At 40.4% G+C, this 68,139-nt stretch overlaps 1 protein-coding gene across 4 annotated transcripts; it reads left to right on the top strand.

Annotated features, from left to right (window-relative positions):
• Window positions 1–13,805: 13,805 nt before the first annotated feature.
• Window positions 13,806–64,056, top strand: ip6k1 (inositol hexakisphosphate kinase 1). 4 transcript variants are annotated; one of them, XM_042090052.1, is made up of 7 exons: window positions 13,806–15,079; window positions 28,017–28,117; window positions 38,175–38,631; window positions 44,334–44,544; window positions 58,595–58,776; window positions 60,179–60,354; window positions 61,040–64,056. In XM_042090052.1, the coding sequence occupies exons 3-7, from the start codon at window positions 38,352–38,354 to the stop codon at window positions 61,637–61,639; spliced, it is 1,449 nt and encodes a 482-aa protein (XP_041945986.1). In that variant the 5' UTR covers window positions 13,806–15,079; window positions 28,017–28,117; window positions 38,175–38,351; the 3' UTR covers window positions 61,640–64,056. The 4 variants fall into 4 exon arrangements, with proteins under 4 accessions (XP_041945986.1, XP_041945985.1, XP_041945984.1 ...); XM_042090051.1 differs by having other exon boundaries at window positions 38,172–38,631; XM_042090050.1 differs by lacking the exon at window positions 28,017–28,117.
• The last annotated feature ends 4,083 nt before the right edge of the window (window positions 64,057–68,139 follow it).

The raw sequence follows: 68,139 nt of genomic DNA, 5'->3' as shown, positions 1-68,139 counted from the left end.
TGAAAAAAAAGTTCAGTGCTCTAAGCTTCAGAACTCTATGAGGACTTCTGCTGGTTAAAGTTAAGGATAGTCACAAAATGTTTCACAGACAGCCACGAATGTCTTTGAGTCCAAGATAAATAAATGTTGAGCATGAATTAATGGATAAATAAATAATGACATAAATAGGCCTAACTAAGCCTATTTGGGACCCTGCATAATACAAATGTAATTTGGCTGTGAACATTTCTTGTGTTTATAAACAAATACATCAATTTAGGAGGGAGATGAATGAAGACAGGGCACATTGCACACACATATCTGTAATTATATTAAGTACGTAGCAGAGACAAACTGTAACCTGTGTTGTGTTGAAACTGTGCGATTCAGTCCTGCACACGCCCGGACTTGAACCTGTGAAACAGAAGCATCTCGGAACGGGAGTTGAGCGTGCTGACAATCGAGCTAAAAGCCCAGGCAATATAGCTTTCGTGCCAGCAGCACTCTTGACTCTGTTGACTCTCCTTCTTCAACAACCCACAACGGCGCGCCCCGTGTCGCGCAACTTTAATGCTTTGATTTAAATTTCGAAGCATTCACGTGGGTGTGTGTGAAATGAAGCTTCGGACATCACTGGTCACGTGATTATAACAAAACGAATCAAGCTCCAAGACAAAGCTTCACTCTAAATTGGTTCATGTCTTTGATACACGCCTCGAATCAGGGGGTTCACGGGTAACATCACTAGACAAAAGTGATGACAAGCCCCTAACTGGGCAACTTTGTTAGCAAATTTTTACCATTCGAACAAAAAAAAAAAACCTTAACGAATGTTAAGGGTTGTTTTAAGGACATGTTTGTGCATGCCCATAGCCAGCCACTCTGTCAACAGTCAAAGGCGATTCAAAACGAGTCAGAAAATCGAGACAGGACCCATTGTCAAAATTTCGGTGTCCACCATTCTAGTTAATCCAAAACAAACCAGAAAAGGGACTCAAAGTGCTAAATACCAGAAATCCTTTAACATATAAAGCAGTGGTTCTCGAACTTTTTCTGTCATTCCCCACTTTGGAGGTTGGGAATTTACAAACCCCACATGACCCCATTAACCAGGCAAAATGGTAACTTAAAATATTTTTTGTCCGCATTATGGCTCCATGTTATATTTCCGGCCCCGTTCCGCTGGTTCCAAGTGTTATTTTAATTAATATGTCGGTCTGTTTATGACTCCTATGTTTGTGTGTGATTATTTTGTTTTGAATCTTTAATCTTCCTTGTAAAAAAATGGATTGTTAACAATGGGCACAAAAATTCCTCTGCTACATTGCGCCCCACCTGCCATGTCTCTGTTCCCCACTAGTGGGGCCCACCCCACACTTTGAGAACCACTGATATAAATAATAAAAACAGAGCAATAAGAATGGCATGAAGAGCAGTAGGATATAGCTATGTGTAAGTACTTTACAGTAATATACATTTGTGAATAAATAAATAGAACACTATGGGTGAGATAGATAGCCTACAATTGTCCGTAGTGCAGAAGGATAGTGCAAATGTCCGTTGTGCGGCTGTTGTTGTCCCTGTCAAGGTTGCCATGGTCATAGACCATAGACTGTAAAAAATAGTCATGGACACCTCAACAAGCACAGGCGAGGTAATGAAGAGAGGGAAGGAATAGTGCAATATATAGGTTAAAGATTTAAATATAAATATAGTGCAAGGCAGTTCAGTGCAATGATTAAAATGTATTAATAACAATATTGTAGTTGTAAGATTGAAGTATTATACATGAGGTAGATGAGCGGAACAGTGTTTACTGACTTTGTTCAGTGTAAGGGTGGGAGCTATTTCTGAGCGTTCAATAGAGTGACTGCCTGGGGGAAGAAGCTGTCTTTGTATCGGCTGGTTTTGGCAAACAGTGCCCTGTATCGCCTACCAGAGCGAAGGAGGTTGAACAGTTTGTGACCAGGAGGGGTCTGCAGAGATGTTTGCTGACCTTTTCCTGACCCTGGACCGGTACAGGTCCTGGGTGGAGGGAAAGTCAGCTCCAATGATCCTCTCTGCAGCCCTAATTGTCCGTTGCAGTCTGGCCCTGTCCCGTTTGGTGGCTGACCCAAACCAGACAGTGATGGAGGTGCAGATGGCAATGAATGATGGCTAAGTAGAAAGTGATCAGCAGCTCCTTAGGCAGGTTAAACTTACTTAGCTGTCTTTTCTGGATACAGTCAATGTGGGAAGACCATTTTAGGTCCTGTGAAATGGTTGATCCCAGATTCTGTTGACTCACTCACAGTCCTTGGTGGCCCTGTCAGTGCTTTGTAAAATGTTGCATTAAGACCACAAAAAGTCTACACGAAATAATGAGCATCTGAGCTAACGTTCATTCCCAAACACCCACTACTACACTCTAATTTCAGTCTTCAATTTCTTGCATTTCAACAAAGGTGTTTCAAGTAAGGAAGAGCATGCTTTAGGCTTTAAAGGCTTAAAGTAATGATCATGATCATATTTGTAAAATGTTTTGCTTGCATAAAGGGGGAGTCATTAAGCATAAACTGCTCACAATGGTTGTGGCAATGTACAGAACAAAGACCTCTTTTATTCATACTATTCTTTCTATTCTATACAATGAAACAAATTACTGTATGAAAAGCCTTTCTTTAGGAAACTCGATAGTTAGGCCTTTTCAAATACATAATGCCCCATCTTGATTAGAACCTTGTAATGGGAGAACATTTTTACATTGTGTTTGTTAAAAATAACTATTGGCCGATAAATCGGTTATCAGTTTTTGAAAAACTCAAACGCCGAAATCGGTATTGGCCCTCAAAATCCCATATCAGATTTTGAGGGCCGAGGGTTCGAGGCCCTTAATTTTTGCGCATTATGATCTTTTGGGTTTCTGCCACCAAAAATGAACAACGTCTGAAGTTGGGTCATGCCAGTTTGTTGTAGGCTAACTGTTTTGGTATGTGAGGCAAAAATGAATCTAGACTGCATTGTTCAAGGCTTGCATTCAATGTGTTTGCTCATGCCAGCAAAACCTTGGTTGTTTTAGGTTGAGACTTGGTAACCGCACACACTGTTCCACTCATGTTATCAGGAGAATACCGTAGCCTAATAGCCTAAGACACTTAGGCCTACTGGTGGGGTATACTACGAAGCATGTTAGACATATCTAGGCTATCTAGACATATCAAAGCTACACAAAGCCTTGACTTGGGGGTATAAGTTAAGTGATACTACGATAGCAGTCATGTGATATATTTGTAAAACTAGGCTTTCAGCTCAGATCTGTGCGCGTTCTCGGTGTTGGGATGATGTTGGCCAATCGCAAGAGACGCACAAGACCGCCTATATTTAAAAAATGATTACTTCCGCATTTATGAGCGATAGCGTAATCTAGACTGCAGTCATTTTTAATGTCTAGCCTATAACATCACATTGATGGCATCAGATGTTGTATGGTATGCACGTCCATAGTGGTAGACTATTTGCATGTACAACACTGTTAAAGCGCCTGTGAGATTCAAAATGTTTGAAGAGGCGGAGCTCCACCTGTAAGATATGACAGAATCTTACACGTGAGATAACTTTGTTCTTCAAGATAATTGATTGGTCAGTAGGCGGTAGTTTTACACAATTGAGCTGTAACTTAGTACATAACCTGCTCCCGACCAGGTTTGCTTGGCAATATAAGACACCATGGTGTCATGGCCTTGTCTGGCTTCTCCCCCTGTCTGTGTGCTGCATCTGTGTCTCCTACAGGTGAGCTGGGCGCAGGTGTATGAAGTCGCACTAATTGCTTCCTGGTCTGGGCCTTTAAAACGCTTCAGAGCAGCCGGCAGCCATGGGCAGCCATGGGCAGCCATGGCCTACTGGTTAGCGCTTAGGACTTGTAACCAGAGGGTTCGAACCCCGACCAGTAGGCAAGGCTGAAGTGCCCTTGAGCAAGGCACCTAACCCCTCACTGCTCCCCGAGCGCCGCTGTTGTTGCAGGCAGCTCACTGCGCCGGGATTAGTGTGTGCTTCACCTCACTGTGTGCTGAGTGTGTTTCACTAATTCACGGACTGGGATAAATGCAGAGACCAAATTTCCCTCACGGGATCAAAAGAGTATAAATACAGACGAGACCGGGTTGTCGACCGCCGCCGCTCCATCTCTCCCGCACAGTTTAAGATTTTGTTTTGCTCATTCACTACACTGCTTTATCCTGATTGTTTACACTTTTATTTTTCAAAGCCAACTCCATTACTGACTTTACTTAATCCATTCTGTAAAATTCTATTAATTTAATAAATCTGATATATATGGCCTTTCCCTACTCTGTTGCTTGCTTTGAGCCAAGATTGTAACAGTGGTGATACAGCGATGCTAAAACAGAGCCACCTTTGTGTCACAGCATATGAGTGCAACATACCTCGTTAGTTAACCCACTAATCGAGCGTCGCACATGACCAAGGAAAAAGTGGAAGGGACAACACAATGCCACGATAACGATATGAATTGAATGATATGAAAGCTCAGCACAGCCAGGTTTGCTTGTGCAGTAGTGGGGTGCGATACTGCAAAATTTGGTTCCGATCCGATACCAAGTAAATATAGGGCCAGTATTGACAATCCACCCCCCCCCCGTCATCTACTTCCTGACTTTTTGGTCAACGATACCCGGGACACCAAAACACCGGGGCACATGAAATTTGGTGGGTATGTAGCCCCCCTAGACTTTTTTCATATGAAAATTCTCATTTGGTCCCCGGGGGCCACTCCCCCCCCGCGCTGGGCCCCCGAAACCCAAAAAATGCAGTTTTTCCTAAATAACTACCTAAACCGTGGCACCGAGGATGAAGAAATTTTTATGGTATGTTGGTCTCAAGGGCCCACATCAACCTAGTCCATAATCACTCATTTGTGATTTGCACTCCCCCGGTAAAAAATGAAAATGCAATATCATTCTGCTTTAATCGCCCCTCTCTTCAGTTAAGATGTTCAGAACTGCACCAAATGTTATGTGTATGATTAACCTGACAGTCTCTGGGGTTATGCCAAGTTTCGTAGAATTTCATCCATGGGGGGGTCTAAAAAAATGAAGTTATGTGTACATTTAGTGACTGTACACTCATTGGCCTGTAGATGGTGGTGCACACACATACACACGCACACACACACACAGGCACGCACATACTATTGGTGTCGGCAATTAGAACGGCCGATACATAATTACAAATTCAGTAGGATTAAAGGTGCCATGTGTAAGAATTGAGGTAAAAATATCCAAAAAATGAGCTACACGCATCAAAAGAATGAAAAGAAATAAGGGCGATGGTGTCATTAAAAAAATGACAAGGTATAGTGCTGCAGAGATATCAACCTGAATTAGCATGCTAAATTACTAGCCACAGCCCGACAGGTGTCATAATACCAGTTTCGGCCATGGGAGGCGGTATGCGGGTAACATAACCGCCAGCCAAACTGCAATACACGTGTCTCGGTTGTTACTCTAGGGTAGACCAACTCACTTTCTGGAGGTATACTGCCCCATCTTTTATGGAATGTGGAGTATGAATTGATTTTTTGGCAGACATTACACATGGCACCTTTAAAGGAAAACCAAATATTCATCATCATTTGGCTGCATTTCCAGTATTGGCGTTACGTAGTCGTTTGTCCACCAGATGGCGCATCGTTGCAGTGAGACGTAATTTTGTTGGAAGTTAATCTAAAGTGGGCTGGAAAGACGCTTCCTAGTTCCTACAAGGACAACACTGTAGTTTACCGCAGAGAACGTCTAATAAGGGTAGGATGATTTTCACATGAAATGTAATTCCCATTTTTTCTTGAAGCCGAAATAAATCTGAGAATGTTTATCGGTCATGCTTGGTTTTAACTGCAGGTACGTTAATCTTATACAAGTTGTATACCTACAACCTAGGTAAAATAATGTTAGGCCTACTGTTAGCATTGGTTGAGTGATGGAGGCCAATTTTATTATTGACCAGTGTATTTGTAGAAAACCATAAATGCGGTTACCAAGCAAATTGATATCAGCGCTGTAATTGTATCTTTCGACATCTTCTTTTGTGACCATATAGCCTACAGGAGCTAAGTGAGTTAGTCACAACGTGTTCGCTAACATGATGGGTTTCTAATGGAAAATATAGGCCTAGCCTACCTGAAAGATAACCTGTCTATGAAGCATCCTAAACAGGCTGGGACATTTCTGCTTGCTAAATAGGTTTTTCTGCTGTTGATTCGCTCACAGTCCTTGGTGGCCCTCTCAGTGCTTTGTAAAATGTTGCATTACAGTAAGACCACAAAAAGTCTCAAAAAGCATCTGAGCTAACGCTCATTCCCAAACAATCCTCTATTTTCAAAGGTGTTTCAAGTAATGTTAAGGAAAAGCATGGCTCAAAGTAAAGTAACTAGGGCTGAGATGACGTAATTGACTAGACTACATAAATTCGTCAAAGTGAATCATGGGGCGTCAATCATCGTGAGACTGAGACGCTTGTTTGTTTGAAGTGCTTGTTTAGGGTGTGACTGTGAGAGGTGAATCGACGTGCTTTGATTCCAGCTTGGTAGTTGTAGTCTATCCGATTAAAAAGCAAGTGTGTGTGGGAAGTATCCAAACAATGATAACACTTTCATTATGGCTGCTTTAGCCACAGACCTTCAGCTACTGTACAGTGGATCCCATTTAGAAGTGGCCACTTCATTCTTTCTGTGATTCACGCAGCTGGGTGAAATGTAGCCTATTACAACTTTTCGCCAAGAGGTGGCAGCTTAAGTCCGCTTGATACTGTAAGCCAGGTGTTTTCACTTGTGGTCCATGAGGACATTGCTGGTGGTCCCTGACCATGGATTCAGTAGTTGCAATGTGGAAATCAGTATTTTTCCCATGAACAATAACGGACGCAGCTCTCAACTTGGCCCGTTAATATGTGAACAGTCTAGCGACGCATTTCATGAAGGCCCTTTTGGACATGTCAGTTATTTGTACCACTGGTTAGATGTAAAACTGCATTTCGTTTTAGACTATTGGTATTTAATTTGTGCATTGACAATAAAGTTGAATATCATATGAACTAAAGATGACTAAAATCGTGCATATGTAGAAGAAGAAACATTCACAAAAATCCATGGCATGACCTCTCTTCTTGATAGCTGTTAAAAACTGCATGGAAATTACAGGGATTGTTTTGTTTGTTAGTAAATAAATAAATAAATAAATGTAAAACTGATACCTTCTGCTTTCCCCAAATACAATGTAGCCTACGGGTGTACATGACCTTTCATCAGTCCAGTTGCAATGGATGAACTGTGATGAACTGCCCTACTTGTGATTGTTTAGAGATTTTAAAGGTTTTATAAGGTAACACTTTATTTTAATGCGTCACTGTTACAGTGTACCTACCTAATTAGGTACAGTGGTACAACCTGTGTAACAACATGTACTATCAGGTACTATCATTGTACTTGCATTATGTATTTGTGGGTACCTACATATAGTTGTTACATTGTAATACTGAGTGCTTTTACAAAACTTACAAAAACTGGTCATGATAGATTTGATATACAAACCATTCTTAGCTCCAGTCAAGGCCTCGTTGTCTTCAGTGTACATGTAACAGCTGTGCTGCTACAACCTTGTTACTCTTTGATACAGTGGAATAAACCTATTAAGTGTACCAGTTACTTACATGTACATATGACATGTATGTTGTGTCTTCGATGTCTTGGAACAGGTCTACTAATTCACATGTACTGTGTGGTGCAGACACGTTTCAACACATCAATTACAGGATGCATGACATCATTGACAGGATGTATATAATATGTACATATAAGTACTTAACTGGTACACTTTATTTTAATGGGTTTATTCCACTCTATCAAAAGAGTAATAAATGTGTACCAACACAGTTGATACTACAGTATGTAGGGTAATGGCAGACATGTTCCAAGACACCAATGACACAACATACATGTAATATGTAATTGTAACTTAACTGGTACACTTCATTTTAATGGGTTTATGGCACTGTATCAAAGAGCAATAAGTGTGTACCAACACAGTTGATATATGTACTATGTAGTGAATTAGTAGACCTGTTCCAAGACATCGAAGACATAACATACATGTCATATGTACATGTAAGTAATTAACTGGTACACTTAATAGGTTTATTAGGTAATTAGGTAGGTACACTGTAACAGCGACACATTAAAATAAAGTGTTACCCTTTATAACAATCCTACAAATTTTTTGGCTAGTGCTACAAATCTATTCACCTTCGCAGCGCCAGTAGGCTGTGTGGCCCGCACACACACACACACACAGGCATGCCAAACAAGCATACACAAAAGTTTCAAGAGTGGGGGTGGAGTAGAAGATGGATACAAATTGATTAGTGTGATTTATGTTCGCGAAACGGATATACAGGACTGAGCGGCGGTCATATTTTGTACTGCAATGCGGTACATCTAGTTTCCGATACGATACCGATATTTGTTACTAAAAGCAGCTTATATACTTTTATGTAGACGAGAGAAATGTGTCATGATTTATGACGTGAAAGAAACATCCTACATTTTAAAGGGATATTCTACCATTTAGGGAATTACACTCATTTTCCACCTCCCCTTGAGACAATTGATTTGTACCTTTCTCCAGTTAATCCAGCTGTTCTCTGAGTCTGGCAATACCAGTAAGCTCCAGTAGCTCCAGCCTAGCATAGATCATTGAATCTGATTAGACCATTAGCTTCTCGCCTGCTAGCATCACGTTTAAAAGTGACTAAGATTTCCGGTTATTTTCCTATTTAAAACCTGTCTCCTCTCAATTTAGAAAGTGTAGTAAGACCAACTGAAAATGAAACGTGGCGATTTTCTAGGCTGATTTGCCATGGAACTATACTCTCATTCCAGCGTAATAATTAAGGAACACCATGGGCACAGCAGCACAATGATATCATGCAGCACCTGAAAATAGTCCCTGTAAGTTCAAGTTCAAGTCAAAGTCTGCTTTATTGTCAATTTCTTCACATGTCAAGACATACAAAGAGATTGAAATTGCGTTTCCTACTATCCCACGGTGGAGACAAGACATATTTTACCAATTAGGTCCACAGACAAACATAACATTCAAGTAAACAATATAAAAAGTAAAAATAAGAAGGCACATACAATGAAGAAATAAGAGCAGCAAAATTTGGTAGAAATTGTGCAATTGTGCATACAGTAGACAGTCAATAATAGTGCAAAAGTCAGGCCAATAAATGGCTGAGGTAGTCTTGTTTGACCTAAGTATGCAAGTGGCATAGTGGTGCAAGTTATGTAAGAGCAGCAGAAGTGTGTTCAGAAGTGTTCAGGACAACAGGACAACAACAACAAGTTGCAAGTGTGCAAGTGTACAAGTGGAGTAGTGCAAGTGGAGTAGTGCAAGGCAGCCATTTTGGGTCTAAAAGTCCAGGATGTTATGTAGCTGAGGGTGGAGGGGGGAGAGAGTTCAGGATCCTAACAGCCTGGTGTATGAAGCTGTTGGTGAGTCTGGTGGTGCGGGAGCGCAGGCTTCTGTACCTCTTCCCAGAGGGCAGTAGATCAAACAAATTGTGAGCGGGGTGACTTGCATCACTCACAATTTTGGTCGCCTTGCGGGTGAGGTGGGAGGTGTAAATGTCCTTCAGGGAGGGGAGAGAAGCACCAATAATCCTTCCAGCTGTGTTCACTATGCGCTGCAGGGCTTTCCTGTTGTATTCAGTGCAGCTTCCGCCCCACACAGCGATACAGCTGGAGAGGATGCTCTCAATGGTGCCTCGGTAGAATGTGGTCATGATGGCTGGTGGAGCACTTGCTCGCCTGAGTTTCCGCAGGAAGTACAGGCGGCGCTGAGCTTTCTTCGCCAGTGATGCAGTGTTGGTGGTCCAGGAGAGGTCTTCACTGATGTGCACCCCCAGGAATTTGGTGCTGCTCACTCTCTCCACCACAGCACCATCGATGGTCAGTGGCAGGTGTTGGGTGTGACCTCTACGGAAGTCAACAACAATTTCCTTGGTCTTGCTGACGTTCAGCAGGAGGTTGTTGTCCCTGCACCACTTGGTCAGAAGGCCGACCTCCAACCTGTATTGAGTCTCGTCGCCCTTGGTGATGAGACCCACCAGAGTTGTGTCGTCAGCAAATTTCACTATGTGGTTGTTGCTGTAGGTTGCAGTGCAGTCATGCGTCAGCAGGGTGAAGAGCAGCGGACTGAGCACGCAGCCTTGGGGGGCCCCCGTGCTCAGTGTGATGCTGCTTGAGATATTGTTGCCAACACGTACTACTTGAGGCCTCTGACAGAGGAAGTCCAGTAGCCAGTTGCAGAGGTAGGTACTGAGTCCCAGTTTGTCAAGTTTGCAGATGAGTTGTTGTGGTATTATGGTGTTGAATGCAGAACTGAAGTCTATAAACAGCAATCTCACATATGAGTCTCTTTTTTCCAGGTGGGTGAGGGCTGGGTGGAGGGCAGAGCAGATTGCATCCTCTGTGGACCGTTTGGCTAGGTATGCAAACTGGAAGGGGTCCAGGGTGGGGGGGAGAATGGATTTGATGTGTGACATGACAAGCCGCTCAAAGCACTTCATGATGATGGGTGTCAGTGCCACGGGGCGGTAGTCATTGAAGCAGGATGGAGCAGTTTTCTTCGGCACAGGTATGATGGTGGCAGCTTTGAAACATGATGGGACAATGGCTTGCTTCAGGGAAGTGTTAAAGATGTCTGTGAAGACATCCTTAAGCTCCTCAGCGCAGTCCTTCAGCGCACAACCTGGGATGTTGTCTGGGCCTGCTGCCTTACGGGTGTTGATAGCAGCAAGTGTCCTCTTCACGCTGTCGGCAGAGAGGCACAGGGGCTGCTCGTGTGGAGGGGGAGGGGTCTTCTGTGGGCAAGTGCTGTTTTGTGCTTCAAAGCGAGCAAAGAAACGGTTCAGATTGTTGAGCAGAGGGATGTTGCTCTCACAGCTCTGTGGCGCGGGCTTGTAGTCCGTGATGGCCTGAATGCCCTGCCATAGGCTTTGTGCGTTCCTGCTGTCTTTGAAGTGGGTGGTTATCTTGTGAGTGTATTCCTTTTTTGCTTCCTTGATGCCACGGGACAGGTTGGCTCTCGCTGTTCTCATGCCAGCTTCATCCCCAGCTCTTGTAGGCTTTGTCTCTGGCCCTCAGCAGCCTGAGGACATCCCCTGTCAGCCATGGCTTCCAGTTAGCCCGAGTGATGATGTCTTTTGTGTGCGTCACATCATCAATGCACTTGGTGATGTAAGAGGTTACAGTGTCTGTGTACTCCTCTATGTCTGTCTGATTGTTGTAAGTGGCTGCCTGCTTAAACATTTCCCAGTCTGTTGTGTCAAAGCAGTCTTGAAGAGCATCAGAGGCTCCCTCAGGCCACACTTTTACCTGCTTGCGAACCGGTTTGTTTGCTTTCACTCTTTGTCTGTATGCGGGCATTAGCATAACAGTGATATGGTCAGAAAGTCCAATGTGGGGGAGGGGGTGGCTTTGTATGCTCCTTTGTGTGTAGTGTAGACCAGGTCCAGGATGTTGTCTCCTCTTGTTGGAAAATCAACATGCTGGTGTAGCTTTGGTAAAACAGTTTTAAGGTCTGCATGGTTAAAATCTCCAGCGAAGATGGTGAAACCGTCTGGGTGTGCCGTCTGTTGTTCACTGATAGCCTGGTACAGTTCACTAAGAGCTGTGTTCCTATCGCTGTTATTTTTGGTAGGCGGGATGTATACTGCGACTAGCAGAATCGCAGTAATTTCCCTTGGCAGGTAAAAAGGACGGCACTTTATGATCATAAACTCCGCCAGTGGTGAGCAGTGTTTGCATACTACTACAGTGTCCTGGCACCATTCGTCACGGATGTAAACACAGATTCCTCCTCCTCGTGATTTTCCACCCTTTACAATGGCCCGGTCTGCTCGATAGCATGCTAGCTGCTCCAGTTGTACAGCAGAGTCCGGAATGTTGTCATTTAACCAAGTCTCAGTGAATACGAGCACACAGCAGTTACTCACTGTCCGGTTCGTTGATCTCAGCAGTCGTATGTAATCCATTTTGTTGTCCAGTGATCGTACATTTGCCAGGAGAATGGATGGTATGGCTGGGCGAGTTGGGTTGGCCGCTAGCCTGGCCCGGACGCCTCCGCGCTTGCCCCTCTTCTGCTTCCTCGCACACCGCTTCCGACGCTTTCTTTCCGGGGGAGGAGTAGCAGGCGAGTCCGGTGTTGTTGCAGGCCGGAGTAGTCCGAGTTCCTTTAGCGTCTCTGTTGCAAAGTTCAGAACGCTGCAAAACTTGCTTTTGCAGATGTCTAGTAGAAACTGCCTGCTGTACGACGTGGTAAGACGAGACGAACACGTAAAACTTTCGGACAAACACTTTTTAAACGAACAAAACACCGTTCGGTTGGGACAGAGCGAGGTCGCTGCGTGTGCACGCGCCGCCATCTTGCCTCGTGGAAAACTTGCCTCAAGTAATTGTATTGTCATGTACTTATAAAATTAATTATAATATATATAACATATATATATATATATATATATATATATATATATAACAATTGAGTTTTACCTTTCCCCAGTTCATCCAGCCGTTCTCTGAGTCTGACAGTATCACTTTTAGCTCCAGCTCATTGAATCAGATTAGACCGTTAGCTTATAGGAGAGATGCTAACGGTCTAATCTGATTCAATGAGCTGGAGCTAAAAGTGCTACTGTCAGACTCAATTGTTTGACTCAAGGGGAGGTGGAAAACGAGTGTATTTCCCCAAATGGTGGAATATCCCTTTAAGCTCAGGAGCCAGCTCAACTTCGAAGAGGTTCGGTGTGATATTGTGAAAGAATGTGTTTGTGTTGTATGTATGCTGCTGCTGAGACCTTGAATTTCCCCTGGGGATCAATAAAGTATCTATCTATCTATCTATCTATTGACCTAAAGTGTGTTGAAACATGATACCGAGTGTGAACTTTCGTCTCATAGCACATCTCGGCTTTGTCCCCTGCACTCCGAAATCTGGCGCTATTTAGCCGATGCTACCAACAGGTTTTCGTTGGGAGTGCCTCGGGCATCGGACTAGCCATGCAAATAAATCACTGTTTTACACCATTTACGAGGCTCAAAGTATCTCCACGTTTCATTGGTAGACTTCCGAGGGCCTTGACATTTAAAACGAGACATTGAGAACTTTGAAAAAGCACTGGTAGTTTATTTACAAGACGATTTATACAGACAGTACCTTCAGGAAGTTTTCCGTTCGCCACCATCTTGAATTTAGTCACGATAAGTCGAGCGACGAGTACGAATGAACAGGTATGATAAGGGATCAGATTCCAAAAAATAATTCCATGGAAATGCATGGATTCCAGTTCCCTTGTGATGCATCCAGACCATCCTTTGCAGAGCTTTGCGATCATGAGCGGTGCTATACCATACCATGCTGTAATGTCGCCATTATGACTCATTTACAAATGACAAATGACTCATTTACCCCCTTATCCCCCCATAGATAGCCAGTTAGATAGATAGATAGATGTTTCTCTATGGTGGTCCCCTCTTAGATAGATAGACATTTGGTGGTCCCCCCTTTTGTCTCATGTAGGCTCAGAAATTAGAATCAGTAAATCTATCGATTTTTCCGGAAGCATTTCGCTCAACTCAGCAGGCTGCATCAAAATAGTATCCCCTGTCCAGAACCACCACTATTCCCATACTTTCTTCCTTCGTTAATGTTTGTTACGAGACGAAGTGAACCTGGTGGAAACCGGGACCCTGGGATCCAGTTTACAGTTCATTGTCAGGTTAGCTAAAGCCTAGAGGAAGGGAGAAGGTCCGAACAGTAAAGTCAGAGCCCGTCACACACACACACACACACACACTCACCCCTCGACTATTAGACATTCTCTGGTAAAGTGCTCTTTAGCGCGACAACCGAGTAGGCTACATCAGGTACCTCAGGGCTGTTGTCTGATGGACGTGAGTTTGCGACGTCAGTTACGTTAATAAGCAAGCTAACGTTACGTTAGGCGATCTCATCCAAAGTTAACGGTTGTTGGTAAGCGCTACCGACGATTTTACTAGGTATTATAAACAGTTAATATGAACTAAGCTAACTTAATGTTAGCCAAGTAACCTAGATGCTAAAGTTAACTGTTAACGTTATATATTGGAAGGATAGTTCTACATCTCCCAAAACTTTGTTTATTTAAAATCTAACGTTATGGTTAACCGATTAATAGATTTTTACGTCATATTGGATATTAAGTTAAGTTGCTGATGCTTAGCTTGTAGCGTTGGAATATATATGCGTGCGAGCCTGGTCATTTATCAGACAACACTAAGTTAACGTTTATTTACGTTATACTGTGATAGCTAACGTCATTGAGCAAGAGAGCTAGCTAGTTAGCCGAGGTTACTCATTTTTGCCTGTGTGGGTTACTTCTAGCTAACGTTAAGGTTACTTCTAAATCATGGTCGTCCGAAGAACAAACATTATCACGAACAAATGAAGACACCATATCATTTTGTTTTCGTTATATGTTATTGGCGTGTGTGCTAACGTCTGTCTTTGTATGCACACACAGGTCAACACTAGATAGTGTAACGTGAACGTCAAGGACTCGAGACATGAGTTGGCTAACGTTAGCTGGCAAGAATTAGCCTTGTCCAGGCATATCGAAACAGAGTAAGTTGCCTGGCCAACATGTTAGTAATACCGAGGTTGACAATTGATGATGTCTGAAATACTTCTAACGCTACTTGTAAATACCATTGTCTAGCGCTTTAACTGTAACATTTAGCCGTCACTTGTCGAACACGTCGCATCTAGTGAATGATTTAGCTAACCTTACATATTTTCTTAGCCTCTGTGGCCTTCGGCTAGCTAGCCTGTGTAACGTTAACGTTAGCGACTGCCAGCCATCTGCATCCGGCTCCGTCGCAGCAAGGTTGTTTTTCTCTATCCGATTTTTGTGAAACAGTGGAAAGGATTCATCGTCCATACGTTAGTGCACACCTGGAAACCTCTTCAATTAATTGTCGAAACGAAGGACAACAGTAGAGATTACTAGCGTGGTAAGTATAACGTTACAATCACAATGTTAGCTAATTAACGATAACATGAACTGTTAGCTGCTTGGCCTGGGCAGTAGTTCTAGTGGTGCCTCACGTTGGTTCTAGTTGTTGCCGACTGTTTTTACACTGCTCCGAGAGCTGTATTGTACGTTACTCTCGATCACTCCATCCTAACTTTGAATGGTATCCCTCAAGTTAAAGCATTTCATGTTGACACCGTTGGCACATCTTAATTCTCAAAAATTAGTTAATATGGTCCATTCCACCGACGCGTTTACGTTAACGTTAGCGTGCTAACGTGTAACTGCAATTAGCTAATGGTGAGGCTGCTAGTGTAAAGCGTAGCTAGGTCATGATGAGTGTGAAATGTAACGTTAACTTATCTGTCATAGTGGCGTTGACTGGTTCATGGTAAATGTTTTACAGTAACTGCAACGTTCGGTTGGTTCCTCAAGAAAGTTTGTCAATGTGGATATCATACATTAGTGTGTGGTTTTAAGGTTTGTTAGAACAGGGATATAACCCCCATTTGACATCGTTAGTGATGGAGTTCATGTTAACCAATTACGTAACGTTAATTCGTTATATATATTAGGCCTAATTGTTCTGGTATCAGAGTGGTTTACTGAATTGTGTGTACCTAAGATCCTCTAGAACTGTGTCGTTTAATGTGGCACACCGTCGAAAGCGGTCCACTCAGACTTAACCTATCAGAGTTCATAACATTAGCTTTTGCATGTTATTAAGTTAGAGCATCTTCGTATTGCGATATAGAAACATGATTTAATCGACGGTTTTACCTAAACTATACTGTATGCAAACATCATGCTCTTCGTTCAAGCACAAATATCCGACTAGAGGTCATTACGTAAGGTTCACTATGGAGAAGAAATTGGCTTGGGGCTGACAAACCTTAGACACTTTGGGCTTATAGTGTACATTTGTGTGCATTTACTTATTTTAAATATATATATTTTTTATTTTAATTATTTTATTTTAAATATTTTTTGTTTATGTTTTAGGTGCAGCATACTAAAGGCATAGCAAGATATGTTTGCGTGTAATGAACTGACATTGTGTTTATTATAAGATTATTTTTCATCTTAATTCAATATATTGACATTGTATGGTATAGTGTAAGCTGATATGAGACTTTGATTAAGCTTCAAAGAGAATTAAAGCATCCCAATATGTCTGAAGGAGGCTAGCTAACAAGTACTAACATTACTTGTCTAACATTACCTGTCTTGGCTTTAAACACTTGATAATGAGACACTACTCTACTTGTCCCAATGGAAATGTCTGTTGGGGATGTGAGGGAGCATATGGAAGGTTGTTGGTTTAGTAAAGGTGGCTTGCACTGGCACTACAGACTGTTTAAAAAAACAGAGGAAAGTGCTTTTTCTCATGACACTATGAATGAAGGTTGTATTTGTGCAGGTGTCATCGCACAGTACAACATTGTATCCAGAGTCTGCCACATCTTCTTCAAGGTCTTTTGAAATCAAAAAGGAGTTTATTAGGTTTTTTAGCAATCCTGTGAACTGTTGTCTTGGACAGTTTTGTTACTAGACCTCAACTTGACCTGCCATTCTTGTTTAGGTCTACTGCTGTCTCATGTACATTGCAAACTGTGGTCACCAGAAGGCACTTATCTTCCTGTTATTTTCCTATTATTTTCAGAGTTTGGGCAAGTTTGATGGTGGATAGTTGGGGCAGAAATGTTGACCAGGGATGCTGAAACCTTTGCATGCTATTGTAGTTCCCTTTCCCCTCTCTGCTTGTAAACAAGACCGTCATTCTTGCAAAGAGGCTTAGCAGGGTCAACCCTCTCACCTTGTCTCTTGCTTATCCACTCATTCATGCACACACTGGATGCATCATTCCCTTTCTTTGTGGTCTCTGTTTAACCCCTCTTGCACTGTGCTGGCTAATGTTGCTCAGTCTGCTGTACCTAGTTATTTTTTGTCTAACAGAACTTTTCAGTACCACCAACTCTTACACTAGGACTGTTTTTGACTTTGGCGGTATTAGGCTAAATGTAGTGATGGGGATAGCACTGAAGCAAACCTCCGCACACTTATATGCTTAATCCCCTGATCCTCCCGGCTTGAAGCAACTGTCCCTGCTAGCCTGGCTGTGTGTTTGATCAGAGGCTGGCTGCACTCATACCTCCCACAAATTCTTAGATTGAAGTGTAATAGGTGCGGTGAAAAACACTGGCTGCTGGATACTCTGCCCTTTGTAAGTATTGAATAATTGAAATTTGGAAAAAATGTTCTTTAGGCTAGAAACTTTGCCTCCCCTCACTTGTTATTATTTTCTGTGACTCCTTGGAGTAGTTTAAACTTTACACCTCACTTTTGGCTCTGATCTTTTGTAGTTTTAGTAATTGTTTTGTTCATTTTTCCCCTTTTCTGACAGTATTGTCAATCCAATACTTTGGTTTTTAAGGTATTAGCAGCAATCCTTGACAAAATGGACAGCTAGCCTTATGTTTTCAGATAAAGATGGAAGGATTCACATTTTGCCATTGTTGATGTTTGGTGCTTGAATGCCACTAAGCATGGCTGCTTTATGCAACACTAAACCGTAAGACCACAACACTTATGTGTATTCCACTCTGTCATTCAAATTTGCTGGATGATGCTGGGTTCTCTGTTCTTTTCATCCAGCTGCTCTTTTAACAGCTTTTAAACATTCTACACATGCTTAGTTCCTCTGGTATGAATGCCACATACTTTACTAGATCTGTGTCTGACAGATGACAACATGGCAAGTTTTTTCTATGGGATGTCAAGCTATTCAGCTGTTTGATGTACTTCATCAGCTGTCAATGGCTTGTCTTATTAGAACAGTTGGCACTCTTGGCGCTGCTTAACCACTGGAACCACTGTTGTTTTATGTACTCTACTGTTTCTGATTGTGTGCTCAGAGATGGTTAGACCCCTAATTTGAAAGTGCAAGGTACACATGCACCACAGAAGATGTGAAGTTCAGACATTAAAACTGCCTTCAGTTGAGGCTTAAGTAGAGCTAGAGCCTCTATGGGAATGGGATGGATAAGTTGTTAACACTATTTTGAGGGAATGACGTTGAATTTGTGCTGTTTGAGCCAGTCAGACCAACAGAAAGTCTGACGTGTACCGGGGTGGCATATAATTATGATTTTGGCTATGTTTGTTTAGAATACAGCAGTTTTCAGTTATGACGATATTACATTCTTAAATAATTGTTGTGAAAAAACTGCCACAGCATCAACACAGTTCAAATATGCAACGATAAGCATACAAGCAATAGCCTATTATTGAACTGGGACAGGCTTGGTGTGAATGGTCAGTTTCACTATAGTAGTGTCACAACAATCATCAAGGTGTATAATGTCTTGTCTTATAAAAGCAAAAACAAACATTGAAGTTTCTTTTCATTTTTATTGCCACTTGGCCTATATTTTAGACAGTGACCGTTCACCAGTAAAATACAAAACTCATATTTGGCTCATGTTTGTTAAAGATTGTGTGCTCATGCTTGATATTTGTGTTCTGTTTTTCTTTTTGTCATGGTGGCTTTGTTTTGCTTCAATAGCTTGCATGAAATCATTTAGTAAATACGATTTTAATCCACTGTTCTTCTGCAGTAAGTTAATTATTTTTAAATTCTTCTGCCCATATCCAGGACACTGTCGTTAACAGGCTACATTATAGCTGGAGGGCAGCCTACAGTGAAACTGTCAGTGTTTGCTTCTTTTCTTTATTTTCAGGCGTGTTGGTTCTAAAAGACATTCTTGGAAGGATCTTTCACTACTCAACAAACAAAACAGTCTTGTTCCTAGTGACCCAAGATGGAAATAGCTACTAATCTTAGCCTATCTGATGGCACTGTACTGCCACTAGGAGATGTGATGTAATGGTCAGAGCTTCTCAAATCCTATTTGCCTCCAGTGTGCGACACACACATTTGAGTACACTGGAAAATGTTGAAAGATGACGTGGAGATTAGTGTTCATGGAGGCTTTCTGTGCAGCCGCCTCTACTGATCAGCCGCTCTGACATTACCAGACACAGTAACACCTGACCTGTAACACCTTGTGTCTGCCAGACTGCTGGGTCTATAGAAGGGCAACTTTTCTAAGAAGACTCGTTGGCATTTTGGTAAGGGAAATGGCACAGAAGAGAGTTTAAGTGAGGTGTGGAATCAGAAACGTTAGCAGGCATCGTGTGTGTCTGGCAATGGCCAAAATCTTTATGGGTAAAGCGTTTCATGTCCATATTTTTGGTATGGTGTATTAAATGTGAACTCACAGAAATGTGCATTCCTGCTTTATTGCATCAGATCCCATAGCCATCTAGGCTAGTGTTTCACTTGCAAATTGTGATATTGGTCACTTTCATAGTAGTTCCCATGATTGTTTAACTGAGCCCACGCAAAAACACATTAGAAAATAACAGTAGGATAACCTTAGGTTGCAGTAGACTGAGTAACCCAGTGTTTAAAATGTCTATCTACATCATGTAACCTCTGGCCTATTTTGTATAATAGACTTATTTCACCTAAGAGAAAACTATGTGTCATAACCACACAACAAGAAATGTGACAGAAAGCAGCTAACCTAGCAACTCCAACAAACATTATGGCCCTGTCTGTATGCTAGCTTTGCTCAGCCACCCTCAAATCATGCTCCTCTTCCCATGGTGGTCTCCACTCGCCCCAGTGGTTGGGTTAAAGTAACTGCGGACACGGGGTAATATTACACAGCCAGCCTCTTATTGTTGATGTGTCATAACTCCACATCACTGGCGAGTTTTATCTTACAGTGAGTATTATGAGAGCCAAGCCTAGGCCCCTTATTTATGAAGGTGTATGGTGTACCAGACCAACCCTCTCTTCCTTGCTTGGAATTTTAATATACCGATCGCCCAGCCCTAGTTGGAAGATCTGTTACAGACTGAAGACCTTCAGGAGATCTATTGAGTGCCATTCTGGTTCAGTTGTTTCACTAGGCTTTTAAACACTTTACTAAAAAGGGGAAGGGAAGGTAGACGTGTCTAGGAAGCATTTGTTTTGGTCTGAGTTGCTGATCTAGTGCAGCATCTTGTGGCACACAATATAGGGCTGGGTGATATGGCTGAAAACTGTATCACAATAGAAGTGTTTCATATTGGTCAATATCGATAGTTAGTGATTTTTTTTTACCTATGTGGAAAAAGGACCAGGTGAAAAATGTTCAATTTAAACACTTTTATTTTAAACTTAACCTTCCTCTGATTTTAATTACCTCAGTTATCAGTCAAGGCAAACAGGGAAAAGAAATGTCAACATGAAAAACACTCAAATAAATAAATGTAGGCCTACACATAAGTCTGAATGAAAATTAAAATCACTTCTCTCTTCATATTACAGTGTTTTTCTGCAGGCAATTTGTTAGTTAAGGTGGTGGCTGTATAACATTAATTAATTACATTATAATTATATATACTATTATATATAACAAGACAATTATAAACTACTGATATATTTTTTTATATGATTATTTATTCATGACAGCACACCTTATGCCAGTATTATAGGTAGGCTACTGTTAATATTACAATAGGCTCCAACAGCTCTACCTATTTCTCTCTCTTGCTGTTTCAGCTGCCAGCAGCACTGGTTGAAGCCTGGAAATATAAACAAAGTTTATCATTGTCTACTGGTTGGACTGTTCAGTTTTCCCACGTGTGTTTTAAGTTTCAAACAAATACTTTTCTCCTTGGGACAGGTCCTTTTGAGTCTATTATATGATAAGAATTTAGCAGTCAACTTGAATGCAACAATTTTGGAAAAAATTGTGCAGCGTGCTAATGATGCTAACCGGATTTAATAGCAATTTAGCCAGTCGTCTTTCACAATTGTGAATGTTTGGATGAAATGTGCATGCTGAGGAGGGATGTGTCCATTGAGAGGGAGGGAGAGCGAGAGAGCGTGCACAGGGCACGGACTCAAGGAGAGTCTGTGTTAAGGTAGGCCTACTTCTAGTTGCATATAGCTATACAATGAAAAATTAGAGGTGTGTTGCTTTTAATGATCTAATGTTCTATTAGTTTAATTATCTAATGTTCTATCAAACATATGTTTTTATTTTTATTGATTACATGTATATTGCGATATACATCACAATCGTTTTATCGCCCAGCCCTAAAACAAATTTAATTTGTAGATCCTTTAAGTTAGCAGAACTTGAATTTAGTTCTTAATTGAAGAATGAATGGAAGATTTTAAGTTTGCATGAGTCATGATAAAGCCTAGATATTAATCCGTTTGTCATCATAACTCGGTTGGGGCAGTTACAGAGGAAACAACAACTTGAGGATCCTTTGAATTTGTTTTTAGTGTAAAAAAACATCCCACTTCCTGCTGTTTCTAAAACCGGTTTCCAAATGGATACATGAAGGTTGTTGAAGGATTTGACCGGGTAGGTGAGGCCTATATTTAGAAATTCTTATTGGGATAAGACTCATGTCTGAGACATGTCATGGTTGGCTTATTCACCCCTCTTGGGCTGGTCACAGACTTGTGAGGTCAGCATTAGTTGGATGAAGTGTTTCTCATGCAGATTGATCTCACTTGGTAGTGGTACTGAAGGAGGTTTAAAGCTGGGGTAGGCCCAGTGCTCCAGACTAACTTTTTACATTGGTTGCAACAGTGTACCTGACTTTCCGTTTAGGTGCACCCGACATTTGTCACACAGTTGCAACAATAGGGTCAGGGGGTAGGACTAAATGTCAGGAGTGGACCACATAGAGAAGAGGTACTGTTTCTAGGACTCAAGCAGAAGTCTTAGCATGGGCACCCCAGTCACCCCCTTGATGTAGTCATTGGCATGTTTGAGTGTATTGGGTACAGACAAAATAAAACGGGCAGTCGTGGCCTACTGGTTAGCGCTTCGGACTTCTAACCGGAGGGTTGCCGGTTCGAACCCAGACCAGTAGGCACGGCTGAAGTGCCCTTGAGCAAGGCACCTAACCCCTCACTGCTCCCTGAGCACCGCTGTTGTTGCAGGCAGCTCACTGCGCCGGGATTAGTGTGTGCTTCACCTCACTGTGTGTTCACTGTGTGCTGAGTGTGTTTCACTAATTCACGGATTGGGATAAATGCAGAGACCAAATTTCCCTTGCGGGATCAAAAGAGTATATATACTTATACTTACTACTTAATAACCATCTACCGTAATTTCCCAACCATTAGCCGCAGCTTATACTTTGATTTCAGCTGTCCTCGGAGACCCCCTTATAGATAGAGAGGCCTTTGCATCCACTGTTGTAGAATGTGAGTGAGGGGGATGCTGTATATGTAAGCAACACGGTTAGATGCAACATTTTATTGGTGCGACCAATTATTGTTTTGGTCATCCCAGGAGCCATGTGACCCATTTGTGTGTTTTTTGTGTGTGTTTGTCTCTGAACGCAGATGTTCTTGCCTGACAAAATTCCACTCTCACAGTTCTTCCCCAGATGATTTTCTGCCCGTAGTCTAATTCTTTATCATAGAATAAAGAGCCCTGCATTAAGTGCTTAGATTTATTGAGGCATTTGTGAATTTAGCAGCTCATCATGAAGCTCATTTGACTGGTCATTGTTTTCTAATCTCTGGTAAAATGATTATTACTTTTTGTTAGTGTTGTCACGATACCAAAATTAATGTTTCGATACGATACCAAGTCAAGAATTGCGATTTCGATACTTCTTCGATACTTTTTAAAAAATGTATTTGATTTGGGGGCCCCACCATCTTGACATCATCATCAGTAATATTGAATACTGTAGTTTGATCATTCACACCAGTGGCCATCCCAGATTCTGCTTGACTCTCTCCACACAAACACACATGGAAAATGATGGCTTATGTCATATTTCATATATTCTGCATAATTACTAGTAAATATATTTAGCAATTTGAAAACTATTCTAAAACTATAACTATTTTAAAACTATTACACTTAGGCATATCTTTAATGTGGTGTGTAGGTCTAATTGAGTGCACATTGGTGATGTGTAGGTGTAATTGAGTGCCTGTCACTTTAAGAGATACGCGAGAGTAACTGACCTTGTCTCACGGTTTTAGTCTAGTGAATAAAAGTTGCACATAGCGCATAAGGATATGTGGATGCAATTAATTATGTTTTGTATGTCATTAGATAAAATAAATGTTCAAAAAATGTACAAGTCGAAGAAAATCTTTCTGGGATCATAGAAGAGATAAGTGTCTTGCAATGTTCATTAATGATTTTAGTGAGCAATAATTGTCAAACGTGACCTGAGCTAGTGGGATAGTTAGCAAGGATCTCTCTTCAGATGTAAATGTTTGCCATGGTTGCTTAGCCTATTTCTAATGCGAATGCACGATTTGATGCAGGCAAAAGTATTGACTGTTACTAACGAAGGTTTTATAGCAATATTATAAATGTGGCGACAGAATAGCCTAGAACTTGGGTAAGCCTTGCGTTTAGTAGCCTAATTGCGGTGATTGCGGAACCAAAACTAATGTGAATCACGGACTATCCTACAACCAAAGAAAGTAAAGGTGATTAGTAGGCCTACCTGCGTTAGCCAAATAAAGGACGGGACTGCACCCTTCACAAACCGTAAAATAAAGTTTATTAGTTTTACAGTTGGCTACAGTTGACAGTTTACCATCAGTCCACACAAACAATTCGGGTTTCCTTGCACTAGCCATTTCGCCGTAGCCTATTCTGTCTGTTTTTAAAGCGTCTTTAAAGTTTTGCAAGTTTTGGTGAATTTCTGTAAAGACACAGTGCCACCTATAGGCCTGGGGTATGAAGTAACGTGTTGAGTCGTGTTGAGATGGATCCGTTTGGACGCAAATATTCTTGATACGGTTCCAGGGAAGACGGAGGAAAAAAAGATCGGTTTGGTACGTGTGGACTAGGCCTTAATAACATTGAACCCAAATAGTAGGCCTAAATAACCAAAATCCCACAGCCTAGGTAGGTTAGCAACACAAACTTGTGAGATGCAAGTGAGCAAATCAACTTGATATTAGCCTATTATGATGTGTTACCATAGCATCACTTGAACTAGCAGCCATGTCTCGCTGTTTATAGCACGACAGCTGCGCTTACGTGTGTGTGAGGAGAAAAGACGCACAGCCACAGGTTAGGGGAGGAGGCGCTAGAAGCATGCCTTGTGCACACGCATGTTACTTCAAAAGAACACGGTCATTCTCAAAAGTATCGATACTAATAAAATTAGGCATCGTGACATTTTTAATTTCAGGGTATTGCGATACTTTTGTAGTATCGGTGCACCGTGCAACACTACTTTTTGTCACAACATAATGTCAAATCTGCTGAATAGCAAGACACATACTGGTGTTAAATTAGGCTATAGAGTAGAATATGGGTGTTTGTGTGAGTGCTTACATCTGTTTTGTTTAATGTAGGGTACATTGTGTTGGCTATGCCTGTTTTCAATTCAGCTCTCATGGCAATGCTACTGAAGCTAATGGCAGAACACTTGGCACAGGAACATTGTCTTACTTTCAAACAGATCATCTGTCATGTTGCTGTTCACAAACTGAAACCTGCACTCATGCTTCACTCATGCTCATACTTCCTGTGGTAAACATTCACCTGACGGTCAGGACAGCTGGTTGTAGGTCAGGCTTTACAGCTGGCACATTGTGAATCCTTTACTAGTAATAAACTATAGTGCACCCAGTCTCCTTATTTAGTCCCCCTGAAATGTTTCCCATTTTGTTATGTTGTAGCCTCCTGCCTCCTTTCATTTTGGCATTGGCATATTGAGTGTAGATTGAATTGAGGGGGAAAAGGGCACTTTAAGTAATTTCTCTGAATACTAAACTACTCTAAAATGAACCATAATGCACATGTCATATCTAAGAGTTAAATCAGAGTTTGTTTGAATGAGTCCCTCACCTGTCATGCTAAATGATTTGGGCCCTTGTAACAGCATGCAGTCTCAAGCCCTTTCATCTTAAATATGCAGCTGTGTGCTTTCTACCTTGTAACCTTCAGAACTGCTATTGTTTTTGTTTAGTTATGTAAGTTGACACCGTGCATGAGCAGTGGTGTGTGTGCATGCACATTGGCACTGAAAGATCAAGCTCATAATAGCAGTTGTTGGAGTAGGGGTGTGTGAGGGACCCAGCCAGTAGTCTGCTGTCTTTCAGCAGCTGCTCTATTGCCTAATCCTATAAGGCCCAAATCACAGTGTTCCATAGTAGCACACATGAAATGCCTCTTATCCAATAACAAATTGATAGATACTTTAACTGGATCTAGCTGTTATAATGGTATAAATGATGATTTATGTGATATGGTGGGTCGTAATTAAAAGATTATTATGACCGCCGCTAGCGTAGCGCTAATTTAGGTTTAGTCAGAGTGTCGGGACACTGAAAGACCGGGCTGCATGAAACTTGGTGGCCATGTAGCCCCACAAGGATGACTTTCATTTTGATCCATCTGATCACACGTGCACAAACAAACACAAACACACACACACAATATAGGCACATAAATACACACATGCACACACACACACACATACAGCGGAGAAAATAAGTATTGAACATGTCAACATTTTTTTCAGTAAGTATACTTCCAGAGAGGCTATTCGCATAACATTTTCTACAGACATTGGTATTAACTTAGGTAATCCACATATATTAAAAAATCCAAACATTAATGTCCCTAAGTAGAGTAATGAGTAAAAAAGTGGAATGGCACAGGGAAAAAGTATTAAACACACTAAGAAAAATCAGTACACAAAGGCAAGGAATGGCAAGGAACGAGCTGGAATCTATACATAGTTAGAGAGTAATTATCCCTCCTATCTGTGCAAATTAATGTAAGCTGGGTTAGTACATATTGATGAGCTATAAAGAGGTTTTTCGTTACCAAGTTGTCACAAGAAACATGTCATGATGGGTAAAAGCAAAGAGCTCTTCCAAGACCTTTGCAACATTATTGTTGCAAAACATATCAATGGAACTTGTTACAGATGCATTTCAAAACTTCAGAATCATCCAGTAAGCAGTATTGGAGCCATTATCTGCAAGTGGAAGGAACATCACTGCATCATCAATCGGCCATGCACAGGATCTCCTCACAAGATTTCTGACTAAGAAGTCAGAAGGATAGTCAGAAGTGTAGCCTAAGAGCCAAGGACCACTCCAGAAAGACTTGGAGGCAGCAGGTTCAATTGTTACAGAGAAAATCATAGGTAATGCACTCCACCGCCATGGCCTCTATGCACGCTCACCCCACGTGACTCTATTACTGAAGAAAAACATGTCGAAGCTCATTGAAAGTTTGCTACACAACATTTGGACAAGCTTATGAAATACTAAGAGAATGTATTCTGGTCAAGTGAGAGCAAAATTTAACTCTTTGGATGTCATACTACACACCATATTTGGAGGAGAAATGGCACTGTGCATCACCCTAAAAATACCCTACCAACAGTGAAGTTTGGAGGTGGAGGCATCACGGTGTGGGGCTGTTTTTCATCTCATGGTACTGGCAGACTTCATAGAGTTGAAGAAATGATGAATGGAGCCATTTTTTTCTGGGAGAATCTTGCCATCCACCAGAACAATGAAGATGAGACATGGCTAGACCTTCCAGCAGGACAATGATCCAAAGCATTCAGCAAAGGAAACTCTCAATTGGTTTCAGAGAAAGGAAATTCAGGCTCTGACTTAAATCCAATTGAACAGTTTTGGAAGTTACCTAAAGATCAGGATTTACAAGAGGGACCCCTGGAATCTTCAATATTAAAAGACTATCTGTTTAAAAGAATGGGCCAAAATCACACCTGAATACTGCGACTGATTAGTTTCATCATAGAGGAAATGCCTTGAAGCTCTCATTACAAAAAAGGGTTTTCCACAAAGTATTTTAGTAGGCGTGTTCAATACTTTTTTCCTGTGGCATTCCACTTTTTTACTCATAACTCTACTTATGAACATTAATGTTTGGATTTTTTTATGTGTGGATTACCTAAGTTAATACTAATGTCTGGTGAAAATTTCATGCAAATAGCCTCACTCAAGTATACTTACTGAAAAAAATGTTGACGTGTTCAATATTTATTTTCCCCGCTGTACACAGGCACATAAACATACATACACAAGCACACACACACACACACACATACAGAGGCACATAAACACACACTCACACACAGAGAAGAACGCACACAAAAGCAAACACACACGCACACATTCATTTACATACACAAAAGTTGCAGTAGTAGGGGATGGAGTAGCAGATGAAGACAAATTGACAAGTGTGATTTATTTTTGCGGAGAGAATGTGCAGGACTGAGTGGCTGTCATATTTTGTATTGCTCTGCAGTACATCTAGTTCTAAAACGGATAGTTCCGGTCTTTGATTGAAATTGTCTCAAAGCTGTTGTAAAACACTAAAAAATGTAAAGAAGCACAGTCACAGTACACCTCTGCACACTGGTTAGTAGCTTATGATAAGACCTAGGCCTGTCTGCATGCCGTTATAGGTAAGAAATGCAATCAATCTTGAATCGGAGACGGTTGATGAAGAATCTTCATCATGTTGAATGTCATAAAAGAGTGAGCCTTTACATGTTTCTATAGGAGCATGCAGCAAGCTGTCACAATGTCCAAACTTAACTTATCTTTTTTTTTGGTGCCTGGCAGTAAAAACAAAAAGGCCTCTCTGCTGTCGACGTATATCAGTGGCTGAGCCCTGTTGTGGCTCTGTTAATTTACACTTTTGCAACGAAGATGTCAGAGGGCTATTTACTAAAACAACTGTGATCTTGCACAGACCACTAAGTTATCACTAATGGCTATTGATCCTGGGCAGAGTTTACTGGCCGACTCTTGACTAATGAACTCTTGTCTGGACATCTGAACATTCTGCTTTATTTGTCAGCCCCGATGCAGCGAGTGCTTGCACAGAGAATTCTTCAGTGAGGTGGCCTGCAAGATCATCAGGTCATTTATCAGAGACGACACTAGAAGACCAGTAGAAAGGTGGATATTGACATACCAATTAGGGCTGTAAAATTAATCGAATTAAACGAGTAATTGTCAATTATGACTTCCTACAATTACAAAATCCAGAGGGAAATTTGACTACATTGATGTGTGGTGGGTGATGCTAGATTGCCTAGGCCTTTTTTCTTTGAAGAAATATATATATATATATCAATATATCATTCATAGGGTTGGGCGATGTCTCCTAAATTTGCATTTGACGATGTGTACAGTAAAACATCGTGATGGACGATGATATCGTCGGGGGGGAGGGGTAGTGTAGTAAACACTACCTACCATATGTCTGTACAGAAATACATTTAAAAAACTAGGGATGCACGATATATCGGCGGCCGATATATTATTAGCCGATAAGTGAAAAAATAAAAAATATTATTATCGGTCCGATAACAGAATTCTAGCCGATAATTTGCGCCGATATTTTTTAAAGTCCTAATTTAGGCCTACGTAAGGTCCGTCTGGCTACACTGAGCTAGCCTACTTGAGCTTGGTTGGCCTCAATATAATGTCAGCGGTGTGAATGTATTTCACCACTCTAACAAAATCTGTGGATATGCGTTCATTTGGGAATCTGTGCATCTCAAAATCCTCTCATGAATGATCCGCCATTTAACCTTAACAGAGCGGAGCTCAGCCCTATCTAGAGCCGTCTTGTGCTGGTGTGTTTGCACTTTACCGCGCTGGTTGGGGAAACAAATAAACAAACTCGTTAGTGGGACGAGTAGGCTACATAAGTAGGGCTAGTTCTATGTTGTGTTTTAGTATTATATTTGCATTACTTTAGCTTGGGTTTTGTATTATTACCTAGAAATATGCTAACCATTCGTGCTTCAGTTCCAGACAAGTCATCATAATAAGTTATTAAAACCTTTGGGGCTAACGCCTTTAATTTCTGCTGCAGCAGGTTGTGCGCAACATAGTAGACGGACATAAGATACAGTCTGAGGAGTTGCAGCTTTATTCAGTTACCCGCAGTTGAAACTAAACCTAAGTTTCCCTCACAAACTCTGATTTGGTCGCTATACTGTAGCTTATTCCAAGCTGAGCCTTTTATGAGCGTTTAGTCCTAAATGAAAACGATTCAAACTCTCTAGCCACTCACTCGCAATTCACTGACGTCAGGTTCACTTAAAGGAGCCACACATACTGTAGGGCTGTATTCACGATTTTTTTTTCAAGAGTAATATAATTGGTTATCGTATCGGTATCGGCCACAACAAACCAATAAATATCGGTTATCGTTATCGGCCCTAAAATTTCATATTGGTGCATCTCTATAAAAAACACATAAAAAAGATATATATATATATATATTATATAGGCTATACGGCCTGATGAAAGTGGACAGCTAAGAGAGACATACTGACCAGGCTACCGAAGTTGTGTGGAAGATCTGCTCCAAGAAAATCGTCGTGAAAGATGGATAGACAATCAATCTGAACACTTGCGTGTGCACCAATCAGCGGAATATTACACATTGCCAGCCTTTGCTGGCCCTAGCAAAAAAGCTACTTAAGACTACTATCGTGGTCACTCATTTAAAATCTTCAATAGTACGCTATGCAGAATCCCACGTTATCAGGCTACCGTCTATGCTGACTATGAGGGCGGAGGAAAGTAAAAGTAAAGGGCTGCGATCGCGCAGTCCAGGCTATAGGAGGGCGAAGTAAAAATACTTTTACAAATAACGAATCCCAATTACCACTCCGCTGCTGTCTGGGACTTCTGCTAAATGCATGAAATACAAGCCTTACAGTGAAAGACGGATAGAATTATTTGAATAAGACGGTAGACTAATACGTGATAACTGTTTGGCTGACAGCCTTTAAAGTAGGCTCAATTTCATTTCCAGGGAAAGGTTTTTTTTATGTTTTAGCCTGTTACACCAGGAATTTATGACTGGCATGTGGGGGCGTGGCATCACGATGGTTGCTTCCCATCGTGATGCCTGTCAGCCATCACGATGGACGATGATATCGTCCATCGGCACAACCCTATTCTATAATTCGGGGTACATTTCAATTGTAGAGAGAAACCAAGAAAATGTAATGAGTTTTTATCATTAAACTTTTTTATAGTTATAGAACACACAAAGTTAACATGACAAGTATTTGCTGAGCTTAAACCTGTAAGACTTCAAGTATTTATTTGAAAAAATTATGTAATAACAGAAAAATCTGTCAACTCTGTTAGAGACAAACTTGGTAAATTCTATACTGTATATTTAGCTAATGTGATACATTTTTAAATTATGCCTTCCCTAAGAGAACTTTTGTCTCTGCAGTCACTGTAGCAACTTTGAATTTGATAAGATTGCTACTTTTTGTCCTGAATTAAAAAAAAAACAACACATTCCACTGGCAAGCACTGAGGGAACCCTTGCCATTGTAACACAGTTAATAGGCTGCTGATGTGTGGATGCAATTCATAATGTTTTCTACGTAGTTAGTTAAAATAAAGGTTCGTACTTCTCCTTGGGACAAGCACTTTTGAGTCTTGGAAAACACTTTTCCATTTACATTGGGATTTGCAAACATTCAGTTGTCAGAGTCAATAAAATGAGCCATGTATGAGTAACAAAATTGACAAGCAGCTCTAAGTAAGCATGCTAAACTCTACATCCAAACAGTATTCTAATGTTAGCTTTGATATACTGCTTGATTGCATAACTTAACTTAGTTTAGTCTCCTCATATTAGCAGTTAACTTTAATGCAGCAGTTTTGAACAAATTTGCGCAGCATTGTCACAAGGCTAAGCAGATTTAATAGCAATTTAGCCTGCCCTCTTCTATGCAATGCTTCTATATGGCAACAACAATCCTTCAACAATCGTTAATGTTTTGTTAAATGCACATGGAGAGGAGGGGCAGCGGGGTTGTTACGAGAGAGAGCGGGGCGGGGCAATAAAAAGGAATTTATCTTATCTTTAATTTAAATAGTACAACATAAAACATTAATGTGTGGCGGCCAGTTTTGATTTTGTGGCGCCCCACCACAGATTAGTCAATGTATGGGAAACACTGATATCGCTATTGTTTTATCGCCCAGCCCTATATATATATATATGTATGTGTGTATATATATATATATATATATATATATATATATATATATATATATATATATATATATATATATATATGTATGTGTGTGTATATATATATATATATATATATATATATATATATATATATATGTATATATAATATAGACAGAGTACAAATCTAGACGTATCCGTCTTGATTCAGGAGTTCAACTGGGAGACCCACTGAGTATCCTCTGTCAGTGTATTGCTTGGTTTGTTTGTGTGTGTGACCTCATTTTCTATGGTCGCCTGTTGTTCTCTCCTTGAGTGAAGACCTGGCCTCTGTCCACCTTCCTCCTCGCTGTATTGGTGACACAAGGCTTTGAGAGACTATGAGTATGGCTGGCATGCTATTTTGGCAGATGCCTTTTGCAGTACCTTAGCATATCATAGCGTAGCAGCAAGGATTTTAATTGTTGTCAAAATCTACGACACTATGGTGTGACGTAGCAGGCCAAGAGATTTGAAAACTTCAGCCTGCGCAATAAACACACACACACACACACACACACACACACATAAACACATACATAAAGACACATGCATGTATACACACACAATAGATATGCAGGCATACGCACACATAAACACACACAGACACACACTCAGAAACAGACACACACGTGTGCACACACATGAACACACATGCATAAACACTAACACACACACACACACATACACACAGTAGATATGCAGGCAAACGCATTCACGAACAGACTCACGCACACACACATAAACACAAACTCGTACATGCACACGCACGCATGCACAAACACACCCACCCACACGCATGCACACAAACACATATAAGCACACACACAAACACGTACATGCACACATGCACAAACACACCCACCCACGCGCACATACACAAACACACACACCCACGCGCACATACACAAACACACACACACACAAACACGTACACGCACGCATGCACAAACACACCCACCCACATGCACGTACACAAACACAACACGTGCATGCATGCACAAACACACACACATTAACACACATACACACACAGTAGACATGGAGGCATATGCATGCAGGCATGCACGCACGCACAGACTCACTCGCACGCACATAACACATACATACACGCATTCGCACACCCACACACGCACAAACACACATAAAAACACACACATGCAGGCAAGCAGGCACGCACGCACACACAAACACACAAACACACATACACACCATTACCCTCCACACACACTCACAAGCGAACATACACACACACATCACACGTCACGGACACACAAAATCCTATAACATCCTATCCTTTTGTCTCTATTAGTTGACCACCTGGTGTCCTGTAATATCACTTGAATGTTAGCAATGATTAGCTAACTAAACTAGCTATCTACAAGTAAAGACTTTGTCTCCTGCAAGTGACAAGCATATTATACACAATGCTAGCTAATAGAACAATAAAACATCCTCGCTTAACTTATTGACTATGTGGCTAAGCCTAATCCATAGACATGGTGCAGCTCTCTTTGTAATGGTAATCTGAAATGTATTTGCTGGTAATCTAATTCAGCTAATAGTTATCTTATTTATATTGTTTACGTAAGGGATAATGTATTGTCCGCCAGTAATTATCAGAAAATAAGTTCTGACAGGGCGAACAGGACCCCTATTATATGGCTACTTGACAAAACGAGAAAAGAATCTTAGCAAAATTGGTCTTTAAAAATGATTTTGCTACCGTTTCGTGGCTTTTGCTGACAAAACAAATAGTTCGCCATACAGATAGAACTTGACAGTTTTAGTTCTTGCGTGGGAATGTCTTACTAGCTGACTCACTTTCAATGAAATTCCATTGCAAATGTACTTGCGGAATGATATGAAAGACCTGAATCGGAGGCACAAAACCCATTGCCAATGGCTGACTTCAGACCGTCGAGCCAGGCCAGGCTATAATAATAATAATAATAATAATAAAGCTTTATTTGTATAGCACCTTTCATACACAGAATGCAGCTCAAAGTGCTTTACATTTGAAGCATGTAACACAATAGTAGTCAGTCAGTCATTATCAATCACTTTTCTTTGCTGTTTATGATATGCTCAGCAACATATCAAAAATATAGAAAATGACGTCATAAGACTGGCAGCCTTAACCCTCTTACCCCCCACAAGCACGCCATATGGCAACTGTGGCAAGGAAAAACTCCCATATTCCAGGAAGAAACCTTGAGCAGAACCTGACTTAATAGGGGGAGCCCATCTGCTTCTGGCTGGCTGCGCCCTCCAATAGTAGCAGATGTAGAATAATCTGAAAATGTAGTCTACAGGATAAGATGAGTTAACTAAAAGCTTTCCTGTACAGGTATGTTTTCAGATCTTTTTTAAAAATATTTACTGAACTCGCCTGCTTGATGTACAGAGGCAGGGTGTTCCATAGTTTGGGGGCATAATGGATAAACGCAGCTTCTCCACTTTGTTTGTGGAGCACTTTGGGTACGATTAAAAGATTAGAATTGGATGATCTAAGTTTCCTTTGTGGTTGATAAGATATTAAAAGCTCAGAGATATATGAAGGTGCTATGCCATTCAGAGCTTTGTAAGTAATTAACATAACCTTAAAATCAATTCTATAGGAAATAGGGAGCCAGTGCAGTTCAGCCAACACAGGGGTGATGTGTTCTCTCTTCTTAGTCTTAGTTAAAAGTCTAGCCGCAGAGTTCTGTATGAGTGCCAATTTCTTTAGATGTTTTTTGGGAAGACCAGTGAAAAGTGCATTGCAGTAGTCTAACCTGCTAGTGATAAAGGCGTGAATTAGTTTTTCTGCATCTTGTTGAGTTAAAAAAGGCCGCACTTTGGCAATGTTTCTCAAGTGGAAATAGGCTGTCTGAGTAACTTTACTGATATGGGGCTTAAAACTTAACTCTGCATCTAAGATGACACCGAGGCTTGTTACTTTTGGTTTGACCTGGTGTGCCAAGTTCCCCAGATTACTAAGAATAATATCTCGCTTTAGTTTTGGTCCAACCAGAAGTACCTCTGTTTTGTCATCATTTAGTTTCAAAAAGTTTTTGCTCATCCACTGATTAATGGAGGTTAGGCATGCAGTGAGGGAGCAAAGGCCATCTGGGTTAGTTGGCTCAACAGAAAGATACAATTGGGTATCATCTGCGTAGCTGTGGAAGTTTACATTATGTTGACTTATGACGTTTCCCAATGGAAGCATATATAGAGAAAATAGCAGGGGACCAAGGCAGCTCCCCTGGGCCACACCAAAAGGCAAGTCATGTTTTTCAGATACATGATCTCCTAGACTGATATAAAAATCTCTGCCAGTAATGTAGGTTTGAAACCAGTTTAGAGCATTATCAGAGAGACCCACCCACTTCGCAAGGCGGTGAATTAGGATGCTATGATCAATGGTGTCAAATGCCGCACTCAAATCCAGAAGAATAAGGATTGAGACTTTGTTTGAGTCGGTAGCTAGTCTGAGATCATTGACTATTTTTACTAGAGCCGTTTCTGTGCTGTGATTTGATCTAAAACCTGATTGGAATTTTTCAAGGATACTGTTTTCGTTGAGGAAGGTATTTAACTGATTACAAACAACTTTTTCAAGTACTTTGCTCAAAAACGATAGATTTGATATAGGCCTGTAGTTGCTCAGATTGGTATGGTCAAGATTTGACTTTTTAAGTAAAGGTTTCACAACAGCGGTTTTAAAAGCAGTTGGAAATATACCTGTTTCTAATGAGGTATTTATTACCTTGAGAAAAAAGGGAGCTAAGCCATCATATACTTTTTTGAGGAATGTAGTAGGGATTGGATCTAAAACACATGTTGAGGAGCCGGTTTGAGTTATAATTTTACCAAGCTCAGATTGAGTAATAGTGCTAAAGGACCTTAATTTTGGGGGGCTGTTTTTGGGTGTACTATCAAACATATTACTTGTGTTACCAATAGCCTCCCTTATAGAAATGACTTTGTTTTTGAAGAAGTCTGCAAATTCTTCGCATCTTAGAGAGGATGCCTGACTGAGTGTATCAAAAGGTGTTTGATGCAATAGCCTATCAATGGTAGAGAACAACACCCTAGAGTTTCCACTGTTTTCAGCAATTACCTTAGAGAAGTGGTTCCTCCTCTCATTCCGAATAGCTCTATTATAATTTGCAATTTTTTCTTTTAGAATGGCACGGTGAACCTGTAACTTAGTTTTTCTCCATGTTCTCTCAGCTTTCCTACATGATCTTTTTAGATCATGGATATTTTCGTTCATCCAAGGTGTCAGTTTGCTACAGGGCCTTTTTTTAGTCTTTAAGGGTGCCACTCTGTCAAGCAGAGCGCCTAATTCACGATTGAGAGCCTCTACCATTTGATCAATGGGATGATGTAAAATATCTAAATTTATGGAGTCTATAAGAGCTATGAACTGCTGTTCTGCTCTAATGTCCAAGAGTCGCGATTTGATTGCAATTTCGGGATGAATTTTTGGAGTATGTAGTACAATATTAAAAGATACACAATGATGATCAGACATATTTATATCTTTTACTGATAAGTCTGTGACTTCTATCCCTCTGGAAATGACTAGATCGAGGGTGTTGCCAAGGTTGTGGGTGGGCTAGGGTAATTTGGGGGCCACCTGCGGGGTATACTACGAATCTCGATTAGTGGGTTAGCGAGGTATGTTGCACTCAAAGCCAGGGTATGCTGTGACACGAAAGTGGATCTGTTTTAGTGTCTTATGCTCGCAACTAAACCTGGTCGGGAGGAGGTTATGTGCTAAGTTATAGCTCAAATCGTGTAATCTACCGCCCACTGACCAATCAATTGTCTTGAAAAACGGAAGTTCTCACGTGTAGGATTCTGTCATATATCTTACAGGTGGAACACCGCCTCTACACACATTTTGAATATCGAATGCGCTTATAATAGTGTTGTGCGTGCAAATATGCCACTATGGACGTGCATACCATACAACATCTGATGACAATCGATTTATTTGATGTTATAGGCTAGACACTAAAAATGACCGCAGTGTAGATTACACTATCGCTCATAAATGCGGAAGTAATTCCTAAACGGAAGAAAATTCCTAAAAGGAAGTTTTTTAATATAGGCGGTTTTGTGCGTCTCCACGTTTCATGATTGGCCAACATCATTCCAACACCGATCTGAGCTGAAAGCCTAGTTTGACAAATATATCACAAAACTGCTATCGTAGTATCACTTAACGTATACCCCTGAGTCAAGGCTTTGTGAAGCCTCGATATGTCTACATAGCCTAGATATGTTGTGCTTCGTAGTATACCCCACCGGTGATAGTGGCCCAGGTCTACAAGCCTATCCCTGAGACCGTTGTGTTCAGACTGTCAGGCTACTAGCCTCTCCGGATTACACCTCGACACTCCCCCGCTTGTGAAAACGTCACCAATACCACCCATTTTCAAACAGGATAAGCAAAAAAGACAAGTCACGTATCTCTATCCTATCCTGTATGCTATTGAAGTCAGTCACCTATTTCCGCCCTTTTACGTGTATGTCACGTAATATTCATTTCTATACAAACAAGATGGCGGATTCCTAAATAAACGCAAGCACACACAACACGTCTATCTAAATTAGCTATGTACTAAAAATTATATTTTACTGTGACTCGAAGAACTGTAAACAGTGTTGTAAGGCTGCGTGTACAAATCCGCTTGGAGCTCCAGTGGAATCTTGATTTCCCAACTATGTGCTGCGTGACTGGGCACACACCAGCCCAGCAGTGCTCCGAGCGCACAGTAAAAAAATAGAAAATCGGATTTTGAAGGCAGTAGATGCTCCTGCTAAGAACCAAATCAGACTTTGTTCAAATCTACACACCTATGGCTACTGGAAAATGTAAGGTTAATTTATCAAATGTTGTTTTGAAGTATTAAAAAACGAACGAAAGGGACAGAAATTGGTGCTTTTACAATAGTTCTCTAAAGTATTCCACACTATCGATAGCATAAAACACACTGGCACGAATAATTTAATGGGACGCTTGTCTATGTTCGTTAACTCATCTAACTCAACTAAGTTCACTTTTTACTGTGCTACATGGCGACCTCAGAGTTAGCATACTGACAGGCAAACATCTTTAACAACCGCTATCTCTAAACTCGGCGTGCTAGCGAGTACTGCTGTGCTTTCATAGCCTACGTTAGACAGATTAAATCATGTTTCTCGACTCCACACACAACGGGTTGACCCCACCTTTACCTTGACACCACCCCTAGCCCCGTTCTAGCACCAAGTGGCCCAATGTTTAGGTTGGGCCAGAAATCAGCGGTCAGTAGCACCGATATAGCCCCCAAGTGGCAACAGTTATCACCCCACCTGAAGGTGTGAAAGCAATTAGCCCCGGCACGGCCTGGTTAGCTCGACTTTGGCTCGACGGTCTGAAGGGGGCTATTGACAGCGGTCATTATATACTTTGCAGCAGTAATTATATAGTTTGAACAGACCTCAGAATGTTCTTGAACTTGAACTTTCTGCAGCACTCCGAAGAGCTGTATAATAATCTTATTTAGAGTATGAAATAAAGTCTCAGTTTATAACCAGTTTGTCATCAGATTTATTCTCAGGTAGCACACACCAATGAAAATACATATGTACTGCAAGTCCAATGATGAACATTAGTAGTGTAATGAATCATGTGCAGTTAACTAATCCGTGCTGGCACAACATTTTGGTGCTGTATAGACCGCCCATGAACCATGCTAAGGACACTTGCCTCACACATGCCTTGCATGAATCTGGATATTATTCCATGGACGCAGCTCCTGTACTCTTGGCTTTACAAACGTTAGAAATATTTAATTACATTTATACAGTGTAATGATTCGTTTGGTGTGCTTAGTTAGCTGATTGTGGTTTTGATGTAGTTTGTCTGAAACAGGCCTACCTATCTTTAATTCTGAATCTTTCTCTTTTACCCAGCAGTTGGCCAGCAGCGCCGCTCGTGGGGGCGGAATCAACTGGCTGCTGGTGGGTGTGGCCGGCGGGCTGGCTCCACCCCCTCCGGGCGGCAGCCTGCGCTCTCAGCCGCCCCCTCCTCCGCGCTCGCCTGGCCTACGTGCCCGTGCCCATGCCCCCAGTGCCTCACGGGCCTCTAACGCCATGTGCGTCCCGCACAGCATGGAGGTGGGCAAGCACAGTGGAGGCCACAGCCAAGGTCAAACGCCGCAGCAGCAGCAGACTCAGCCACAGCAGCAGGCAGGGGCCGCTAGGCAGCGCTCTGGAGGAGTGCCTCTGGAACCCTTTGTGCACCAAGTGGGTGGCCACACAAGCATGATGCGCTATGATGACCACACTGTCTGCAAGCCCCTCATCTCCCGTGAGCAGCGCTTCTATGAGTCTCTTCCACCTGAGATGAAGGAATTCACTCCTGAGTACAAAGGTAGGAGTCATGTGAGGGATCTGATTGGGAGAGTCTTGCTGGAATGATTTTCATAAAGACTTTCGTGGTGCATTAATGTTAAACAATGTCAACAGCATGTGAAGCTGTTTTGGATAGCTAATTACAATAAATCATGTGGTTGTGAATTTAAGAATGCATAATGCACTCTGTTTGAATGGTAAGCAGGTTCCAGTTTTTCGCATTATTAGATGAATGATAACCTGAGGTTGTAGGCCTGGTTTACTTATGTTTGTGCACAAATTGCACGCCATTGCTTGATCCTCTCAGATGGATTGTTAATGATTGGAAAGGCTAATGTGTAATTATGTCCGCTGCGCTAGCGAAGCTTCGGTCATATAGGTTTAATTAGAGTTTTTTTTTCTGGATTTTTTTATTTTTTATTTCTTCAGCAGGGTTCTTAAAAAGTCTTAAAAGCATTGAATTTATGAATTTGGAAATAATACCTTGAAAAGACTTGAAAAAGTCTTGAATTTTGATATCTGGGTCTTAAAATTTGTGCAGTATGTAACTTCTCCGTATCGCATTCTGCCCGGAGGTTGACTGATAGACTGTCTGTCCAATCAGAGGGGCCTGTATGATGCCTCTTTACTTTGCACAATTTTGGCTAAAACAGTAATCAGATAGCACCTTATGTTTATGTAATTGAATGAAGGAAAATTGTAAAAGCAAAGTTGAAGATGGACATGATAATGTCCAAATTCGACAGAAGGGTACAGATAACTGCACCTAGTCTCCAAAGAGGTGACTATTGTTGTGACATCTGGCAAAAAGGTGCATGCTATATTAATATAGTTTGAGATTAATAAGTAACAATGCATGCCTATGCATGGATCATGGTGTTACCAAAGTCATAGAATAGCCAAAACTATACATATTGTAAAAGCATATGCCCTGTATGAAATATAGCATCGATCAACTTATGTCCCATCTTCCTCCATACCATACTCCTCTATTCTGTATAGGCGAATCAATTGAACAACAGATACATTTTGGCCTGCATTATTAAGGGAAACAAATTAAACACCATAAACCAGGGGTATTAAATTAATCTTCAGCGAGGTCCAGTTACGGAAAATTTCCTCAAGCAAAGGTCCGGAGCATCATAATGTTTAACGTGCGTGTTTAGGCTATGTATATGTATGTATGTATGTATAATATATATATAATATTAGGATGGATGGATGGATGGAGCCTTGTTAGATAGATAGATAGATAGATAGATAGATAGATAGATAGATAGATAGATAGATACTTTATTGAGTAGGCTTAATGTGAAATAAAATAAGTAGCCTAAAAGGCAATATTCGAAATGAGGAGAAATAAGGCAAGATAAGAGTAATTGGGGAGAAAAACTGAGTAGCCTTGGCTATTTTTAAAATCTTAACGTGAACTTAAAATAAAATTTGAGCTGAGACAAGGATGGATATTCCACAGCTGGTTACTTGAACCCATTAATTTTAGTTTTTTGAACTAATTTTTTTTAGTTTTTTGAACCGAAATCCTGGAAACCCAGGAACATCACGTTGTTGGGCAGTGAATGCATGTAAGCTTAACTAGATTGTGGTGGATCAATCATATTGCCTTCTTAAATCGTAAAATATTCTGTGGTCTCAGTTCACTGTTAAATGGGCCCACCCTATGCTTGCTCAAAATATATGCTTTGTCTAGTAGAGGTGCTTCAAATTGGCGCTTTTAAAAATCGCCTGTCTCAGAATATATAGAAGAGGTCCAGGGCAATTCCGCGCAAAACTGTCACATCCATATTTAGTTGGCGTTACAGACGTGACAGTTTTGCGTGGTATTGCCCCCGTATCTTTTCTCTTTTCTCTCTGTCTAGCTTTCTCCTCTTTGAGCAATCGATGATTTGAAAATAACTTATCGTTAACTTAGATATCCATTTGATTGTTTCTCGTCCTGTCTCCTCTCCTCGCTCGTTTCAGGCTATCAGTCTCTTCTCCATACTAGGCTACTTTACTCACTGGCTCGATTTTATCAGAATTCACAAATTTCACTGGCTGAGTAGCAGCAAGCGAAATCATGGTTCCGGAAGCTCCTGAAGTAAATGCTGTTATCCTAACCAACGAAACATTTAGCACAGCTTTGAAATCTTACGTGAAAATCTAAATTAGGCTATTATGGTCCGGGTCCGGATAGGATCACGTCAAGGTCCGGACTCGGACCGCGGTCCGCCATTTGGTGACCCCTGCCATAAACTATATATTTTGTAAAAGCATAACCTCTAGATGTGATATAACACCAATTAGGACATGTCCCATCTTTCTCCATGCCATGCACAATACATTGCCCTCTATTCTGTATAGGTGAATCTAGTGTAAAGCGGATACATTTTAACATATACTGTCTATGGATAACAGTTTAAACACCCTAAACTATATATTTTCTGAAAGCATACCTTTAGATGAGATATAACACAATTTAAGACATTTCCCATTTTTCCCTATGCCATGCACAATACATTATCCTCTATTCTGTATAGGCGAATCTAGTGTAAAGCCGATACATTTTCTCAGTAAGTGTGTAATGTATCAAGTTGAAATTTTGCATGTATTATGCAAATGTGGTATAATTTTCAAGAAAAACAAATTCATTTGGTCTGCACACTACTATTGGTAGCCTAGGTCTTGGGCATGGTTAATGAATAGAAATTTGCCACGGTGACTATGGTACAGACTAGGCTGTATGTTTTGCTGATCTGACCTGTACCTTATTCAACAAGAAGTTCCTTGATTTTTATTTTTGTATCATATTTGAAAAGACTCCTTCATCCCCCAGTTTTCCCATACTGTGTACACCACCAGTCTGCTGTAGAGCACTGGACTGTGATAAAAATAGGGCTGGCCTCTTGAGTCTACAGGCTTGACATTGTTGATTGGTGACAATGAGACTTAAAACAAGAGGAATGTGAGTTATAAATAACTTGGGGCTCCAGGGCTGTGCAATTGTTGTCCATTAAGTATAAGTGGACGAAACCTAATGCCCATTTCTTGACTTGTCAGGACTGTTTTGGTTTGTGCTCCTTTTAATTTTTTTATAGCTTAGATAGAAGCGCATGATTGCATTTTGGTCCACTTAAACTGACTGGCTCATTCACTCATTCACAGACACTGTTATTCTTGCTGTCAAGGTGTTTTAATATAGCCTGTTCAAGGCAGGCATTTGATAAGGAAACATATCACCCTGTGGATGGAGGCTTTTTTTGCGTCATTATTGTGCCTTTATCGTGGCACGTCTGTCCTCTTTGGAAAGATGGAGGCTGTATGGGGGTTCATCATGGCCTCCTAATTGTTTCGCCATTAAGGGTAGTCACAGAGACGGAACCACGCCAGTGTAAATGGCTTAAGGCAGAACAGGCTTTTGATGGCGCTGAATGTGTGCAACCCACGATCGGAAGATTTAAAAACACAAGAAACAGCTGATCAGATACACCAGAGATATTTTGCTAATTGACCGATAAAGAACCAAAAGTCTCCATCTACAGCGTCTAAGATCCTCCCGCCTCTCACCTTCAAATTGCTCCCTGCTTATCCTCAATTTCACAGTGTCTACAGTTAACTTTCTGTTGTGGCTTGGTCAGATTACATTTTTTTTGCTGATCCTTTTTTTTCTGATCAGGTAGCTGATCCTAATTATCACTAATAAGCTGATGTAACAGGTTGATGAGTTGTGCCATTGTCTGTGTTAAATGCACAGGTAGAAGGAAGACAGAATTACTTATTTTCTGGGGATTGTCCACCCCAGCTCACTCAACTCCTAAATGGAGGCGTTATACTACGCAGGGTACTCATCACAGTATTTCACTTTACTTAATATTGCGTAACTGGAGTGGGGATCTGTAGTCACCTGACTGCTCTTGTTTTAGTACTTTAGTACAGCTATACAGTCTAAACAAACATGTCTAAGCTTCACTTACAGCCACTGAGAAGCCATGACGTTAAATCCTGGCATTGTTCGGACCGTGAGAAGGAAGAGCCAAGGATCGCCTTATATTTAGAGCACTTTGTGTCTTAGGTTTCTTATAGATAGCCAAAAAGCAAATCCCTAATGCTAGATAGTTTAAGATCAAAGAGCCTCTGTTGGAAGAGCCTCATGTGCTGCCTCACAGAATCTCAAAACAAACATGCATGAGATGGAGAGAGGCTTATGTGACATCAGCACTGTCTTCATTCATTTGCTTCTGCTGTCCAGCTGACATCACCAAAGAGGGATCAGAGTACTACAAAACTCTCGGCAGCTCAACAGGGTCACTGTTGTCAGAATCTCTTACTCACTCACACTCACTCTTACTGCCACCTCATGGCTAGATGGCATCCCTACTTTTGTCTTTTTGGAGTGAATGTAGCTGTAGGGCATATTGTTATTCATCTGGCATTCAAACTTGTAATCATACTTCATATTGGTCAGTCTTCTCCTCTTTCTCTCGTTGAATATTAGGGGTGTCACGATTCTCCAAATGCTTGATTCGATTTTAAAGTCATGATTCGATTCTAGATTTCTATTATGTTTCGGGTAGGGCTGAACGATTAATTGCATTTGCGATAATATCGCAATATGATCGAATACGATTTTCTAACGGTAAAGACTGCAATTACACTCTGATCACACACTGGCCGCTGCACCAAAGCGCTTACTAGTGAACTTCGTGAAATGAAACAACACAAAATGATAATTAGATTTTTTTCAGCACATTCCTAAGAGACCTAAGGTTAGTGGAATGCACTTATGCACTTATCAATGTGCATTTTATGCCTTCAAGTAATTTTGGACTGTAACTAGATCATCTTTTCAATTGCTGTTGAGTAAGTTAGTGCTAATTGATGTGAATGAACGACAAAATACTTCCATGCCTTTGATTTCAGAGTAGCAAGAGGGGCTTCGATTTCGGTCGTTTGATGTGTTTTTTTTTTAACTGGCTGCAGCCTAAATTTAGAGGCGTTGATGCTGCAGTTCAACACGTGTGTGTGTGAGTGTTTTTGCGTCTTTTGGATGTGACATTGGGGGTGTGGCTACATCGTTGATTCTACCTTTGAGTTTGAATTCGTCACACCCTATTGAATATCTACATGCAGAATTCAGAATTTTGCATTCAGTTATCAATAGTACGGGGGTCAATGTATCTGGGTGCCCATCATTTTCATTCATTTGTTTGAGACTGTTAGGTCTTGATTATTAATTCTTAATTCTACTTAAAAATGACAAAAATGTAAAGTAAATTTGAACAAATAGAATACCTAATTTACATTCAAACATAACATTTCAGAAAACTTCAGAAAAACTCAAATAATCTTTGTCTTTATTTGAGAAAATAACTGGGCAAGTTTCATGATGATATCTATTAGTTAAAAATGTTTCCCTGTTCACAATATGTAGTGTCTAGAGAAAAACATTAATTGTGAAATGTGAAAGAGGTATAAAAATGACTTCATTCCATTATCTAATAAGACGGTCCAACAACTCTCCAAAAAGTGACCTCAGAAAGGTACAGAAGCAAATAGGACCCCCTACTTTAAGTAGTTACACAGAGAACAAATACATTCACTCTTGAAGGACATTGAAGCAATGAACAAAACTTGCTGTGATAAAACAGCACTTATTAATGTTTCTTGATCTGTGGTGTGTGACCTGGTCTCCTAACCAGGTGTGTGTTCTTGGTATGCCCACAGGTGTGGTGTTGGTGTGTTTTGAGGGAGATCTAGATGGCTACATTAACCTGGTGGCATACCCATATGTGGAGAGTGAGGGGCTGGAACAGGAAGAGCAGGTTGACCGTGAGCGTGACCAACCCCGCCGCAAGCACTCACGTCGCAGCCTGCACCGCTCCAGCAGTGACCACAAGGAGGAGAGGCCTGTACATGAGAGTGACAGCAGCGAGAAGTAAGTGGGGGTTTCTCTACGAGGATGAGATGGTGAGCCAAACTGGGTTGAATAGATGCTCTTGAAAAATATGTTTCTGTGAGTGAGTCTGGTTTGTTTCCGTATATGAATGTCATTTCTGCCTCTGAGCTTGCAAGCAGGGTCATCACTAGACATTTATGGTTAGGATTAAAGGGATATTCCACCATTTGGTGAATTACACTCATTTTCCACCTCCCCTGGAGTAAAACAAAACAAAGGAGTACCTTTCTCCAAATCAATTGTTTTCTTTCTCATTCATCCAGCCATTCTGTTCTTTTAGCTCCAGCCTAGCATAGATCATTAAATCGGATTAGACCATTAGCATCTTGCCTGCTAGCATCACACTTGACTTCCAGTATTCCAGTAAATGTCCTATTTGGGGGCCGCCGTGGCCTACTGGTTAGGGCTTTTGACTTGTAACCGGAGGGTTGCCGGTTCGAACCCCGACTAGTAGGAACGACTGAAGTGCCCTTGAGCAAGGCACCGTTGTAACCCCTCACTGCTCCCCGAGCGCCGCTGTAGCAGGCAGCTCACCGGGTTGGGATTAGTGTGTGCTTCACCTCACTGTGTGTTCACTGTGTGCTGAGTGTGTTTCACTAATTCACGGATTGGGATAAATGCAGAGACCAAATTTCCCTTACGGGATCAAAAAAGTATATATACTTACTCAAACTTGTCTCTTCTCAAGTTAGAAAGTGTAATAAGTCTAATGGAAACTGAAACATTGTGATTTTCTAGGCTGATTTGACATGGAACTATTCTCTCATTCCGGCGTAATAATCTGCTGCAGCTCAAACTTGTTGCTGGAAGTTACAGCCTACAGGGACTATTTTCATACGGGGACTGCTTGATATCATTGTGCTGCTGCGCCCATGGTACGTTCGCAATATTCCTTGATTATTACGCCAGAATGAGAGTATAGTTCCATGTCAATAGACCTGAAACGATTACTCGAGTAATTCGAATAATTTGATTACAAAAAAGGATCGAGGAATATTCTCTGCCTCGATGCTTCGTTTAATCCACTTGCGTTATGTGGCCTACTCAGATCAGGGATTATTGCTTCACACGGACTGTTATTACTGACGTGCACACCACTTTCAGAATTAAGTGGGTGAGATGACAGAGAGCCAAAAAACCCTCCGTAAAAGGCAGAGAATGTCCAAAGTTTTGGGATCATTTCAAAGCATCCAGTTGTTACCAGCTCACCAAGAGCCGCCGACACAACGCAACGTAAACACTGATGTTAACTGATTTAATGTATTAGCTAGTTAGAACATATTCTATTTGTAGGGGCTGTAGCCTAATGTCGTGAGTCTATGATGTTAAGCTGTCGAAATTTTAATTAGTAAACTATAAAATATAATATAACATTGCAAGTGAGCAAAACACCAAAAACCTCATCACACACACTCATCTCGTCTCTCTCTACATCTCTCTCTCTCGCACGTGCACACAAACACTCACACTCCCGGAAACTGCATTGTACTGCATAGTAGCCTACTGTACTTTACTGCATAAATGCAGTATTTTGGACATGAAAATACTAAAGTACTGCACTGTAAAAACTGCAGTTATTTTTTGTAAGGGAGGTTATTTGGTAGTAATGGTAAATGCTGCAGATGCACAAATCTACATAAAACAGATATATTAATTTACTTTAACGTGACTAGGGCTAGTTTACAGCATGACATTTGTTGTGCATATTAATAAATTGCACAAGTATTTTAGTAAGTATATATACTCTTTTGATCCCGTGAGGGAAATTTGGTCTCTGCATTTATCCCAATCTGTGAATAAGTAAAACACACTCATATTATCCAATTAATATATGAAATAATCACTAGAATAGAAAAACAAAAAGAATCGATAGCTGCAGCCCTACATGTCAAATCAGCCTAGAAAATTGCCACGTTTCATTTTCCGTTAGGAAATCTTAGTGACTTTTAAGCGTGATGCTAGCAGGCAAGAAGCTAATGGTCTAATCCGATTCAATGATCTATGCTAGGCTTGAGCTAAAAGTGGTATCGCCAGACTCACAGAACGGCTGGATGAACTGGAGAAAGGTAAAAAAATCTATTGTTTAACTCAGGGAAGTAAATCTCACTATATTTTTCTAAAAGCTATATATCTCTGGAGTATAAAATGGTATGATAGCAAGTTGGATCTTGTAGCTTTGTGGCTGTACAGGCCTTCAAAGTTGACCTCTGATTTGAAAAAAGAAAATTCCGACTATTGGCTTTTTTTTTTGTTAAACCACTCAAGAGCCCAGAAAATAATCCAAACCTCATTATTACTGATGTATATGTGGTGTTTGATGTTGGCATACATATTTTGAATCATTATGTGATTTTGACCTTCATTTTGGTTGATAAAATTCAAGATTTATGTGTAATAATGAGCAAATCTACATTTTCAGAGACACAACATGTTGCAGCACTAATTGAAATGCCCACTACTTCATTAATCAATGTATTTATACCTTCCTACCTCCCAGCAGACTTGAAATACAAATGATTACATAGGTCTGCATTGCTATGCTATTTAGTATTTGTAAATGTACTATTCGGAAACACCCCAAAATTCAGTAAATTAGTATTTTATTGAAACTACCCATAAGAGATATTCCAAGAGATCAAAACATCATGATTACCAATCACATATTACCTTTACATTCATGGAATACCATATGAAAATTGTTCACATCACCACATGTACCCATCTTAACATAAATATTATAATTTTATAATGTCCAGGGCACATTAAATACATACAGTAATTTCCTGTGTATTAGCCGTATTGTGTATAAGCCACAGGACAGTGTTTTATGCAAGTTAAAAGAAACAAAACCATATACCATATTAACTGCCCCCGTGTATTAACCTCATAGCTGAAGAAATTTTGCAAAATCAATGTATAAGCTGCAGCTAATAGTTGGGAAATTATGGTAATTGCATCACAGGTGCTAAAATGATCTACATTATACATTTCAGTTGTACTTTTGACTAGTAAGAATGTGGGAATGAGATGTAGATGAACTGGTTGGTGAAAATATTCATACTTTACACATTGTTGTCATTATGTACAATTATTATTATTATTATTATTATTATTATTATTATTATTATTATTATTATTATTATCATCATACTTAAAATTGTCTTTCATCTAATGTTAAAATAATTTCCATTAAAAAGAAATAATAACTATTTTCCAAGACTTGATCTACAAGTACATACATTTACAACAGTTTTAAAAATTCTACACAGTTAGATCTGATGAGACAGAAACAGAAATTTGATCAATCCATTTTTAGAGGAACATGAGTTCATTTGCATATCTACAGCAGGCAAAGCAACACGAGGTTAGGGATGATCTGATTCAGGCTCATACTACAGGCAAAGATCATGACATAGAGGCTGGAGTCAGATACACCTAATAGTCAGGGGGCCTATATGGTTTCTGTGGGTTTGAAATGTTAATTTTTGGAGAGTGGTTGGACTGTCTTTAGAGATCATTGAACATGGAGAAAAATTATGTCTCCATTTTTTTTTTACCTGTTTCAACCCTATTTTTTTGAAATTGTATATTTCACTGTAATTAACACCATAAATTTCGCCTAAATCACTGGCTATGTTGAATAAAGTTCACAAAACAGTTATTTTCAACAGTATGATTGTATGTCAGTATTATGATTGTATGTCAAACAATTAGAGATAAGATCAATAACCAATCAGTTTCACCAAATACACATACTCCATTGCTGAAAGATAGCAAAAACATAACAGAATCACAGATGAGACCTCGAACAACATTTACATATACACAACATATTAGATCTCACCTCCACAATTTCCTCATCAAAATCTAGTCTACATCAAAAAACTAGTCTACTAGACCCTATTCCTACACATCTTCTGCTCTCCCCTTCCTGGATAATGTTTGCTCTTGATTATAAATAATTCAATGCTATCAGGGCATGTACCACAGTCGTTTAAGACATCTGTTATTAAGCCCTCCCTCAAAAAGCCTAGCCTTGTATCAATACTGGTCCTTCTGGACCTCAGCGCTGCCTTTGACACCATAGACCATGACATACTATTTAGGCTTGAAAATTAGATAGGCATCAGACTCATCACTCGCTTGGTTTAGATCATACCTTCCTAACCGTCAACAATTTGTACAGGTCCATAATAAACCATCTACCCAGATTATGGTAAAATATGGAGTGCCTCAAGGCTCAGTACTGGGGCCCCTGTTGTTTAGCAGATGATACACAGCTATACCTCTCCATAAAACCTGATGAATTAACCCCTTTAGCCAAACTTGACACATGTATAAGAGATATAAAGACATGGATGACAAATAATTCCCTGCTTTTGAACTCATATAAAACAGAAGTCAAGGTTTTAGGTTCTAAAAATATGAGGGATATCCTATCCACATCACAGGCTACATATAGTGATCTTCTACTGACCTCATCCACAAGTGTTAAAAACCTAGGAGTTATAATTGAGTCAAAAGTCAAAGTCAGCTTTATTGTCAATTTCTTCACATGTTCCAGACATACAAAGAGATCGAAATTACGTTTCTCACTATCCCACGGTGAAGACAAGACATATTTTGCCAATTTAGGTCCACAGACAAACATAACATTCAAGTAAACAAAAAAGTAAGTAAATAAGTAAATAAGAGGGCACATATAATAATGAAAAAATAAGAGCAGCAAAATTTGGTTGAAATTGTGCATAGACAGTCAATAAAATACTAGTGCAAAGTCAGGCCAATAAAAGGCTTGGGTAGTTCTGTTTGACCTAAGTAAGAAAGAAAGTGGCATAGTGGTGCAAGTTATGTAAGAGCAGCAGAAGTGTTGTGTTTTCAGGACAACAACACCAAGTTGTAAAGTGTACAAGTGTGCAAGTGTGCAAGTGGAGTACTGCAGGCGGCCATTTTGGGTCCAATGTCCAGGATGTTATGTAGCTGAGGGTGGAGGGGGGAGAGGAGGGAGAGAGTTCAGCATCCTTACAGCTTGGTGTATGAAGCTGTTGGTGAGTCTGGTAGTGCGGGAGCGCAGGACCTATCACTAAATAATCACATAAAACAGATCACCAAAACTTCATTTTACCATTTAAGGAACATTTCAAAGATAAGGAAGTCCTTATCCTTACCAGATGCCGAGAAATTAATCCATGCTTTTGTCACCTCAAGGATAGACTATTGCAATGCTATTACGCTGGCTGTAATAATACCTGTCTAAAGAGCTTACAGCTTATACAAAATGCAGCTGCTCACACACACAAAAAATATGAACATATTTCCCCCATCCTAGCATCTCTACACTGGCAACCTGTTAAAAGTCATTGACTTCAAAATATTACTTATATCTCTTGGTTGGTTGCCTGCATTGAAAGAGACCTCATGAAGACGCTCTTTTGTCTGCTTCTGACAGAAGAAGCACTTATCTATGCTGGCAGCAGCTGCTGCTGAACAAGTGTACAAAGTCCCTCTAGCTGGACTTGATGCAGTTGGAGGTGTTGCTGCAGGTTCAGAAGATGGTCTACCACATCTTTTCTGCCTTTTCTGCCTGCTTCACATGATTTCTAGTAGTGAATCTTAGCATGCTGCAGATGCTCACTGTTCCAGGTGGATTTGTAGCAGTTCCTGTGCCAAACTGCTTTGTTCTGTTGTAAAATAACTGCACTGTAACATTGTAATCGTTGGCTGATCTGTGATCACCAATTTCCATACTCTCTCATGGACAAAAACTAAAAATTTGGCATATGTCTCTAGTGATGGGTCATTCACCAGTCCACACATATCTGCCACTGGATACATAGCCCAAAATCTGTTTCTTTTAGAATATGTGTGCCATCACCTGACTAACAGAAAGACACACCTCAGAATATAACCTAACTAGACTGTGCCACCATGAACTATGAAAATGTGGTTGCTCAAATGTAGAAGGCTAGAAGGTCACTAATATCACCAACCATGAAGAACAGAGCACTATGTGCTTCAGGTTATTCGATATTCTAAATTCTATAACTGCCAGCTAAACAGCCAACTGTCACTGCTAGTGTCTCTCTTTCTCTTTCTCTCTCTTACACACACACACAAACACTCACCTGTCTGTTTGTCTATCTGATCCTTTTACCCTTTCTTTTCTTAAGGAAAAAAGGTGGATTGTCCACACACTTGCTCCCATCAGGAATTTGTATTGACTTATTCACCCGTGTGTAACGTTTCGAGCTTATACGCTCTTCATCAGACTTGAATATCAGACAATAATGTCCTCTAAAATACATCGGAATAGAATCTATTAAGAGTCCCCGGAGGGGGGGGGCATATTGACACTCTACTTCTTAAACGTGAACTGTACTGGATTTACACACTGGATACAATGGCACCTAAAGGGTTAAATGAAGACTTCAGTATTAGGCCCTTTCTGTAACTGATTATGTGATGTGTCTCGACTCGACTGTGTGAATTGATATTTGGATATGGTTATATATTATATTTTATAAATGTGAATGAAGTCTCTTTTATATAAGTGTATGATTAGTAACCTGTAGACTGAATAGACGCCAATATCATGTTTACTTATTATGACGGCCTAATGCGGCCTGATACACAGCCAAGTATTCTTGCTTGTACTTATTTATAAAAAATAAATAAATAAAAAAAACAAAGTATATTATATAAATGTTTTTCTATAAGTACATGTTTTTGTAGATATTATGACATTGTGTATATATGTATATAAATGTTTTGTAAATCTATGTAATTATCACTGATGGGTCATGTGACCTTTTGTACTTGTTTAAATATGGCGACAGTCTGACTGATATTCAAGTCTGATGAAGAGCATATAAGCTCGAAACGTTACACACGGGTGAATAAGTCAATACAAATTTCTGATGGGAGCAAGTGTGCGGACAATCTACCTTTTTTCCTTTTGATAGCCTAGCACTTTTTGTCCAGCACCTGCCTTGGATGTGCGCACCAACAAACTACTTTTCATTTGACGACCCTTTCTTTTCTTCACACTTACATAGGCTACTGAAGGCCTTACAGACTTCAGCTGATACTAGCTATGTAAAAGTCTATTAAACTTGAACAGAGATCTCTGCACTTTGTGCTCTGAATGGGTGTAGACAAAAACTGGCAGAGTAGGCTAGGCCTACACTCAAGCACACTAATAGGCATGAATTGATATTGAAGTATTATTTTTTTAAGCGGACAATTTCTTGTTAAAGAGATCAATTATCAGCCTAAAAATGTTTTATAATGTTGTATTGTTTATGTGGTCCACTTTTGCACACTACCTTGTGGAATATCTTTGCTTTTTGGCACCAAACCCTATAATACCAGCAATGTGAGGTTTATGGACAAAACACCAAATTTGACCTTTTCTGAATTTGACCTTTGATTTGGGTCCTTCAAAACCTTCAAAAAAAAATGGAGACATGTTTTTTTCTACTCTTAAGAACCCCTAGAACAAAGATATAATACTCTCCAAAAATTAACATGCGAATCCCACAAGTCCCCAAATTAGACACATAGGCCCCCCTACTATAAGCACAAATTCCATGATACATTGACAAAGCAAAAATTAAAGACATTTACGAGCATGAGTCAAAAAAGAAAACACCGGCACATGGCAAGACCATCATGTTAAAGACTGGACATGAGAGAAGTCTTTTGTCACCCTCTTGGACCTTAAGGGGACACCTGAGGGGACCCCAAGGAAAACCTCTAAAGCAGCACTTGCAAAGCATTTGCAGAAACTTGCATCACTATCAGATAATCTTCCAGATGAATATAATACAGAAACAATCATTGATGGAATGTCTCTGGTCCAGAAGTTCAATAACAATGTCTCAACTTATGCAGACATTGCTGCTGCTATTCATAGCATGATCCGTAGGCAAAGGCAAGGAGGCAAAGCAGAGGCAGATACTTTTTTAGATTAAATTAGATTAGATTTATTGTCATTGTGCAGAGAACAAGTACAGAGACAACGAAATGCAGTTTGCGTCTAACCAGAAGTGCAAAAAGGCAGAAAAGTGCAATGTGATATACACAGTATAGGCAGGTGGTGCATAGACAGGACAAGAAATATAGTGCAGTGTAGACAGTAGTATACAGTTGTTTTGCAGAAGGTGGTTTAGAGTAGCATAAATTTAATATAAATATGTGCAGTGTATTAGCAGTTACCTTATAAGAGCAGAATAAATATGGCTATGTACTGTAATATGAACAATGTATGAACAACATGTACAGGTATGTGCAATGTAGTGGCGGTACCATTATAGTAGTAGTAAGAACAATATAGATATATGCAATGTATTAACAGATAAATATATTACAGAAAAACTGAATAAATATGGATATTTAGTATGAACCATATAGACAGATATGTACAGTATGTACAACTATGTACAGTGTGGTAACAGTACCATTGTAGTGCAGAAACAGTAACATTACAATAGTATTAATAATAGGTGTATGTGCAGGATGAAAAGCAGTAGAATATGGCTATGTACAGTATAAGTGTAATTACAGTATGTACATTTGTAAATAAATAGATGGGTGGGATAGGGTAGTGCAGTTGTGGGGGGGGGGGGGGGTGCTAGGGGATGTCCGCCTCCTTGTTGTCCCTGTCAAGGTTGCCATGGTCGTGGACACCTCAACAGGCACAGGCAAGGAGGCATCAGGCGGGGCAGGGGGTGATGGGGGCTTAGTTTGTTAGATGTCACCGGGATGCAGAGCTAGAGTTCAGTAGGGTAACAGCCGCAGGAAAGAAGCTTCCTTTGAACCTGCTGGTTCGGATACGGAGAGACCTGTAACGCCTCCCGGAGGGGAGTGGGGTGAACAGTCTGTGGTTGGGGTGAGAACAGTCTTTGATGATGCGTGCCTTACGCAAGCATCGCTTGCCCTGGATGGCCTCGATGGAGGGGAGTGAGGAACCGGTGATGTGTTGGGCAGTTTTCACCACCCTCTGCAGTGCTTTCCGGTTGTGGGCAGAGCAGTTGCCATACCAAACTGTGACACAGTTGGCAGATGTTGCAGCGGTAGACGTTCACCAGTATCTGAGGAGACAGATGGACCTTATAAACAAGAGACGCTGGTGAGCCTTTTTGATCAGGGTAGAGGTGTTGAGGGTCCAAGAGAGGTCCTCAGAGATGTGGACACCCAGAAACTTGAAGCTGGTGACATTCTCCACCTCAGTCCTGTTGATGAGAATGGGTGTGTGTGTGCTAGCTTTAAACTTCCTGAAGTCCACAATGAGCTCTTTGGTCTTCTTGGTGTTGAGAGCCAGGTTGTTATCAGTGCACCACGATGTTAGGTGCTGGACCTCCTCCCTGTAGGCCGTCTCATCGTTATTGCTGATGAGCCCAATCACCGTAGTGTCATCTGCAAACTTGACAATGGTGTTAGAGCCGTGTGCAGTCGTAGGTGAAGAGGGAGTAGAGAAGAGGGCTCAGCACACATCCCTGTGGTACACTGGTGTTCGATGGTTGAGGAGGTGCGATTATCTAACCTAACAGACTGAGGTCATTAAGCAGGAGAACAACCGATACCACCGCTGGATAAAGGAGGCGATTAAAATAAGAAAGCGGAGCCCAAGACGATGAACAGAGATGAGGGAGCATATATGCTCTCCCATACCTGGAGTGCCGTCCTGGGGGGTGTTTTCATCACAATATCTCTGGCTGACAAGGTCAAAACTGCATGAAATTAAAAGTGTAGGATCATTATGACACCCTCCGAATGCATGCCAAGTTTTGTGTACTTTCGTTCCCGAAAGACCGGGGTACATAAAACTTGGTGGGCATGTACCCCCACATGGATAGCATGGAACCGTCATTTTTCGTTTTGATCTGTAGCGCCCCTGCTGGACTGGACCCCCCGAAAGGAGGGTAGGGCAGACACAGTTCTCTGTGAATATCTTGAGAACTGTAGGGCCTAGGATGACCATTTTTTTCCGTATGTTTGCCTCCAGGGGTCATGTTAACCCATTTCATGTGCACACATGTGCACAAACAGATACACACACACACACACACACACACACACATACATTCACAGTAATCATACATATGACACATACTCACACAGTAGACACATGTATGCTTGCATGCACAGGCACATACGCAGGTACACACACAAGCACGCACACACACACACACACGCACACACACACACACACACACACACACACACACACACACACACACCCACACCCACACACATAACATAAACATAACACAAACAAGAATTTCTCAGAATTATGAACAGGCAAGATGGAGGTGGGGTTGTATAAAATGAATTTTACATGTGAAATCTATGAACTAATCATGTTTTGGTACTTGTTGTCTAGCAGATACCAGGGAGAATTGAGTGTGGATACTGCAATTTAGTGAGACAGTTAGAATCATATAGGCCTTTCAGCGTGATTTCTTTTTGTGGAAAAAATGTGCTGGACTGGGCGGCAGTCAAATTTTGTACCGCTCTGCGGTACATCTAGTGATTTATAATGGGCCTGCCTTGCATTAAGCCTCCACCTGGCCAAGCGAGTAAATGTGGCAGAAAATAAAATACAAAAACCAATAGCACACGCATGAAATATGTACATTTTAAAAACTCACCACGTCGGTGCTTTGTTGGATTCTGACATGTCACGGGTTGCAGCCCGCAGGTGCTCGGGCCCGCCATTGCCGCTTGCGGCTATATTTGTCTTTATTATTTCATTACATCTAAGAAATCTCTTTGCTCTGAGTAAAGCATTCCTGTAGCAATGGAGTTTCTCAGACATTCGTCATGACAGAGCTAGCGAAAAAGAAGCAAAAACTGAGAAAACAGTAAGGAAATTGCCAATACTGCATAGTTTACCTATTACCTACCTAAGATTAGGAGGAAAAGATCAGGCAGTGTGCCGAGAGACCTGCCCCAATAGTAAATAAGTTAGTAAATAAGTTAGCCTGGCTATCTTTTAACTTACTATCATGAAAAAAGTTGCATTGTTTGCATGATAAAATGTAATCAGGTAATCCCCAACAATGTAACTGTAATCTGATACAATTTTTTTATTGTAATGGGCTGATTAAAGTTACTTGATTTTTGTAATCCAGATTACATGTAATCCGTTACTACCCAACCCTGTCGGTTATTTCCTTCAATGTTTTGTTTAAGAGAAAGCGTTCCAAGTTACAGAATAAAAACTAATGCGTTAGCTTATGGCTAATGTATATGAGAAATCCCATAGAGATGCACAGTTACATACAGTTAGCATAATCGATACACGTAGATATTTAGAGCAAACGTCAGTCCATTTACAAAAGGGCAGTGTTGTAATGTAACGAGTACAAATACTTCGTTACTGTACTTAAGTAGAAATTTCACGTATCTGTACTTTACTTCACTATTTAAATTTGTCAACTTTCACTTTTACTCCACTACATTTCCTAGATAAAATTTATACTTTTATTTCCACTAAGCATCTTCGTTACTCGTTACTAAAACATAAAATTAGAAGAAATGTGTGCGACTGCAATAAGGGAGGTTTGGCGAATAACTGCTCCTAGATTGCATTACGCACACTCCGCACTCTATTTCAGCGCTTGTTTGTTGCTAAAGGAGGAGGAAGCACAACTGAAACCGCCATGGAAGCACGAGCACCTACTAGAGGACCTCCCGTTATCATAGACGACCACCCGGACGATAGTGGTGAACTCGGTGAACAGGGTAGTGGTGAAGATAACGTCATACACCCGTGGCCGTATTTGCAAGGAATGTTTCTGTACATTGGCAGCTTTCTGTGAAGCTGAAAACTCCGCTACCTGCCTCAGCGGCCTGTGAAAGGCTATTTAGCATCGCAGGACTTGTCTTCAGTTCAAGAAGAGTAAGACTGAATCAGGCCCGGGGTGGGAAATCGGGAGAATTCCCGGTGGGCCGCTTCACTTTTGGGCCGGTCGAGGAAAACAATATTTACATTTGTCACGTTAGCCTATCTTTTCTTAAAGTAGGACACGTTCCGCATTCTGTGCATGACACCAATGCAATGCCTCTGCATGGGTTGTAACCTACGTGAGGGGTTGTAACTTCTACGTGTGGAAGCGTGGGATAGGCTACATTTCAAAGGCTTTCTTTCTTTCTGTTTTTGTTAACTTGTGGAATAGTGGAATATTTTTTGTTAACTTAGTTAAATATTATTAGGTTTTTTATATTCGGTTATTATATACACATTTGTTGAACCATGGTACTAATAAAAACTACAGGATAGTAAGAGCTGAAATGTTGCTTCATTTATCCAATTTCCACCACTATGGAAAACTCCCAAGCACGGAATTCTGGCAACTTTGAAAACCAGCTTCTTTTGAAGATGAACAGACACCTTTTCAGTTTCAACTAATGACTGGCATATTAGTAGCTGGACTTAGGTGGCCTGTGTGTGTGTGTGTGTGTGTGTGTGTGTGTGTGTGTGAGAGTGAGATGGTGACCTGGGGAGTAAGCCCTAGAAATGCTCATACCACATGACCAAAATTTTCTCCCTACAAGCAAGTCATTTTTTTTTTTTAAAGAAATAAGTTATTTATTTTTCATTTTTACCTGAAGTTCATGCAAAAGTGACATTTCTGTTTCTGTTTTTTTTCTTTGATGTCAGCTCTAAAAATATGATGTTTGTTCTTTGAACTTAAGAGAATTGTGCCTGAAAAGTCCTAGAAAAGAATGTGATTTTGATTTGATGAGTGAGATTAAGAAGATATGGGAACCCTGAATATGCTTTATGCTTTACTATAAGAAAGCCAAAATAAAGTTCACAATAAAAGTTCAAAATAAAACTGCTTGCTTTTTACTTTTTACTTTTACTTCAAATACCTAAGTACACTAAATATCAGAAAATTACTTTTGATACTTAAGTACAGTATATATCAGATACTTTAAGACTTTTACTTAAGTAATATTCTAAAAGGTAACTTTCACTTCTACCAAAGTCTTTTTCTAGTGTGATACTTGTACTTTTACTCAAGTATTGCTTTGTAGTACTTTATACAACACTGCAAAAGGGTTACATGAGAAGAGTTCTTTGTTTACAACTGACTATTAAAATACTCAAAGGCAAGTGTTTTCTCTCCATATAATACCATGTAGGAAAAAATGTGACTGTCTCATCAATGCTACGTGAACAAAAGTAGCTGCACAAAATCCCAAGTAGGCCACGTCTTGATCTCGCTACACAAAATAAACATTAGGCCTGTGTGTGACAACGTGGACCCACTAGCGATCATGTGACACTTGCTCTGCTGCAACGGGGCTTCTCTTGCATACTCCTGGATTTAGTGAATGTATGGGGTTTCAATGCGTGATTTTGAGTGTTTTTCCCCATAAGTAATTTAATTACTCGATAATGTAAATTTGCACATCATTAAAACTACAATCACAATATTATCGCAGACGATATATATCGCCCACCCCTACAACTGTATAGGCTACAACTATATGCTTTAACAGAGAACTTTAAATTGAACCTATACTGATGAAGTTAGAGTAGTTTATAGCCATGTACTCCAAAAAAGGAATTATAAGTAATGAAATTCATTGTGCCTCTAGAGCTAGCTCAACTTTAAAGAATACATTAAAAGTAGTAAATGTATATTGTGTGTATGGGGTGGCATGGATATGTGGCTAGTAATATGTGAATAAAAGATGAATTGCTCCTAAACTGGCATGTGTTCCAAGACAATAGCGATGATGTAGTCTTTCAAAATAACCTCATCTAGAGTATTCCTTCCTACAGCGCACAGTTTAACATGTAATGTAAACATTGTTCTCACAACATTTTTGGTTGGTTAAACAAACTTAACTAGCAAGTCTGCAAGTAGCCTAGGCTGCAGGTTAAACTTTGCATTACATTATTACGTTACATTATTTTGCTGTAGTAAAGAGCTGCAAATGATATGTTTTGTCCCATTCTCTCTTCTTCCCCCACCTATCCCCTTTCCTCTCTTACACTCTGGATCTGAAGTTTGCAGGAATTGAAGAGCCCACGACTTGAACTGCAGATGCACTCAGAGGTGCCATTCCAAATGCTGGATGGGAACAGCGGCCTTATCTCAGAGAAGATTACTCACAACCCTTGGAGTCTACGCTGTCACAAACAACAGCTTAGCCGGATGCGGTCAGAATCCAAAGATAGGAAGCTCTACAGTATCCTGCTTTACATTTTCAAAAAATAAAACAAAACAAAAAACATTTTATCCTAGCCTGGCGGGGCCATCCTATATCATTGAGATGTATAGTCTGGCATCGAACCATTCACCTCGCTTAATCCAAGGGGCGGGCAGAGAATTGTCTTTCAAACTGCCTAGGCATGCAATAGGCCAGCGCTACGACCATATCCGTATCCGGTCGGCAAAACGGCAAATACATCCTTCTTCGAAAGTAATGACTTAAGTGCATTGTGTTCAAGTCCAACTCCTCCAAAGTTGACGCCAACGCCGATTCAAACAACCGCTCTTCGTTCGCCATAGCCACCTTCCTTGTTGTTCACAGTCGCAGGACTGTCGTTATCCTGTTAAGCCCGCCTTAAGACTCTCTAACAAAATAGACCGCTGTGATTGGAGAACATCCACGGTCCTAAGCCAATAGAAATCCCTATGGTTCGATACTAGACATACAGGCTGAGCAAATTAATTTGTCGCCGCTAGGGTGCGTCTAGATTTCTAGGCTAATTTTATCCATAAAACCTTGGTGAAAAAATGAATGACTACCTACAATATTTTTTGATTTATGGAATTACAAAAAGAGAGATCCAAAAGTCTTTCTGTAAATGCACTTGTTTGCAATTGCTAGCCATTTTTAACCACAAGCTATGTATTTATGAAAAAAGGGGTGGGTTAAATTACCACATATAAATAATAAATAAATTGCCACATATTGACCTTGGTGGCAGGGCTAATTTATTTTATGATTTGCAAAGGAAAGTGGGAACACACTAAAACTGTTGACCACTTTGTACTTGTTGACCTTGGTTCAAGATTGTTTTGACAGGATAGCCAGAAGATTAAAACAACCACATAGAAGCCAAGATTTTATTTATCTGTTCTGTCTACTAAAGCTCATTTTGCACTCGCCTTTGAGGCAAACCATTCTTTCCATCAGTCCAGCGTTTCCCAAACTGCAAAGAATACGCAGGAAAAAGCCATATTCAGTTTTTTTTTATTATTGTTGTTAAATAATAGTAAAAAAATGGCTGAAATTGTAAACTATTTAAATCAAATGTCATGATGTTAGTTACCTAGGTACCTAACTGACTATCTGCATACTGTTTGGTCCATTTGTACCATTTTTATTGGTCAAGGAATGTTGCACCTGCTTGCAACTAACAGTCAGTTACACCACGGTAGAACAACATAGAAATAGCAAAAGGTTGTCCGCTAATAACTGCCATGGCATGACATAAAAAGTTTGGGAAACACTGCATTAGCCTACCACCATCAGTGAGACAGATGTGCATATGAGAAGCAGACCACCACCAAAACGCCATGCTGTCCACCATGCTGATCAAAATCATATTAATCAAAACTCCTTGACCATTGACTCCTCCCAGAATTCCTTTTGTTGGAGAATGTTGTGCATCACTTCAGCTATCCTTGCATCCTTGACCTGAAAATGGGCACCCGGCAACATGGAGATGATGCATCAGAAGAGAAGGCAGCACGGCAGATGAAGAAATGTGAGCAGAGCACCTCTGCAACGCTGGGGGTGCGGGTCTGTGGTATGCAGGTGAGCCATGCATGTCTGGATGAAACAATAGCCTGCCATTTATGAGAGACATTAGCATTGGTACTGTAGCACTGATGCAGTACACCATACCTGGTGGCCACTACACAAATGGGTGATGTGGGAAAAGTTTGTATCATGTACAATTTTTATTATAGCACATCCTTATGACCAGCATATCAAATATATTAGTGTATAGATGTAAATGTGTTGCAATTAAATTCACTAGGTGCTCCTGGCCTAAAATGTGGCCAATGCATCGTTAGCACTGTGGGGCTGTTTAAATGTGATACTGAGCCATTGTTACAGTAGTCAAATCAGTATTTTTTTTTTTACTGAACAGATGTCTTGTGTGATTTACATATTTGTCTCGTAATGTATATAATCTGCTGCTAAATATGTACATCAGCATTTAGCATTATGCTTCCCTTTGCACTTTGTCGACAGTGAGTATAGAGAAGTTATATACCCTCCCTGCAGAGGAAGCAGCTCTAGCTAATGGCTTTCCTGTTTTGTAATTACAGGGGTCCTGATTATGATTTTGACCATGATATATATTTTCTTTATGACTGCCTCTCTGTGTTTGGTAGTATGCCCAATTGAAGTTAAATGTGCTTGTGCATTTCTGTGTATCTTGTACCCCTCCTGGGTGTTCCATTATCTTCTTATGTTTCCCTCGTCTTTGCAGGTGTACCAGATGGATACGGGACATTATCTGTGCAGAAACAAATATTATGGTCGCGGCTTGTCCATTGAGGGATTCAGGCATGCTCTCTACCAGTTCATGCACAATGGTGCACAGTTGAGGCGGGACCTGTTTGAGCCCATTCTCAGCAAGCTACGTAGTCTGAAGGCAGTGTTGGAGCGGCAGGCCTCATACCGCTTTTACTCCAGCTCACTACTTATCATATATGAGGGGAAGGAGGCTGAGGTGTGGACCAAAGCTGAAGCCCTTGCCAATAATGAGGACACTAGTCAGGGCCTGTTGCTCCCCCACAATCCACAGGGCCCCCCACAACCCATGGAGGCTGCTCCAGGTGCCCAACTACCTATAGACCTCCTCTCACGGCCACAAGAGCCTCCGGTCCCCTTCCCTCATCCCCTCTGTGACAACCAAGCCCATCCACAGCCCCCCAGCGTGGACGTCCGAATGATAGACTTTGCCCACAGTACCTTTAAAGGCTTCCGAGATGACCAGACGGTGCATGATGGGCCTGATCGGGGTTATGTGTTTGGACTAGAAAGCCTCATCAAGATCTTGGAGGCCATCAGTGAAGAGAGCAAGTAATTGACATAAGCAGCCCTCTACACTTGATTAACTGTGTTTTTTTACCTTTCCTTCTGCATTTTGTTCGTTGTCTCTGGTCTTCACTCCCTCTGTATGTCTAACCTCAACTTCAATTTGACTCTTCACAAAGCCTATCCTTGATGTTACCTTAAAGAACTGGACATTGACCACTAAGAGACATCTGTGAGATGTAAAAGCACATTAAAAATGGGGAGAAGCCGCTTTGCATGGATGCAGCCAAACAGACTCTGGAGAGCTCTTTCGTCTTTTCTTTCCTCAGCCACCACAAGCGAGGATGATGCTGAGGGCCAGCAATCTGGACAAAAAGGCTGCAGTCCCTACTCCCTGATGGATATGAACAGCTTTGGCCCACTATGTGAAGAGGGCATGTTGCCACCATGTGGCCAAGCCGTAGTATTGTAAAGTAGGTGTGTATTCACCAAACAGCCACAGCTCAGGGCAAGTTTAGGGTCAGGCCCTGCTGCTACACTGTGGGGTTTGTTATGCTGGGACAAGTCTGTGTGATCACACTTTCAGGCAGTTTCATTAGATGGCGTGGGGGTCTTAGAAAAAAAAAAGAAAAAATCATCCTCCATAGCAGTATTACCAAGCAGGGCAAGCCAGTGGAACAGCCCTCATCCTCCCTGGGATGAGAAGAGCTGTATTGTAAAGGGAGTTCTGAGGTTACCAGGTTCCTCTATACGAAACCAAAAGAAGGTGAACCTATCCCACCACTTTATAGACTAAGTGGAAAAATTACCCCACAGTCTGTTTGGGAATTACATAAACAGGTCATTTATTTATTTTAATTTTGCTTTATTGTAGCCATCTTATCCAATTCCATTTTAACGCTGTCATTGCATTTGTTGTTGTTTACTTTTCCAGTTTAGCCTGTTCTTCTGGAGACAGCCATCTCTTTTTCTTTTTATTGTTTTTGGTTTTATCATCCTTTTGTAATTGTAGTGGACCTGCCTCTACGTGTGTGTGGGGGGCAGTATGTATACACACGCCTGATCCTGCTTCTTATGGTTGGGCTCCCTTGTGTTACAAAATACTTTTTTGTCAAATCCAAAGAGAAAGTACTCCTCATACCATACCATTTGCACTGTAAAACATTGGAAGGCATGATTTAATTTATTTTTCTTTCCATCAATTTTGTTCTTTTGGGGTTATTGCTTAGGGACTGTCTATAAATTAATAACACCAATTTCAGTGTCCTTGTCCTCCATCAGCACATGTAGCAAAATGTACAGAAACACATTGAGAACTTAACTCCATCTCCTCCCGTACAGCTTTTCTTTTTTGTTTTGCCTGCGTTCCTTGTCCTCACTAATTTTGGGATGTTTCCCCTGTTGTGACACTCATAGGATGTCCTCTGTGTTATTGGAGCCATTGTACACTGTATTCATTGATCCTGTTGGTATATTAAGAAGTGGACTCATTAATTTCCTACCCCTTGCACAGAACACTCCAGCAGTAGTTTACAGTGGCCATATGTATTCCTTCAGAGCACTTTGTGAGCGTACCGATGTTTGTCTGCAGTAATGGCCTTGATATAAAAGCGCACTCAGTTAAATCTATGTCCGACTTTCAAGAGACAGTGGCCAGTTCACAGGGTTCTTGCAGTTCACTTGGTCCATATATTACAGTACAGCTGTTGTTCAAGAAGTGCTGTTCATTTGCACTGATCATAGTGGATCAATGGATGGATCTGGACAGCAGCCGTTGTACCATAGTCCACATTAAGCAAATGTTTCTTTCTGTGCTAGTTATGACCCTGTCCTTATTTATTGAAGATATGCTCACGTTTTAACTTGTATGAAGACACAAAAATATTATGGGGCAGTGAGATATTTTTATCAGTAGGAAGCTGTTATTCGAATACAATTTAGCACTACTAGATAATGTTAAAAGTTTAATGAGACCAGGAGTGGATGGTTAAGCCAACTGCAAAGGTTATTTTGGTACCCCCACAGTAATAATTGATTAGGTACTTGGTTGGTTCAGGATGAATTTTGTGTTCTTTTTAAAAAAAAAAAAATGCCTATGGGCTTTTAGTAGTCAGTTTGTATGAAAAGAGAGAAAGACAAAAAAAAGTGTTCCTACAGTTGAAGTGAAGAGATGTGCCAAGCATATGATAATCCAGCAATGGGGTTGAAGGGAAATGAGTCCACATGTTCAAATGATTTAGATAAAAAGGAAAAGCCCTCATCTGTGGTAGATTTGTATCTTTCCAGAGAAGTTAGATATATTTACATGTAGAGAAATGACTATTACCCCCTCCCCCCCACCCCCCAGAGTTTCCTTTTGTTGTTGCATGGATGGATATTTTTTTAAGAAAAACCTATATATATATAATATGACATCTTTATGACAACTTTGAATGTGATCTATAAAACATTTATTTAAGAAATGAATCCGTTTAATGTCGTTATTTCTATATCTTATAATGTTTATCTCAAGTCTTCATTTGTAGGCTGTGAGCTAGCCATTGCCAGCTGCCAACTTCATGTCTTACCTTAAACATAAGCACCCCTTCAGATGTGGGTAGGTGGGTGTGGTGACGATTAGCACTCCATGTTATGGCAAATCGTGGTGTCTGCGGTGAAGGGGCTGAAACTTGACTAAGTTAAAGGTTGTCCACCCGTCGTTATTTTTTATTCCCTACAGTTAACAATGGCATGAACATGATTGTATAATTGTATGAATGCCAGGTGGATAAACATTACAGGGGATGTCTTACTACTTGAATTGAATTGGGGCCAAAATCTTGAAAACTATCGCCTCTCTCTGCACCACCCAGCATTTTTCTGCCGACCCTCTGATAAGCGCTCAGTAGCCGTACAGACAGAACAAGACATCAACAACTCAGCTAAACCAAAACACTGCACAAGCTGAAACAGAGTCATGCTGGAACCCCCCTGCTGTAGGGCCCACGGACAATCACCTGATAGCCCCCACTGGAATAAAGACCTTGGAGGAACATAAACAGCCCACTCAATAATGCCCAGCCACATCCACTGGAACAAATGAACATGAGGGGATAGGCTATATTGGAGTGCTGCAGAAATCTATATCACTTACCAAGGCTGCTGAGACGCTATCAGGAAAGAAGTCATGCTAATACCCATCACCATCTCCACCCCAGCATATATGATGCCAATAACCAGGCAGCTTTTTAATACCCCAATACCATCAGCAGATCCCCTGCAAACTGACAGGCAGTGTTATATCAGCTCGAGACCTTCAACTGTTTTCCCAACCTTTACAGCACCAAAAAAGTCACCCCCTCCCCATTCAGAAGAATCTTCTCAGCAGTCATATTGTCAGCCGGGACATAACATGGAATGTGCAGTGGACAATACTGACAAAAACAGCAGGAATTAAATCATTAACTCTGATTGCAAAATGGTTGTTTGATATTTCCGGGGTCCCTGCAATAGAAATGGTACTGACAGTAGTTTTGAGAACATGTCGGGACCCAGTAGGCCCATGACATTCTCTATTCGTGTATTGATTAGCAATAGAACGAGTCAAGAGCATCGACCTTACAGGGTAAACCAACTACTCCAATCTCCTACTGTATGTAGGCCTACCACAACAACCACAAAACTCCCCTGCGGTTTATATTGCCTCAACACTTCGAGTAAAACTACCACTACTGAATGTAAGATCTCTTTCAAACAAATCATTTTTAATCAGTGATCTGCACACACAACCTCAATTTTCTACTTTTAACTGACACATGGTTAGATCAAGCAAACAGTGCTACTACCCTCATCGAATCAGCCTCCCCATTTCAGCTTTCTAAGTTTGCAGAACAAATATAAGAGGAGGGGGATCAATCATCATTGAGTGACTTATCATTTGAATACCTGTGTGCACTCATTAAATCTTCTCAGATTTTACTACTGACTTACAGGCCTCCAAAACATTCAGCTAAAGTCTTTCTTGAAGAGTTAGGTGTTGTCAACCATCTGCATAGAGTTTGACTGTCTTAACAGGGGATCTATACTTGCATCTGGATAATCCTGAAAATGGTTATGCTAAGGAATTAATTGCACTACTCTATACCTTCAACCTAACACAGCATATACAGGGGCCAACACACACTCTTGGCCATGCCCTCGACCTTGTTATCACAAAGGGTCTCAATGTCTCTACAACAGTTAAAGACCTATAGCCTTATCCGATCATTTCTGTGTGTTCTTTAATGTGTCTATGTCCCCACACACTCAGAACAGATATATGATTGTAAAAAGGAGACCCATAAATGAACACACAAGTGCACTCACAGACATCTAGTGAACTGTCATAATCAGTAGATGATATACTGGATCACTTTAATTCAAAAATGGCAAATATTATGGATGATATTGCTCCATTAAAATTCAAGACAGTTAAGGACAAACAAAAAGCACCATGGAAACAAAATGGTTAAAATCCTAAAAAGAGAATGTAGAAAGACAGAACGAAAATGGAAATGCAAACTTCAGATCCACTATGAAATAAAGACATGCTCCACAAGTATAATTCTGAAATATGCAAAGCAAGACAAATATCATCTGTAGAAGTACAAATAACTATAGCGTGCTATTTTAAACTGTGGTGAAGTTAACAACTCCCCTGCATAATTAGAGGGGATGCATCCCCTCTATTGAAATCCAGAGACTTCTTATTATTACAGTGCATGAAAATGCATTGCTCAGCTGCTCATCTAGGTCCCATCAAAAAGCTAGTGAAACTGATTGCACCTGTATCAACTGCTTTCTGCTCAATTAGGCCAACTCTCTGTGTGTATCTCCATTCTACAAGGATATAAGGCACATTCCATCCAACTTTCTATCCATTCATCCTCTTCAAACCATTCACTCATCTACCCATTAAACTATCCCATCAACATCTATTAAACAATCTGCCTATCAACATCCATTCAACTTTCTGTCTATCAACATCCATTACACTATCTACATTTAACTTTTAAACTATATACTCTGTCTCAGGCTTTAAACATACAATCTGGCTCTACAGATCCTGTTCAACTATTTCCTCTGCCCACAACTGTTTCAAAATAAATGTCCTCACTACAATAATTCACTATTAAATAATTTAACTATTTAAACTACTCAACTATTTAACTGTTCAGCTATTTCAACTGTCAGTTGTTATCAACTATGACTTCTGCCAACTGTTATCAAACTACAAATGCAATTCCAAGGAATTACCAGTGCATGAAAATGCTAAAGTTGTGATGTAAAATATCATACAGAGTAAAAACAAACTATATTGGTTGCTTGGTAGATGAGGTTTAATATAGTTGGAATGACTGAACAGTTAAATAGATAGGTAGATAGTGTAAGGTTAAATTATTTAGGTAGATAGTTGACGATAACTGACAGTTGGAATGGCTCTAATGTTTTCTAGCAGTTATGCTAACTATGTTAACAAAGATAATAATGCTAACCAAGTTACTTAGTTAATTTAGCTAATGTTTTCTAGCAGTTTTTTTTAAATGTTAATAATGCTAATGCTGTTAACTATGTTAACAATGATAACTATGTAACTTAGCTAACTTAGCTAATAATTTATAACAGTTATGCTAAAATACTAACCATGTGACTTAGCTATTCATTTTTAGCAATTATACTAACAATGCTAACTATGCTAACCATGTGACTTAGCTAACTTAGCTAATGTTTTCTAATAGTTTAGTCAAAACTATAATGATAACTATGCTAACAATGCTAACTAGCATGCTAACAATGTTAACTATGCTAACCATGTGACTTAGCTAACTTAGCATGCTAACTATGCTAACCATGTAACTTAGCTAACCTAGCTAATCATATTTAGCAGTTATGCTAACTATGCTAACTAACATGCTAACAATGCTAACTATATTAACCATGTGACTTAGCTAACCTAGCTAATCATTTTGAGCAGTTTTGCTAACTATGCTAACCATGTGACTTAGCTAACCTAGGTAATCATTTTTAGTAGTTATGCTAACTATGCTAACTAGCATGTTAACAATGCTAACTATGCTAACCATGTGACTTATCTAACCTAGCTAATCATTTTAGCAGTTTTGCTAAAAATGCTAACTAACATGCTAACTATGTTAACCATGTTACTTAGCTAACTTAGCTAATCATTTTTAGCAGTTATGCTAACTAGCATGCTAACATGCTAACTACCTACAGTGGGTAGGAGTCATAGTTGATGACAAGTAACAGTTACAATGGCTGAACAGTTAAAAAGTTCAGTAGTTTAAAGGGTTAAATTGTTTAACAATGAAATATTGTAGTGAGGACTTTTATTTTGAAACAGTTTTTGGCAGAGGAAGCAGTTGAACAGGATGTGTAGTCTTAATAGGGCCAGTTTCAGTTGATCCAGGTGGCCTGAACACCTGCCATAGGATTCTAATTGCTTAATGGCCGTATTATGATGTCGTAATCGGCAATGTTAAGTCTATGGGGATTTTTAAAAAGTTTTTCTTT

The sequence above is a fragment of the Alosa sapidissima genome, chromosome 4, assembly GCF_018492685.1.
Source record: "Alosa sapidissima isolate fAloSap1 chromosome 4, fAloSap1.pri, whole genome shotgun sequence".
Lineage (NCBI taxonomy): Eukaryota > Metazoa > Chordata > Actinopteri > Clupeiformes > Clupeidae > Alosa > Alosa sapidissima.
The sequence above is the reverse complement of the archived record's forward strand: the minus strand, read 5'-3'. Positions and strand labels throughout refer to the sequence as shown.

What these genes read in the sequence shown, in the direction of transcription:
- ip6k1 (XM_042090050.1), top strand. Translation starts at nt 38,352, where the DNA reads ATGTGCGTCCCGCACAGCATGGAGGTGGGCAAGCACAGTGGAGGCCAC. An exon ending in ATTCACTCCTGAGTACAAAG is followed by an intron (nt 38,632 to 44,333) that starts GTAGGAGTCATG and finishes GTATGCCCACAG; the next exon opens with GTGTGGTGTTGGTGTGTTTT. An exon ending in GAGAGTGACAGCAGCGAGAA is followed by an intron (nt 44,545 to 58,594) that starts GTAAGTGGGGGT and finishes CTGGATCTGAAG; the next exon opens with TTTGCAGGAATTGAAGAGCC.